Raw genomic sequence first — 70,786 nt, 5'->3', positions numbered from 1 at the left:
AAGTTGAATTATATGCATCTACTGACATCTCCAAACACTTGGAAGAATTTTTAGAGGAATATTTAAATAGGTTGTAGTGCAAAAATACCTACTAGACTAGATTTGAAAAGTTGATGTAGAGCTCACAATCTCCAATAACCAAAGGATACTTTTGCATAAATGTGATGTGGAAACATCACATGACATCCCCAAATTTTGGTGAAAATTTTAAATGCATTTATCAAATGGTTGCAGTGCAAAAGAGGCTCCAAATTTATGAAAAATCATTTTAAAAGAATAAAGCTCAGGAAAAACAATTCTGTAAATAAATCCACTGATAAAGGATTGTTTTATTAAGAGAGTATACAAGTCCAATAACATTTTTGGAAAGTTTCCACTTGAGGTAAAAACCCACAATATTAAAGAGGAGATGGGTCCTGAATCAAAGATAGATCCAGAAAATAAAAAATTTAATTTCCTGGCAAAATTTTTAATTAATAAAACAAGGTCAAAATTTTGGGGTGTTACATACACCCAAGGTGAATGGTTTATTGAATCTCGATTGTACTAAATACACATATTCATAATATTGAAGCCAAAAGATGCAGAGTTGATAGTGATAGTGCAACATACTTGTGGCACTGTCGTTTAGGTTATATTGGTGTAAAGCGCAAGAAGAAACTCCATGCTGATGGACTTTTGGAATCAGTTGATTATGAATCATTTGATGCTTGCGAACCATGCCTCATGGGCGAGATGACTAAAACTCCGTTCTCCGGAACAATGGAGCAAGCAAGTAACTTATTGGAAATAATACGTACTGATGTATGCGGACCAATGAGTGTTGATGCTCGCGGTAGATATCGTTATTTTCTCACCTTCACTAATGATTTGAGCAGATATGGGTATATTGTCGGGGGTTGGGTGCGACATATGCCAAAGGATGGCTTATCATGCATGGGGACAAGAGAACGTCGTCGGGCTCTAGAAGCGGGATAAGGCGGAACTTGGGACACCTACGGATCTTACCCAGGTTCGGGGCTCTCCGTAGAGATAACACCCCTAGTCCTGGTCTGCGGGGACTCTGTGTCATGACTATCGTCAATATGGTAGCTACAAGGTTGCTCCTTGAGTTGTGTCGTCTAGAGGAGGAAGAAGGGCAGGGCTAGCTCTCTCTTCACCTTCTAGGAATGTTGGTGGTAGCTAGGGTTTCTTCTATGTCTCTCTCTATCTCCCCCTGCATGGGGAAACCTGGGGGTTTATATAGGCCTACCCCCCAGGGCTACAATGGTAATCCGGCCGGGTGCGGGACCCGACCGTCAGCGTCTCTAGACGCCGGCTTCTCCGCCGGCTGCCGGGTCCCGCAGCTTGGTGGGTCCCGCCGGCTGCCGAAGACGTGTCCATCTGGTGGGCCCGCCGCATGCGGGCCAGGGTGACTGCATTCTACTATTGACATCCTTCTGCTGACGAAGGCATCGTTGAGGAGGGTGTGGCTACAGTACCGCCGCCTAGCGATTGTACACTGTTGCCACACCCCCTCTTGTCATCTTAATGGAGTCCAGACTTCAAGGGAACGGCAGGCCGCCTGCGAGAGCGCGGCCCGTCCCTTATGCCGCCTGCAAGAGGCCGGCCACCTTCTGGTGTGGCCCACTAACGGGTAGTGTTGGGGATATAAGTATTTGATATGACCCGCCCAGGAGGGGCCGCGTTACCCAATGGCAGTTCATGGGCCAAACCCAGAAGGATGTTAAAGATGACGGTTTAATTAAGGTAATTCATAAAGAGCCCAAGGCTCAGAACGGCTTAAGAGCATCTCCAGCCGCGCCCCCAACAGGCCCCCCCAGGCGAATTTTTCGGCGCTGGCGCCAAAAAAGGCCCAGTCGCGCCCCCAGGATGACGAAAAGCGCCGGTTCGGCCCTTTTTCCGCCCGGCGGCCACAGGCCGAACCCGGTGCGCTGGGGGGCGCTTGGGGGCTTCGGCGCAAGGGAAAAGCGCGGCTGGCCCACGCCGTCAGGTGAAAAGTCAAGATTTTCTTCCCCAACTCGCCTCCCACCCCCCGCGCTCTCGGCCGCCACTAGGTATATCCCGGCGCCGCCCCGCCGCCCTTCACCGGTAGATAGCCATTCCCCGCCGGAAAAATAGCAGAGGTTCGCCGTGGCAGCCCCTCCGACACCAGCTGGGCGTTTTCGGGCGCCGTTTTCGGCCGCGGAGGGGCAGTTTAGCAGCGGGTGCACGCCCACCGCGCGCAAGGTGTTCGGCGATTTTCCTGCCTCGGCGATGGACTCAGATGACGAGGAAGTGCTCACTGCGCTGCTTGAGGAGGAAGCCGAGGCCGACGTCTAGGAAGAAGAGCATCTCATGGTGCTCGCCGCCCTCGCTCAGCTGCTGGCGAGCAATGAAAAGCCGCGGCGAGGTGGCTCGGCGCCGGGGCGGGTGAAAGCAAAGAACCGGCATCGTCTTGAAGGCTACTGCATGCTCTACTCCGACTACTTCGCCGATGCTCCACTTCACGGCGACAGAACATTTCGGCGCCGTTATCGGATGAGCAGAAAGCTTTTCCTCAGGATTGTGAATTCCATCCGGGAGTTCGACAACTACTTCAAATGCAAGATGGATTGCACCGGCAAACTTGGATTCACCTCCATCCAGAAATGCACGACAGCGATGAGGATGCTTGCATACGGAGCTCCCGGTGACTCACAGGACGATTATGGGCGCATGGCCGAGTCCACCAGCATAGAGTGTTTCTACAAGTTCTGTCGGGCAGTGGTGGCAGTGTTTGGACCGCAATACTTGAGAACACCCAATGCGGAAGACACTGCTCGGATCCTAGCACAGAATGCAGCAAGAGGATTTCCTGGGATGCTTGGAAGCATCGACTCCATGCATTGGAAATGGAAGAATTGCCCATTTGCTTGGCAGGGGATGTACAAAGGCGCCAAAGGCGGTTGTAGTGTGGTACTTGAGGCGATGGCCACACAGGACCTCTGGATTTGGCACTCCTTCTTTGGTATGCCGGGAACTCACAATGACATCAACGTGCTGCAATGCTCTCCTGTCTTTGCCAAGCTTGTTGAAGGTCATTCTCCTCCGGTGAACTTCGAGATCAATGGGTGGCACTACAACAAGGGGTACTATCAAGCTGATGGCATCTATCCGAGATGGTCGACATTTGTGAAGACCATCAAAAACCATGTGCCTGGAGGCAAGAACGCCTGGTTTGTGGAGATTCAGGAGGCTTGCAGGAAGGATGTCGAGAGGGCATTTGGTGTGCTCCAATCTCGATTTGCTATTGTCCGGTACCCCACTCAGACCTGGTCGAAAGATCAAATGTGGGACATCATGACCTGTTGTGTCATCTTGCACAACATGATCATTGAGAGCGAGCAGGAAGAGCCAGTGTTTGACACTGAACCATACCACAGGCAGGATCCTCTTGCCCAAGTTGATCACCAACTACCGGCAACCTGGACTGCCTACCTCAGTATGCGTCAGGAGATCCGAGACCCACAGGTGCATCATCAACTGCAGCAAGATCTGATAGAGCAACTATGGAGGCTCAAGGGCGACACCGGGCGCGACGTGTGATGAAATATGACTTTTTATTTGTTGAACTATATAATTTGTATTGAACTATTTGTTGTTGAACTATTTTGTTGAAGTATTTGAATTTTCTGTGATGAAATATGTGATAAAAAAATATTTATGTTGACAATTGAACGCCGAGCCACGGCGAACCATGCCGAATATGGGCCTATTCTCGCCCATATGGGCCTTTTTCGCCGAAATGGGGCTTCAAAAGTGGGCCAAAATCAGCGACTGGGGGCGAGCTGGGGGCGACGACTGGGCGCAAAACCGCCCCCAGCGCCGAACGGATCACCGGCTCGCCCCCAGGGGGCGATTTTTATGCGTCCTGGGGGGGCCAACGGCTGGAGATGCTCTAAGGCCTGTAGATATAAACCGCCATGTATGTTAACTTGTGTTGTAAGGCATGTAACAAGGGTCACCGAGCCGGACACGATTGTATGAGCCGGCCGGGACTCCGTAGGCCGCAGGGCGTCACCCATGTATATAAGGGGACGACCCGGCAGCGGCTTAGGGCAAGAAAAACAACAACTCGAAAGCCAGGCTAGCGTATTCGCTCCCTAGCAATAGAGACCCCAGCAATTCCACCTCAAACTGGATTAGGTTTTACCCTCACCGCAAGGGGCCGAACCAGTATAAACTCCCTGTGTCCTTCATCCTGTTTTTAACCCCTTTAAGCTAACCACGTCGCTATGGCTTTGCAATCAAGTCCTTTCCTTAGGACATTTGTCGTGACAACTCCACGACAGTTGGCGCCCACCGTGGGGCCTGCGTCCGGTGGTTTCGAGTTCTTTAAGGGCAACTTCGAAGGGCTTAAGGGATATGCTGTGGGCCGGATGACCAAGAGTCGTCGCGGCAAGCTCTACATCGACGATGCAGGCTGGGGCCCCGAGGCCGGCTCAATTGAGTACGGGTACCGGGTCCCCTTCGGCGGAATCCACGTCTTCATCGGCAAGATCGGCGAATCAGGCCCTGAGCCGGACACCTGCACCGACATCATTGAGACAGCTCAGCGTGTGTGACCCGCCCAAGTTCAGCCTGCTGAGAAGCGCGCCTTTGTTGGGTACATCCAGGGCGCTAGAGGTTCTGGATCTCGTGGTGAGACAGTCGTTCTCTCCGACGGTGAGTCATCCACAGGTGAGACTAACTCAGTGTATCAGATGCAGAGCGAACGGCTCGGGGCCCGGTCCGACGATGGCAGTATTCCGGACCGCTGTGAGCCGCCGAGCAGGGTGCCGATCTTCATGACTAGCACCCAACCGACCCTCTGATCGGCGGTTGTCGGGGCCATAACACCCGGCGCGACGGCAACTGCGGCAGGCACAGGCGGATCAACGCGCCCGCCGACTCAAGTCTTAACCAATCTGTTGGAGGCTCTAGCGACTCTGATGGGGATAGAGGTAACCCCAGAGAATCAGGACCAGCACAAGGCAGATGTGGATAAGCTACGACAGGAGATAGCACAAGCAAAAGAAGACCTGGCGGCATGAGGACGCCTGGATGAACGCAGAACGGGCTGTTCTGGATGCCCGGGCTCAGCGGATCCAGGCAGATTCGTACCAGCTCTCGGTGGATCAGAATGCCGCTAATGAGGTCATGAGAAGGAAGCAACGGAGTCGTCTACCTTTCGTTTATGAGCCGAGGAATCTTTTTGACACAACTGACGAAGGGGGAAGTAGCCCGCCAAGGGCCAACCGAACAGCTGAAGTACAACACCGCCCAATGCCACATTACCCGGCGACGCCAGCGGGTCATTATTCCAACCCTTTGGTTAACATGATAGCAGCAGCGACGAGATTGGCGGCTTTGCCGGTTGAGGGTGAAACTCCGGTGGCAGTGGAGACCCGGAGGGCCCAGGAACTGCTTCAGACGGCACTGCATCAGCAACAGGCTTATTCTTATAATCGTGACCGGATTCACGCAACCCCCCGTCCAAGTGCCAGCTATAGCAGGCATATTGACTCGCCAGAGGTTTCAAGCATAGAGCGGCACCGTAACCCGCCTCGCGGGCATAACCCGGTGTGGCATGACGCCAATGCGCAGGACTTAGTGGGTCAGGGCAGGATGCGCCGAGAGGCCGAGCTGGCGGCTCAGGCAGCTGATCGTCAGCCGGCGCCATATTACCCGGCAACTTCTGTGGAGACAGGCAGAACTTCTAGAGGTTGGGGTGTGCCGTGCTTAACAGCAGCTATACGAAACGAGCGGTTGCCCAAGGATTTCAAGGGCCCTCGTAAGGTGCCTAACTACACAGTGGATCAGCCCCCTGAGGCTTGGATAGAGAGTTATGAGATGGCCATGGAGATGTTGGATGTTAGTGAAGCCGCGTGTGCTAAGTATTTCACCATGATGCTAGAAGGCACAGCTCATAATTGGTTGAAAGGATTGCCCGTCAATTCCATTGGGTCGTGGGCAGAGCTGAAGCCCAAGTTTATCAAGCATTTCAAGGATACATGCAAGCAGCCAATGTCGATTGTGGATCTAGATTCTTGCGTTCAGAACGAGGGCGAGTCGACGACCAGTTGGGTGCGCCGGATCTCAACCATTATGCATTCTTCAGATAAGAACAACGCCGAGTCCGCGATATTAACGTTGGAGAAAAATTGTCGTTTCCTTCCGCTCAAACTGAAGTTGGGGCGGCTTAAGCATCATTGTGATGATATGGGGGAGCTCATGGCGGCTCTCGTCAAATATGCCGACTCTGATAGTACCAAGGACCCCGAGTCTGAGGCTAAAAGACCGGGAAAGGGAAAGAAGAGTAATGACCCGGGAGGACAGCAGTATAACCCGGCCAATCAGAGCAGTGGCAACAAACGTAAGGCTGACACTTTTGTGGCTAATACAGGAACACGGAATTTCAACCAGCGTCGCAAGGGGAAGCCGCCTCAAAGATATAACATTGAATGAGATGATGAATCAGCCATGTCCAAAGCATAGGACGGACGAAAAACCGGCTACCCATATGTGGAAGGATTGCAGCATCATGAGGTATTACAGGGAGTCTATCCAGAACAACTATGGGCCAAACGGCGGTTCAGGTTCCAGTTTTCATGGTCCGGGTCATGGAGGTGGCGGCTCAAGTTCTAGGTTTCAGGGCCAAGGAAACCAAGGCGGCAACAACCAGCAGAACAGTCAAGGGAATCAGCAGCAGTCCGGTTATCAGAGTAACCCGAAGCAATTGAGTAGTGGGCAGTACCACGTCTTTACCACAAGTTTGTGCAAGCGGGGCCAGAAGCTCCATAAAAGGGCGGTAAATACTGTTGAGCCGGCAGTTCCCCGTTTCTTGCGATGGTCTTAGCAGCCCATTGTGTGGGGTCGTGAAGATCACCCGCCCCGAGTTGATAATCCGGGTCCGCTGGCATTGGTGGTGGCACCTCAGGTTGGAGGATATAAATTTACTAAGGTAATCATGGATGGAGGCAGCAGCATCAATATCCTTTACTATAATACCTTCCGTCATATGGGTTTAACAGACAAGAAGCTTAGACCGTCCAACACTGTTTTTCATGGAGTGCTGCCTGGTAAGTCGGCGTACCCGGATGACAAGATTGATTTGCAGGTTACCTTTGGGGATGAATATGATGCCAGGACAGAAACTTTAACGTTTGAGGTTGTTAGGATCCACAGCCCGTATCATGCTCTGTTTGGGAGGCCGGCTTATGCTAAGTTCATGGCTAGGGCGTGTTATGTTTATCTGCAGCTTAAGATGTCGGGTCACAAGGGGACTATAACAGTGCATGGGAGTCGCACGATAGCCTTGGAGTGTGAAGAAGGTGATGCAGCCTACGCAGAGTCAGTTTGTGCCACAGAGGAGCTGAAATTTTACAAGGATAATGTTGACCCGGCAGATATGACATCTTTGAAGAAGCCAACCACAGAGCATGACCCTTTGCTAAAGTTTTCGTCAGATGACACCAAGATGGTTAACTTTGTTCCTGGTGAATCATCTATACAGTTTAGCATCAGCGCCAACCTGGATCTGAAATAGGAAAGTGCGCTCATCGAGTTCATCCGTGAGAACCGGGACATCTTTGCATGGAAACCTTCAGACATGCCGGGTGTACCAAGAGAACTCGCTGAGCACACTCTCAATATTGATCTGAAGTATAAGCCGGTCAGACAGTTTCTTCGCCGTTTTAACAAGGAGAGACGGAAGGCCATTGGTGAAGAGGTGGCCCGGCTCTTAGCGGCCGTGTTCATTGTTGAAGTTTTTCATCCTGAGTGGTTGGCTAACCCGGTTTTGGTGCTTAAGAAGAACGGCACTTGGCGAATGTGTGTTTATTACACGGATCTAAACAAGGCTTGCCCAGCTGACCCATTCGCCCTCCCTCGTATTGATCAGATTATTGATGCTACGGCGGGTTGTGAGCGTTTGAGCTTTTTGGATGCATATTCTGGGTATCATCAGATCAAGATGGCAGTTAAGGACCAGGAGAAAACGGCTTTTATTACTCCATTTGGAGCCTTTTGCTACGTGTCTATGCCTTTCGGGCTCAAGAGTGCCCAGGCGACTTACCAGCGATGTGTACAGAATTGCCTTCACTGCCAGATCGGGCATAATGTTCATGCTTATGTGGATGATATTGTGGTCAAATCCAGAAAGAAGGAAACCCTGATCGACGATTTGAAGGAAGCGTTTGACAATCTCCGGGTGTACAAGATGATGCTTAACCCGGCCAAGTGTGTTTTTGGTGTTCCAGCAGGAAAGCTTTTGGGTTTCTTGGTCTCTAAGCGAGGCATCGAGGCTAACCTGGAGAAAATCAAGTCTATCACCTCCTTGGCAAGGCCAAAGTGTGTTAATGATGTCCAACGCCTGGCAGGGCAGATAGCAGCTTTGAGCCGGTTCATAAGCCGCCTAGGTGAAAAGGCCATCCCCCTGTATCAGATGATGAAAAAGACGGATGACTTTGTTTGGAGTGAAGCTGCTGATGAGGCATTCGAGGCACTCAAGAAGCAATTGGTGGAGCCGCCAGCTCTTGCGGCCCCCATTGACAAGGAGCGTTTGTTATTATATGTTGCTGCAAATAGCAGGGCTGTCAGTATGGCTATTGTTGTGGAAAGAAAAGAGGCTGGCAAGGAGCATCCGGTTCAAAGGCCGGTTTATTATATCAGTGAGGTTCTCATCGAATCCAAGCAGAGATACCCACATTGGCAGAAGCTAGTATATGGGGTCTTCATGGCAAGCCGGAAGCTCAAGCAATATTTTCTAGGTCATCCTATTACAGTGGTGAGTTCTGCTCCTTTAGGGGATATAATCCATAACAGAGAAGCCACATGCCGAGTGCCCAAGTGGGCCATTGAGCTTGGGCCTCATGGGCTAAAATACGTACCTCGAACGGCTATCAAATCACTAGTGCTCGTGGATTTTATCAATGATTGGGCAGAATTACAGACACCTCAGGAAAAGCCGGATAACACATATTGGACAATCCACTTTGATGGGTCCAGGCAATTGGAAGGCTCGGGGGCTGGAGTTGTCCTAACTTCCCCGCGAGGTGATAAGCTCTCTTATGTTCTCCGGTTAATGTTCCCTTGTACTAATAATGCAGCTGAGTATGAGGCCTTGCTCCATGGTCTTCGGATGGCTAAGGAGATGAACTTAAGCCGGGTGAGGTGCTTTGGTGATTCAGATCTGGTGGCTCAGCAGGTTTCTGGTACTTGGGACTCCAAGGATCCGCTCATGGCAGCTTATCGACGAGAGGTTGATGCTATTGCAGGTCACTTCAAGGGTTACCAGGTTGAGCACATTGATCGGAGGAAGAACGAGGCGGCTGATGCCTTAAGCAGGTTAGGATCTCAGCGTAAGCCGGTGCCGCCCAACACCTTTTTGGATGTTTTGCTTAACCCGTCTGTCAAGCTGCCCCACAGAGGAGGACCTTGCTATTCCGGACCCGGAGGCATAGTTGGTGGCGGCTCTTCATGTTACACCTGACTGGATGGTTCCGTATTAGGCTTATATGACCCGGGGTGAGTTACCTGAGGATGAAATTTTGGCCAGACAAATAACCCGGCGGTCTAAGTCAATGACGATTGTCAATGGAGAATTGCACCATCGCAGTGTTACAGGGGCGTTTCAACGTTGCATCTCCCCTGAAGAAGGCTGTGAGATCTTGCGCGAGATTCATGAAGGAGATTGTCGTCATCACACCGGCTCTAAATCCCTTGTGGCCAAAGCTTTTCGTCACGGGTTCTACTGGTTGACGGCTCATGCTGATGCTGAAGACTTGGTCAGCAGATGTGACGGTTGTCAGAAGTTTTCACGACGAGCTCATGTTCCGGCTCAAGAGTTGAGGATGATCCCAATAACCTGGCCGTTTGTGACTTGGGGGCTTGATATGCATGGTCGGGCCTTTCAAGAGGTCCAAGGATAAGAAAACCCACCTTTTGGTGGCAGTGGACAAGTTTACCAAATGGATTGAGGCAGAGCCAGTTAGCAAGTGTGATGCAGAAACAACGGTTCAGTTCATCAAGAAGGTGATTTTCCGTTTTGGTTTTCCCCACAGTATCGTAACAGATAATGGCACTAATCTGTCCAAGGGTGCCATGAGGGATTTCTGTCAACGTGAGCATATTCGACTTGATGTATCTTCTGTGGCTCACCCCCAGTTTAATGGTCAAGCGGAACGAGCTAATCAAGAGATTCTACGAGGGATCAAGCCCCGGCTTATGGTTCCTTTGAAGAGAACGCTGGGTTGTTGGGTGGAGGAGTTACCTTCTGTGTTATGGAGCATCAATAAAACACCCAACAGGTCTACAGGATACACACCCTTCTTCATGGTCTATGGAGCTGACGCGGTTCTCCCTAGTGATATTCGTCATGACTTGCCTCGAGTGGCGGCTTACATTGAAACGGATAATGAGAAGGCACGCCAGGATGCATTAGACTTGTTGGATGAAATGTGTGATATTGCGGCGGCTCGTTCCGCGATCTATCAACAGGATTTACGACGATATCACAGTCGGCGAGTCAAGACCAGAACCTTTCAAGAAGGTGACTTAGTGCTCCAGCTCATCCAAGATCAAACGGATATGCATAAGCTTTCACCACCTTGGGAGGGACCTTTTGTCGTCAGCAAGAATCTGCACGACGGGTCATACTATCTGATTGATGTTCGAGAACACAAGGATTCACGCACATCAGAGGAGGAGACCAATCGTCCGTGGAATATTGCTCATCTCCGGCCTTACTATACTTAAGCATCCTGCTCTCATGATGTAAATAGTTTGATGATGTAAATATTAGACCAATATAATAAAGCCGGCATCCCTGATAACTCGGGGCCTCTGTCGTTTTCTTCAAAGCTGAATCCTTGTCATCATTCCACATATTTACTCAAGAGGCTTGATTTCAGGGTCCAAAAAGAGTCGGATGCATAGCGCAGCTCAAGCATAGACCCTTGATCAGAATAATTTGTAAGTATGTCACTTGGGGGCTTCCTGTTCAAACATAGGCATATTTGACCAAAGAGAACACAGCGCTACTACCCATTTGACCGGGTTATGTTCAAACATAGGCGTATTCGACCGAAGAGGGCATAACATGTATGTCATCCTACCTGTACCCAGCTACTTCAACTCCATCAGGTCATCCTGATTGACCCGGCGAACTCTTGGCAATTAGTCTTATACGGCGTATTCGACCAAGACCTGAGCTTGCTAAGGTTCAAACGCCGGTTGTCATTGTGAGAGCACGGCCTACAGATAGTCAGGATAGATCCAGGCTCAAAATGCCGCCTTCCTTGAAACTTGGATAATTCAGCCTATGATGCGAGATGCAACTCTGACCCCGCGTACTCTAGACAAGTCTATCTTTAAATAACAAAGACCTGTACTTGTCTAGGTTCAAATGTCAATTGGGTACTGTGAGAGCCGGTTCATAGCACGCATGTACCTTCCACTGGCCAACAAGGCTAGTTTCATTGAAGAAGAACCTTTGGCTTGGCAGCCTGCAAAAGCCTCGGATGTTTTTTTATCTCTTTCTTCTGGTTTCTTTTGCTTCTTCTGAGTTTTTTTTCGTTTTTTGTAAGTTCGGCTAAGCTGCCTCAAATTATGGCTCATATTTGAAGCATCTCCGGGTCTCTACAACCCAACCCATTAAACGGTTCTAAACCGCCAGAAAATAACAATCTTATTTCTGGAGCAATACCTCTACACGGTTATAACTGCATGAAGACTGATAAAGCCGGCAGTCTAAATCATATCTTCCAGGGCATATTTGTTCTCTGTTTATATGCAGGATACAGGTTATATTGATCTACACAAGTCATTGTTATCACAAGCATAAAGTAATGTTTCGGTATTCGGCGGATCAATAATATCATCAAGAGAGCAGGAACTGTGCACGATGGCACGACAGGTTAAAGTTTCGCTATCCTATTACAAGACGATGTGAGCCAGACAAAATCAAAGTGTTTTTATAACAGGATCAAGTACATGAGCCGCCCGGCGGTTCATTCTCCCTGGCCTTGCCGTTTTCAAGTCTCCGAGTTATCCCTTTCCAGTTCTTCGGTCTCCTCCATCTGAAAGTTTTGTGACAGCCAAAGACTCAAATTCAGCCTCTTCATCGATAAGATCGGACGGATCAATTTCAGGGGCAAAATTATGCTTACTGATTGGAGGGATTAGCTCCATCACTTTGTAAGACAGAGCGGGCATCTTCTGATTTTCAATACTATAAGCCGCCTGATATCTTGATAGGTCTGTTTCATTAACAATAAGACTGGCCAAAGGGCGGATGTCTTTAACACAGGCCGCAAAATCCTTCTGGTCAAAGACTGTACCATCCTCTTTTAAACTTGGATAGCCCGTAGCTAAGTCGGCTGGATCTAACTCTGGTAGCCATGCCTTAGCCTGGCTCAATGCTGTTACTGCACCGGCTCCCGTAGATGACCGTTTCATCTCATCAAACCTGGCAGGCAACACAGACAGTCTCCTCAAGACATCTACAAACAGTTTTGGTGCCTGGTTGGATGGAGAGACAGTAGCTAATGCGCGCTGAGCTCCAGTGTATAATTGCTCCACAAGAGTATAAATGGCCTTAAGCTTCACAAGCAGCTCTCTGCCAAGATGACTGCTTCTGCTACCTACACGAATCATGAATTGGTCAGTGGCGGTTTATGTTAAGTAAAGAAATTTCAATTTGCAACATGGCGACTTACCGAAGATAGCTGAAGTCATTTCAGATACACAACGGTTTAACCCGGTGAGTTCAGTTGTCACCTTTTCAAGGGTTGTTTCGGCTTTTTCAGCTCTTGCAGTCAAAGTGGTTCTCTCTTCAGCCCAAGCAGACTTCGCCGTGTCAAATTCAGCCTTCAATTTATCCGTTTCAGTAAGACTAAATTGAAACTTCGATTCCGCCTTCTGGGCTTCAGACTATTGAAATTTAAGCCGGCTCTTTGTATCATCCAATTGAGTTTGCAAGTCAGCAGTGATCTCCTGTATAAATAAAGAGAGTATGAAGCAAGTTAGTTTCTGGATTACAAGTATTAAAGTCCCAAGCCTTTTTCAAGAAACAACACTTGGCACTTGGGGACTAATGGATGATGAAGTGCTTTTTATGTCCCGGTTCATATCAATAAAGTCCCAAGTACTTTGCAAGCAAGAGTACTTGGCACTTGGGGACTAATGGTTACCGAAGTGTTCTTTCAGTACCCGTTTATATCAATAAAGTCCCAAGCACTTTGCAAGCAAGAGTACTTGGCACTTGGGGGCTAATGCACGTCGTTTCTTTCTTAACATTCATTAATGTTAACCCGGTGGCAAATAATCGTTGACCACCGGCTTAAGAGGGGTATACTGGAAAGTTCTATACAAGGCAAAATAGGACCGACTCATTCATATTGATTAAGCCGGCTCTTGGGGACTACACATGCAACGTTTATCAAAAACAGACTTCCTATCAAGAGGTGTGCCGGTTCATAAAGGAGTTACTTACTATGCTAAGTCTACAGCATATTCACTTCTATCATATCCAATAGACTTGGGGTGGAAGGATATATATATATATATATAATTTGGTCAAAAGTCTTACCTCAAATTTCTTATACATTTGCTTCACCATGTCAATCTCAAGGTCATGACTGCTATGGACTTGGCTAAGATATCCAGAAAGCACTTCACTGCTGCTCAGTTGTGTATATTGAGCCATGTTGAACTTCACTTTCCGTTTCTCAATGAGTTCCTGCTTGGCGGTGTGTTTAGCCAGAACTGTTGGATTGCCCGGCTTTCTAAAAGCAGTACCAGTGATTGCAACATCTCCAGTTTCATTATCTACTGGCTTAGGCGGTGCCGGCGGTTCAGCAGTGGCAGAGTCGACATTGGAGGAGTCAGTATAGGCGTCAGGAATTTCAGGTGAGATATCGTGAGTAGCTTCCCATGTTGGCTTCTGAACACCTTTTGTTGAAACTCGCTGCTCCGGTTGAATGACTATTGGATCAGCCGCTGGTTTTCTTATCTTGGCTCTCTTAATGGGTTTCGCTTGGCCACTGCGTGGGTTAAAGTGAGTCAGTACAAAGTTATAAAGATTCAAGGAAAGATGAACAGGGAAGAAAACTGTTACCAAGGGGCAGTCTTGAAAGCCGGAAGTTGACTTTGAGATGAATCGCCAAAGGAAGAGCGAGAGGTTTCCTGATAGTTCGAATCGGAAGAGTTCAATGGTTGACGAATAAGACCCGCCAGTGGGTAAAGAGAGTTTGAGTATGGAAAGACCTCATTTCGACGTTTCCGACGAACCGGGGTATTCGGTAAGCGGGAGGACAGTTCGTCGTCTCCGGTGTTCCGAGTCTGATGCCGTTTTTCATGTTGTTGTTGCTTCAAAATAAAGTGAGGATCCAAATAAGCTAAAGGGTGTGAAAATCTTGATTTCCGGGTTACTCGTCGGACTTTCTGACTCGGCAAAGATTCTGAGCCGGAGGAAATAGTGATTACCTCTTCATCAGCAGCCTGGCTAGCCTCAGTGTCATCCTGGCAATAATCAGTGTCAATAAGATAACTGAAATAAGAGCTAAGAGAATCAAGAGTTACCTCCGACTCAGAACTATAATTCAGTCCAAACAGTTCGGAAGGATCGGTTTTCTTCTTAATCTTCTTTACAGCCTTTTTGGTGGCTTTCTTGACAGCCCTGGCTTTTTAGCAGCTTCATGGTCGTAAGATTTCTTCCAGAAAGCCGACTTAGCCTATGAGAGGCGGTAAGTTTGAGTTGACAGGAGAATCAAAATAATAAAAGGTAAAGACAGTCAAAATAATAACTCACCTCTGGTGCCGGGTTAAGTTTGCAGAAAGGGCTCAGTCCCACTTTGCTGCAGTCTACCAGGGTTTCGTTTAAAACGTTCTTGGTCATATCTGCGATTACATCATCTTCTAAGTCATTAGGGCTGTGACGTAATGGGTCTGTGGTCTCACCAGTATAGTCGCACATCAAGCCAGTCCAGTGGCTTAAAGGGATGATCCGCCAGGCGATCCAGCACCGGGCCAAGTCAATTCCTGTTAGCCCATTCCCAGTAGGGCTCTGACCTTTGAAAGAGTTGGAGCAAGTTTTTTGCGTTCCGCGGCAGTGAGTTTTTCGGCAAGGGGATGTTTCGTGTCTAAACGCTCCACATGGTAACCCGACATTGGGTTCTCATCAGCCGGAGAAGTATCTTTGCAGTAAAACCAGGTTTGATTCCAGTCTTTTGGGTGACTCGACAGACAGGCATAAGGGAAAATAGAATCTCTCCTTCTTTGAATTGAGACGGCCCCAAGTTCCAAACTGGGTCCATTGGTGAATTCATTCTGGCGGTTTAAGTAACAGAACTCTCTAAAGAGCTCAAGGTTGGGTTCTTCTTGAAGATACACCTCACAGAAGACCTGGAAGTTGCAGATATTTGACACGGAATTGGGTCTGATACCTTGTGGATGCAGTTGAAAGGAATGCAGAACGTCTCGGAAGAACTTAGAGCCGGGTGGTGAAAATCCCTGGTTCATATGATCAGTAAAGACAATAACTTCATTGTCTTTGGGGTTAGGTTTCTCTTCGCCCGGTTTAGGGGCGCGGTAGTGCATAACTGATTTCTTTGGCAGGTATCCAATCTTGACAAAATCAGCAAGTGTAGCCTCAATGACAACGGAAGGAACCCATTGCATGTAGTAATTGTCTTCGGCGGCATTGTGAACAAAGAGGCCTAAAGAAGGAAAATTTGCTGGTTCAAAATTGATTCATTAAACCAGAGAGCATGTTACATTATAAATTCAGCATGACGGCTTAAATGGGGCCTCATGGCATAAGAATAGTTATAAACCGGAAAGTTAAGCCGCCATGACAGGCGCGGATATTCAGGAAAGCAGATTTCACTTTGGGGACAAACAGTTTTCACAGATTGTAGTGGTAACTTTGGATCTACAGCAATTCAGAAAAGTAAGATTAAAATTATGAACAGGCAAACCTAAGATCAATATGATGCAGTTCTAGGAGATAAATCTATTTTTCGCAGAGATGAGATATTACAGTATTTGCTAAAGGGATACTATGAACATCAGCGCATGAAGGGACATCAAGTTCTAGGAGGAGAAGGACAAGAACACACCTGGGGGATTAAAACGGCGGCGGCGCGCGGAAGAGACCTGGTCGCGTTGGGTTGACGCGGCGGCTGCTGTTGAAGACGAAGCAGAGGGCGACGGCTCCGGCGGAGCTCGATTGCAGGAGCGTCGCGAGGAGGGAGATGAAGAGAAAGAAACGAAGGGAGAGAATGGAAAGGAACCTTCAGCCCTATTTATAAGCTGAGTGGATAAAGGTCATGCGCGAGAATCAAGGAGGCGGAAAAATAGGTAAGTAACAGTGCAGGCGCCTCGATTCTCGGAATCCCAATAAATGCGGATGATTTGTTAAGATCTGGATCGTTTGAAAGTAAGTGACAAGTGACGTCATGGCGGGTTACCACCATTGCAAGAGCTGATGTCATGGCGGGTTATAAGTTCTCAGGAGAAAATGAAGAAAGATTGACATGAACGAGTTCAAATCAACCTGGGGCCTTATGTTGGGGATATAAGTATTTGATATGACCCGCCCAGGAGGGGCTGGGTTACCCAATGGCGGTTCATGGGCCAAGCCCAGAAGCATGTTAAATATGGCAGTTTAATTAAGGTAATTCGTAAAGAGCCCAAGGCTCAGAACGGCTTAAGGCCTGTAGATATAAACCGCCATGTATGTTAACTTGTGTTGTAAGGCATGTAACAAGGGTCACCGGGCCGGACACGATTGTATGAGCCGGCCGGGACTCCGTAGGCCGCAGGGCGTCACCCATGTATATAAGGGGACGACCCGGCAGCGGCTTAGGGCAAGAAAAACAACAACTCGAAAGCCAGGCTAGTGTATTCGCTCCCTAGCAATCGAGACCCCAGCAATTCCACCTCAAACTGGATTAGGTTTTACCCTCACCACAAGGGGCCGAACCAGTATAAACTCCCTGTGTCCTTCGTCTTATTTTTAACCCCTTTAAACTAACCACGTCGCTATGGCTCCGCAATCAAGTCCTTTCCTTAGGACATCTGCCGTGACAACTCCACGACAGGTAGGGCATGCCGCCTGCAGGCCGCACAGCCTCCCGATCGTGGGATCGTGGCCTCTTCTGACCTGGGCGTGGTCATAGGCAACATGGCTATAGTGGCGCACCGGCCAAGGGGTGTCCGCACGGTACACCCACACTGTAGCCATGCTACCCTGGATTCTGGGGTGGCAGGCTCTACTGTAGCCATGCCCCAGTCTTGTCATGGATCCCCCGGCACGCACTCTGAGGGGGAGGCGCGGGGCCGTCTGCCGGATGCCGGCTCCTCCGAAGCCGCCTGTTGATAGTTCGCCGCCTGCCAGCAGCCGGTTCATGGGGCCTGGCGGCCCTACGAGGCGTCCTGATGCGCAGTCGGCCTTAATGTCTTGAAACGCCATGGGTGGTCGATGAAGACACCCATGGTCAATATCTCCGACAGTAGTCCCCAAAGCTGGTGGAGCCTTACGGCCGTGAGCGGGGTTGTGGGGCTTCAGCAGCTTCCCTCTCTGTATGATGAGCGATCTTTTTCCTTGTCCGTCTTCTGGAGGAGCCGGCTGTTGGCGGCCGGCTGTTAGATTTGAATCTTCGGGAGGAAGATTGCCGAACGGCAGGCTGGCCGCGGGCCGCGCGGCGTCAGCATGTCGAGCCGGCCTGCCATCCCACGCGCGCGACGGGACGTTCATAGTAGGCTTGGGCCCGCCTACAGGGCCTCGGCGCGCGTGCGGATCCGTTACGGCGGAGGTGGTCGGTTGCCCTCCCCATGCGCATTAAATGCGCGCGGTTATGGCGCAAAAAGCGCGGGTCGTACGAGGCGTGGCGCAGTTAATCCCATGCCCCGCCCCTTCGCCTTCGTCGCCCCGAGCCTATAAGTAGGCATGGGAGGGGGCTGGCGTAACGCACGCGCACCCCCATCTCTTTCTTCTTCCTTGCCTCTTCTTGCTTTCTCGCCACCGCCGCGCCCGCTGCTCCTGCCGGAGCTCGTGCTTGCTCGGCCTCCTAGCCCACTCGCCACTTTGCTCGAGCCTGTACCGATCCATGGCCGCCGAAGCGCCGGTCAACCGCTCCGGCCAGTGGGACGGCAGCGAGGTCCATGCGGACCACATCGACTTCCTCCGCCAGTCGTGGCGACTTCCCGCCGCCGCGAACGTGGTAGTGCGTCTCGCGCCAAAGAAGGAACTTAGGCCGGCGCCGCGGCACGGCGAGTGCGTCGTCTTCCGGTCGCACTTCCTCCACAGATTTGGCCTTCCGGCGAGCGGGTTCTTCTGCTCGTTCCTCGACTTTTACGGCGTGCAGCCCCACCACCTTACTCCGAACATGGTGGTGCTGCTTGCCGCCTTCGTCGCCCTGAGCGAGGGCTATTGCGGAGTGCTCCCCACACTCGAGTTGTGGGGAGAGCTCTTTTATATGAAGCTCGGCACCGCCCTCAGGGGCGAGGCGGCCCAGTGCGGTGCTTGCGTCGCAGTGCGGTGTACCGGAGCCGGGACCCACTTCCCGAAGATCGCCCTAATGCACTCGGAGAAGCTGTGGCAAAAGACGTACTTCTACGTCAGGAACGTCCACTCGGAGTGGAACTACGTCAACCTGCCGGACCATGCGGCTGGTCCGCCTGCCGAACCCCATGCCTCCTAGAGGTACCAGCCGAAAACCCTCTCGCGCGCCGCCTCCATCGCCCTAGTCCGCCTTCGAGAGCTGACGGACGCGGAGGGTCTTGTGGCCTCGGACCTGCTGGCCGCCTTCGTGGAGCGCCGGGTGCTGCCTCTGCAGTCCCGACCCCACCTGATTAGTGATATGAGCGAGCGCTGAGACCTGAGCCGGATGAGCACCAAGGAGATGCCGGTCGTGGAAATAGTCCGACTGGTGAACTACATCTCCAATTGCAAGCTGGGGGAGACGGGATGGGAATTCGGCAAGCCTTCATACAGCCGCAACAATCCGCCGCCTGTGGTGAGTTCCCTTCTTCTCTCTTCTTTTTCTGCCTTTCTTTGTTCTCGCCGCCTGACCACTGGGCCATGTTGCAGCGCTTCCCAGGCCAGCCGGAGCCGGGTTCGGGAGTTTCAGGCCACCCGATCATGGCGGGCCGATCTCAGAGCGACACGAGCGACCCCGCTCTAGGGGCGGCTGCTATGGAGGAGGATGAGGCCACAAGAGGCGGAGACGAGCGAGCAGGCGGCTTGTCCGGAGGCGGCCTCGGGGAGTGGTCAGATGACGATGAGGACGACGAGGCGCCGTGTCGTGCCCAAGATGCTGACCTGGCGGGAGGCAGTTCCTCGATGGCGCCGCCATCGACAGGCGGTGGGTCGAAGCGCCGGGCCGGCACCGGGCTGTATGGCAGCCGAACGAAGAAGCCCAAACCCTCGGCCGCCACAACCAAGCGCCAGGAGGCGGCCGCCAAGGCAGCCCTTTATCAGAGGGCCCCTAAGACAAGGTCGACTGTGTCCGCGTAAGCGCCCCCTTTCCTTTTCCTTTGTCTTTTCCTTCTCTCACGAGTAACTCATCAATATTTTTGCGTTCTTCTAAGCAGAGCTCCACTTTCCCTCTCGCGAGCTCCCGCCGGCTCTGTGGTCGGAGCGACGGAGATCTCTGCCGACCCTCGCCATGTGGACCCAGTCGCCGCCCTTCGTGAGGCGACGGAGAGGAATGCGCAGGAGGCGCGGGAGGACCGGGAAGCTGCGACTCGTAAGGAGGCGGAAGCATCCCAGGCGGCGTGGGCGGAGGTCGACGCTGCGGCCAAGGCCGAGGCTAAGGCGGAAGCCAAGGCTCAGGCGGACGCAGCCGCCAGCGTGCGGGAGTAGGAAACGTCCTGCCGGTTGTCGTTGGAACCTGCTGATCCCCAGCACGCGGCTCCACTGGAGCCGTCTGGCCAAGCGCTGGCTGGTGATGATCAGCCGGTCTTGGAAAGGGAAGGTGGAGGTGGCCCCCTTCGTGCCGCCTGCCGGCGCACGGGACAGCCGGCCCGAGGGGCCGATTGCGCCATCGTCTGAAGGCGAGCTGGTGGTGGGTCCGCTTCCCGCCACTCGGATTCCTGCGCGCCCGCGTCTGGGGAGGGCGACTTCAGCCTCGCGGCAGATGGAAACCGGCGCGGCCAGCTCGTCGTCACCGGATAATGAGGCCACTAGCGCCGCGCCGCCTGGTTGGTCGCCTGGCGGCGGCGCCGGCATTTTGAATGTTGCCTCCCGGGACGTTCTGGACCAGTTCAATGTCCAAGGCGCCACTCTGCAAAAATCTTTGAAGGACTTTTTGGCCACGCGGGCGACCGTCCGGGTATGCTGACTTATTCTTTTGATTTTTAATCCTTCAATTCTCTCGTGGGGGCGCGTCAGCGCACCCACTGGGTGTAGTCCCCGAGTTCTGGGCCGGCTGCTGAGCAGGCGGCTCGGAACTCCAAGGTAATTCCCGTGAGCTGACTTGTTTCTTGCCGTCCTTGTCGCATGACTACCACAACCTTCGAGTGGCCGCCTACAACTCCTAGCATAAGGAACTGACCAAACGGACAGCCGCCTTGGCTGAGAGTCGGAGTAAGTGTTTCCTCCTTCTCCTTGCGGGGGCGCGTGAGCGCACCCGCTGGGTGTAGTCCCCGAGTTCCGGGCCGGCTGCTGAGCAGGCGGCTCGGAACTCCAAGGTCCGCTATCTTTGGCTGGTGCTGACGCCTTCTTCTTCTTTTCTTGTCAGTTACCGCGGATAACCTTCGGACCCAGCTGGGCGAGGTCCGGGCCGAGCTCCTTACCAAGGAACAGGAGCGCAACCAGGCCGTCCAGGATGCGACCGCCTAGCCAAGGAATTGGCAAACCAGGCAGAGAAGCACAAGGCGGAGCTCAAGAAGCTGGTGGACGATGAAGGGCTCCTTTGGGCCGAGTTCGAGACTCAACGCTCGAACTGGGCCGAAACGGAGAAGGCCCTGCACGACGGCTATGAGGCGATCGAGGACATAGTTGACGATAAGTTGTTTATTCTCTTCTACAAAGTTGCCGACTGCCGAAGGAGTCGGCTCCTAACTTCTTATTCTTTGGTCCTTTTCCTGGTGTAGAGTTCTTTCCTGGTCACTCTGTTGCCGTCAGCCAGGCTATCGAAGCTCGGTGTGATGAAAGGTGTCGAGCAGGTGTGGAGATTGCGCTCAACGCACCCCGGACCCTCAACGAGCAACTTCTTGCCATGAGGGCGCGCTTGCAGGCGGCCCACCGATTGCTTCGCCGCCTGCAACGCGCCGGGTCCTAGGTGCTGGCTGCCCTTTGGCCGGATGCTCCAGCTCCGCGCACCCCCAGCCAGACTGTCGAGTGGCTGGAGGTGGCAGTTGGCCGCTTCGAGGCCTGGAAGGGCGCTGCCGCAAGGGCCGGCACGCGGGCGGCCTTGGAATTCGCCAAGGGCTGGTATCCCGACCTGGACCTTGCCGAGCTGGCAACCTTCCGCCTGGAGGCCAGGCCCGAGCTGGCGGCGGTGCGGAGAGACCTCATCAAGCGTGCTGCCGCGATCGCCGATTATGCTGACACCGCCGTCTTCATCCCAGAGTTGGATGAAAACGGCCGTGTGGTGCTGCCCGATCAGTTTGGGCTGGACCTGACGGCGTCGGAGGAGCTGGACGAGGAGATTGCCTCGAGCGACGAAGGCGAGGACGAGGAAGGTGAGGACGAGGAAGGCGCCTCTCTGGAAGGTGAGCCGCTTGTTCGTCCTCAGCCTGACCAGGCCTCGACCAGCGAGCCGCGACGAACCGCGCCGAGTGCTGCTGAAGGCGACCAGGTTGAGATCCGCCAAGTGGCCACCTCAGCACACGGCACTGTGGACTCCACGACGCTGCCAGATCCGCCTGTTGCTCCTCCGGCCTAGGCGGCCACGCTATCTTTTGTTTTTCTGTTGCTTTGTAATCAACAAAGTTAGTCTTGCACAATTCCACCCACTGGGTGTATCTTAAAACTGTGTTGAATGGCGGCCGTGGGCCTTTTGTTATGTAAATACTCTGTTAATCTCGCATATGCTTATGCTTCTTGCCGAGTTCTAGTCTTGGCGCTGCCTTTCGTTCCTTTGGGTGTTTTCGTTTGCCATCTCCCTTGACTGTCGTCCTGCCAGCCGGATAGCCACTCTGTGGTCTGTGGCTGGGTCAGGGACTTGGCCGTTTTTAGGATAGACAAGTATCCTACCGTCTGGAACGTGGCTTGGTCAAGCTAGAACCCGGCCGACCGGCTAGGCAGCAGCCGGACGGTTTGTCTCAAAGGCTGTCTTGACCTATGTTTGCTTTTTTCCTTAGTCATTTTCATATGGGCATCGCTTCCTGCCTTTGACTCCTGCCAGTCGGACAGCCGCATTCTGCGAGTCTGTGACTTTCAGGCAAGAGAGGGCTTGGATGCCGGCACAGTACTTGTCCGACCATTGGAGAATTCAAACATAGGGCAAGGCGGCAAGCCCCCGGGCCGACTAGTCGGTCCCGGTGCCGGGCAAAGGAATGAAGTAATACATTCACAGGCATAATCTTATCATATAGATAAAAGGGGGGCAGTCCCCGAGTGCTCCTCGGGGGACCCGTTGTCTCTCAAAATACAGTAGATAGTACGATACATACTGCCTTCAGCTGTAAAGTGACAAAGGAGATTCGCGTTCCACGGGCACTCTGACTCTTTGCCTGAGTCATCTCGCTTGCATGCCCTTGGCTTCTGTGCGTCAATGAGGTAGTAGGAGTTGTTGCCTAGAACCTTGCTGATGATCAAAGGCCCTTCCCAAGGGGCCGAGAGCTTGTGCTAGCCGGCTGTCCGCCGGATCAGTCGGAGCACCGGGTCCCCTTCGCGGAAAGATCGCAGCTTGACCCGCCGGCTGTGATACCGGTGCAAGCCCTGCTGGTAGATGGCGGATCGGCCGAGAGCTACCAGCCGGGCCTCTTCTAGCAGGTCAACACCGTCTTCACGTGCTTCCTTTGCTTCTGCTTCCGAGTACATGGTGACGTGAGGCGAGTCAAACTCAACGTCGGTTCGGATGATGGCCTCGGCCCCATAGACGAGGAAGAAGGGAGTGAAGCCAGTTGCTTTGTTTGGCGTCGTTCTGAGGCTCCAGAGGACAGACGGCAGCTCTTCGATCCAGCAGCCGGCCGAACGTTCCAAAGGTTCGACCAGCCGAGGCTTGATGCCGGACAAGATGAGGCCGTTCGCACGCTCAACTTGGTCGTTTGACTGCGGGTGAGCAACGGACGCCAAGTTCAGCCGGATGCCCTGTGTTGCGCAGAAACGGGCCAAAGCTCCTTTGGCGAAGTTTGTGTCGTTGTCAGTGATGATGCTGTGTGGTATGCCATACCGGACTGTGATGTCGGTGATGAAGGTCACGGCAGTCGGACCGTTGAGTTTCTTGATTGGTCTTGCTTCGATCCATTTGGTGAATTTGTCCACAGCGACAAGCAAGTGAGTCATGCCGCCGCGTGCTGTCTTGAAGGGACCCACCATGTCCAGCCTCCAAACTGCAAATGGCCACGTGATGGGGATGGTCTTGAGTGCAGAAGCCGGCAAGTGCTATTTTGAGCTGAAGCGTTGGCACCCATTGCATTTTTTTGACCAGATCCTTGGCGTCGTCCAAAGCAGTCGGCCAGAAGAATCCGTGGCGGAAAGCTTTGGCGACGAGGGACTTGGAGGCCGCGTGGTGGCCGCATTCGCCTTGATGAATATCTCTCAAAATGGCCAAGCCCTTTTCCGACTCTACACAACGCTGAAAAACGCCAGTCACACTGCGTCTGACGACCTCTCTATTCACTATTGTGTATGCTGACGCTCTGCGTTGCACTTGTCGGGCCAGGATCTCATCTGTCGGCAGCTCTCTTCTTAGCAAAAAGTTGAGGATGGGTTGCGCCCATGATGGTGCTGTGACTCCTGTCACCTCGGCAACTGACACCAGTGTGGTTGGGCCGAGAGGTGGAGGGCCGGGATTGGCCGCCGCTTGCTGCGTTCTTGAATTCCTCGGGCTGACTACAGCAGTCCCCGAGCCGGGTTCCGAAGTCCCCGGGCCGGGTGTCAGTGCTGAAGCCCCCAAGCCGCCTGCTGAGGTCTCTGGGCCGACTGTGGCAGTCCCCGGGCCGGGTTCTGAAGTCCCTGGGCCGGGTGTCGGCGCTGCAGTCCCCAGGCCGCCTGCTGAGGTCTCCGGGCCGACTGTGGCAGTCCCCGAGCCGGGTTTTGAAGTCCCTGGGTCGGGTGTCGGCGTTGCATTCTCCAAGCCGCCTGCTGAGGTCTCTTAACCGACTGTGGCAGTCCCCGAGCCGGATCCGGTTGTTCCGGGGTCGATCGACACGAAGATGGACTCTGATTTTGGCGACAGCTTGATAGACGGCTTGCGCAGGCATTGGAGGGATACGCCGGCTGGTATTGCTTGCCGAGTTAATCAAATTCGTGCTAAGGCATCGGCTTGCTCGTTGTCGGCTCGTGGCACATGGAGGAACTCGCAGCCGTCAAAGTGCCCGCTGATCTGCTGGACGAGGAAATGGTAACTTGCCATGTTTGCATCCTTGGCGTCCCAGTCGCGAGATGACTGCTGGACCACCAAGTCCGAGTCGCCATAGCACAGCACTCGGCGGATGCCAATCTCCTTGGCCAGTCGGAGCCCGTGGATGAGTGCTTCATACTCGGCCACGTTGTTGGAGGCGGCAAAGTGGATTTGCAAGGTGTATTTGAGCTTGTCGCCTTTGGGGGAGGTGAGGACGACGCCGGCTCCTAAGACGGTGCGCATCTTCGAGCCATCAAAGTGCATCCGCCAATGGGTCGAGTCTAGTGCAGGCGGCAGGTACTGGGTCTCGGCCCAGTCGACGAGGAAGTCGGCCAGTGCTTGTGACTTGATGGTGGTGCGGGGCTGGTAGAAAATGGTGAAGGGGGCCATCTCGATGGCCCACTTCGCCACTCGGCCCAACGCATCTCTGTTGCCCATGATCTTAGCAAGCAGGGCCGTGCAGACGACCGTAATGGGATTCTCTTGGAAGTACTGCTTGAGCTTCTTGGCGGCAAAGTACACGCCATAGCACATCTTCTGGTAGTGGGGATAATTCTGCTTGGAGGCTGACAACACCTCACTCAAGTAGTAGACGGGCCTTTGGACCGGCAGTGCTTTGCCGTCTTCTGGGCGCTTGACTACAATCACGGTGCTGACCACTCGGCTGGTGGCGGCTATGTAAAGGAACATGGGTTCCTTGTCTGTTGGCACCGCCAGGACTGGTGGTGTGGTCGACACTTTCTTGAGCTGGCGGAAAGCCTCGTCCGCTTTGTCATTCCACTCAAAGCAAGTGGTTTTCTTCATCAACTGGTACAGAGGGAGTGCCTTTTCACCCAGCCGACTGATGAATCGGCTGAGTGATGCCAAGCACCCGGTGAACTTCAGGACGTCTCGCAGGCGGGTTGGTCTCTCCATCCTCTCAATGGCCTTGATCTTTGCCGAGTTGCATTCGTTGTCGCGTTTAGATACCATGCAGCCAAGGAGCTGGCCTGCTGGCACCCCGAAGGCGCATTTCTCCGGGTTTAGTTTGATCTACAAACGGCACAAGTTATCAAAGGTCTCTTGGAGGTCTTCTAGAAGGGTACCGCGCTTCTCCGTCTTCACCATGATATCGTCCACGTAGACGTGGGTGTTCCTGTCAAGTTGCTTGAGGAGACACTTCTGCATGCAACGCTGAAACGTGGCGCCGACATTTCTCAAGCCGAACGTCATGGTCAGGTAACAGAAGGCTCCGAATGGCATGAGGAAGGCGGTCTTCAGTCGATCAGCCGGATCCAGCTTGATCTGGTGGTAACCGAAATAAGCATCATGGAAGGACAGCAGCTCTCATCCGGCTGTGGATTCAATCACTTGATCTATTTGCGGAAAGCGAATGGATCTTTGGGGTAGTCTTTGTTGAGGCTAGTGTAGTCAATGCACATGCGCCACTTGTTGTTCTTCTTCAGCACAAGGACAGGGTTGGAGAGCCACTCTGGATAGAACACCTCCATGATGAAGCCGGCTGCCAGCAGTCGGGCGACCTCTTCACCAACAACTCTTCTTTTTTCTTTGGACAGGTGGCGAAGCGGCTGCCTGACTGGCTTCGCGTCTGGTCTCACGTCTAGTTTGTGCTCGGAGAAATCCGTCGGAACACCCGGCATGTCCTTGGGGGACCATGCGAAAATGTCCCGATTCTCATGGAGGAAATCGACGAGCTCGCTTTCCTATTTGCTATCAAGGTTTGACCCTATGACAGCAAATCTCTCCGGGTGTGCCGGGTCCAAGGCAATCTTCTTGGTCTCTTTGGCCGGCTGGAAGGAGCCTTGAGGCTCCGCCTCCTTGGGATCAGATGGTATGGCCGGCTGCTCGCCGGCCATCGCCACCATCCGATCAAAGCGGCGCTTTTCTTCAGCTATGACGGGGGCCTCGGCTAGCCGACTGCTAGCGGCGGCACAAGCGACCGACTTCTCATAGTGCCCGCGATGGTGATTATGCCCTTGGGACCCGACATCTTCATCTTGAGATAGGCATAATGGGGCACGACCATGAATTTGGCGAGTACAGGCCGGCCCAATATTGCATGATAAGGACTTTCCAGATTCACCACCTCAAACCAGACCGGTTCGCGGCGGAAATGCTTCTTGTCGCCAAACAGGACATCTATCTTGACCTTGCCAATGGGTGAGCAGGAGAGGCCAGGGATGATGTCGTCGAACACGGTCCGGGTGGGCTGGAGCTGCTTCCCCTTGATGCTTAATTTTTTCATGGTGTCACGGTACAAGATATTGATACTGCTGCCACCGTCTATCAGAACTCGGGAAAAACGGTAGGCCCGCCTGTCGGTGGAGAAAGTTGCATCTAGAACCATGGCGTAAGCACCCGGCGACGGCATGAGAGCCGGGTGGTCAGTGCGGCTCCAGCTGATGGGCTTCTCGGACCAATGCATGAATTCTGGGACCTCCGAGGCGATGGCATTGACTTCTCGGTGCTGTAGACGTTGACTGTGCTTGTCATCGGCCAGGCTGGTGAAAGACGACGTAAGCCCCATTCTCCTTCGGGAACTCGTCTTGGACCGGGCCGTCTGGACGGGCCGCCGGCTGCTTTGGAGGCGGAGCCGCCCGCCCTGCAGGCGGAGGGAGCAGAGCCTCGCCCCTGGCAATCCGAGTGAGCCAGTGGCACTTTCATGTGACGTGGTTTGATGGTTATGCACCACTGTGAAACTTGCAAGGGGCGTCGAGGGCTTGCTCGAAGGAGAAGGCGGGCTGCCAAGAGGGCTTGCCGCCCTTCTGGCGCTTGGGTCGGGCTTGGCCTTCCGGCTGCTGGTCTTCGACTGCTGCTACCAGCCGGCTGTTGGAAGCCGACGGAGGGGCCTTGCGCTTGTTGTCTGCTTGCTGCTGGCGCCGACTGGACTCTCCGGCCAGCGTCCGAGGAGCCGGAGGAGCCATCTTTCCAGGGGCATCTATGTGCAGCTCCGACTTCATGGAGGAGTCGGTCGTGGCGTACTTGTCGGCTATGCTTAACAGTTCGTCTAGTGTGGAGGGCTCATCGCAGAGGAGCTTGTGCTTGAGCAGGGTGCCTTCTCTGCACCCGGCCGTGAAGTATTCTATGGCTTGCACCTCATGCACCCCCACGCAGGAGTTGCGCAGCTCGGCCCAATGCGTCAAGTAATCACGGGCGGACTCGGTTGGCCCTTGGACGCACAGGGAGAGCTGTCGTGGCTTGGGCGGCCGCTTGTAGGTGCTGGTGAAGTTGCGGGTGAAGACGTCGGTGAAGTCCAGCCAGCTATTGACCCTGTTGGGTTTGAGGATGTTCAACCACGTCCGGGCCGTGCCCTGGAGCATGAGCGGAACATACTTCACGGCAATGCGTTTGTTGCCGTTTGCTATGCTGACGGCAGTGGAGTAATCCACTAGCCAATCCTCCAGCTTCACGGAGCCAGTGTACTTGGGAGTATCTCTAGGGAGCAAGAAACCTTTGGGGAAAGGCTCCTCGCGGATGAGGGGGCCAAAACAAGGCGGGCCGATCGCGTCTTCTTATTCGACCGCCAGGGATCGAGCCAGCCGGTCGATCCGATGGCGCGCATCGTTCTCCCCAACTCCCTCGTGGTGGCCCAAGCGGCCTCCGAGAGTCGGATGCTCGACAGGCGGCGGGGACGCGCGCCTCTCCCTGCGAGGGGGAGGTGAGCACTCGCTCTGTTGTTCCACTGCCCATGGGCGGCCCTTCTGGTCACGCTCAATGGTGATATGAGTTTGCCGACTGCGGCTGGCAGCCGGCTCCGGGTCCTGCTGACTGCGGCTAGCAGCCGGCCCTGGGTTCTGCCGACTGCGGGTGCCGCCCGTTGGCGATCGGGATGAAGCCCCTTGCTCACGACGGGGAGGGCGGTTCTCAGCTCGTGCGCCAGCCTCCAACGCCTAGCGGCGAGCCTCCTACTGCTCGGTCGCTGCATCGAGGAGTTGATGGATGCGCATCGTCATGCATTGAAGCTCGTCTCCCTCCAGGTGGTCTAGCTCATCTGCGGCCGCCTAGGGGGCCCGCAAGTTCTCCAAGGGGGTGGCGTAAACCGGACGCGTAGCCCCCAGCATGCTAGCGAGGGTGCCGCCACGGTTCCAGACCGCGCCGGCTCGGCTGGGCTTGCCAGCAGCCGGCGTGCCGCCTACGGCGCGGTCGATCTCGCGATGGTAGGCTTCGGTAAGGCGCCGCATGGTGGCCAGCTTGTTGGCGTTGTCGAGGAGCGAAACGCGGAGCGTTTCCAGCATCGCACCATCTACTCCGCGGTGATGGGAGTGGAGAGGCTCCGCATTGCCGCCTGCAACGGGTCCTGACCAGACCCATTGGAGGGCTCATCGTGGCTGGTGGCCAGCACCTCCGTGACGGTGCTGACACTTGCGCCATAGGTCACAAGGGGGAGTGGATCGTCAACGACCACCACATGGTCGGGGAAGGTACCGGCGAATGTCGTGTCGGAGTCGATGAGCATCTCGACGGGTGGGTCGGTGGAGCCAACAGACTCCAGGTCGGAGGAGAGCTCGTCGACGATGTGGAGCTTGTCGAGGAGCTCGATGAGGCAGCTCTCTGAGCCAACCGCTTCTTCGGCCGGAACAGGCTCGTCATGGAGGTGGATCTCGCCAAGAAGATCGGCGAGCTTGCTTGCGGCGCAAGCGGCTTCTGCGCCGCGAAGTGCCCCGGCATCCACGCCGTCGGGCGTGCCGGGCTAGCTGCGCTCGCCAGGGAGGAACAAATTTCCCGTCCAGAACATGTTTCCGGACGACGGTGCACCAGGCCCCATGGTGGGCGCCAAATGTCGGGGGTTGGGTGCGACATATGCCAAAGGATGGCTTATCATGCATGGGGACAAGAGAACGTCACCAGGCTCTGGAAGCGGGATAAGGCGGAACTTGGGACGCCTACGGATCTTACCCAGGTTCGGGGCTCTCCGTGGAGATAACACCCCTAGTCTTGCTCTGCGGGGACTCCACGTCATGACTATTGTCAATATGGTAGCTACAAGGTTGCTCCTTGAGCTGTGTCGTCTAGAGGAGGAAGAAGGGCAGGGCTAGCTCTCTCTTCTCCTTCTAGGAATGTTGGTGGTGGCTAGGGTTTCTTCTATGTCTCTCTCTATCTCCTCCTGCATGGGGACACCTGGGGGGTTTATATAGGCCTACCCCCAGGCTACAATGGTAATCCGGCCGGGTGCGGGTCCCGGCCATCAGCGTCTCTGGACGCCGGCTTCTCCGCCGGCTGCCGGGTCCCGCCGCTTGGTGGGTCCTGCCGGCTGCCGGAGACGTGTCCGTCCGGTGGGCCCGCCGCATGTGGGCTAGGGTGACTGCATTCTACTGTTGACATCCTTCTGCTGATGAAGGCATCGTTTAGGAGGGCGTGGCTACAGTACCGCCGCCTAGCGGTCGTACACTGTTGCCACGCCCCATCTTGTCATCTTAATGGAGTCCAGACTTCAAGGGAATGGCAGGCCGCCTGCCAGAGGGTGGTCCGTCCCTTACGCCGCCTGCAAGAGGTCGGCCGCATTCTGGTGGCCCACTGACGTGTAGGGCCTGCCGCCTGCAGGCCGCACCACCTCCCGATCGTGGGATCGTGGCCTCTTCTGACCTGGGCGAGGTCATAGGCAACGTGGCTACAGTGGCGCGCCGGCCAAGGGGTGTCCGCACGGTACACCCACACTGTAGCCACGCTACCCTGGATTCCGAGGTGGCAGGCTCTACTGTAGCCATGCCCCAGGCTTGTCATGGATCCCCCGGCACGCACTTTGGGGGGGAGGCGCAGGGCCGTCTACCGGATGTCGGCCCCTCCGAAGCCACCTGTTGATAGTTGGCCGCCTGCCAGCAGCCGGTTCACAGGGCCTGGCGGCCCTAGGAGGCGGCCTGATGCGCAGTCGGCCGAAGGGGGGCAGTCGGCCTTAATGTCTTGAAACGCCATGCGTGGTCGATGAAGACACCCATGGTCAATATCTCCGACATATATCTACTTGATGAAGCACAAATCTGAAACATTTGAAAAGTTCAAAGAATTTCAGAGTGAAGTAGAGAATCGTCGTAACAAGAAAATAAAGTTTCTACGATCTGATCGCGGAGGCAAATATTTGAGTTATGAGTTTGGTCTTCATTTGAAACAATGTGGAATAGTTTCACAGCTCACGCCACCTGGAACACCATAGCGTAATGGTGTGTCTGAACGTCATAACCGTACTTTGTTAGATATGGTGCGATCTATGATATCTCTTACCGATTAACCACTATCGTTTTGGGGTTATGCATTAGAGACAACTGCATTCACGTTAAATAGGGCGTCATCTAAATCCGTTGAGACGACACCGTATGAACTGTGGTTTGGCAAGAAACCAAAGTTGTCATTTCTTAAAGTTTGGGGTTGTGATGCTTATGTGAAAAATCTTCAACCTGATAAGCTCGAACCCAAGTTGGAGAAATGTGTCTTCATAGGATACCCAAAAGAAACTGTTGGGTACACCTTCTATCACAGATCCGAAGGCAAGATATTCGTTGCTAAAGATGGATCCTTTCTAGAGAAGGAGTTTCTCTCGAAAGAAGTGAGTGGGAGGAAAGTAGAACTTGATGAGGTAATTGTACCTTCTCCCGAATTGGAAAGTAGTCCATCAAAGAAACTAGTTCCAGTGATTCCTACACCAATCAGTGAGGAAGCTAACGAAACTTCAGATCAAGTTACAACTGAACCTCGTAGGTCAACCAGAGTATGTTCTGCACCAGTGGTACGGTAACCCTGTTCTGGAAGTCATGTTACTAGACCATGATGAACCTACGAACTATGAGGAAGCTATGATGAGCCCAGATTCCGCAAAATGGCTTGAGGCCATGAAATCTGAGATGGGATCCATGTATGAGAACAAAGTGTGACTTTGGTTGACTTGCCCGATGATCGGCAAGCCATTGAAAATAAATGGATTTTTAAGAGGAAGACTGACGCCGATGGTAATGTTACCGTCTACAAAGCTCGACTTGTTGCGAAAAGTTTTCGACAAGTTCAAGGAGTTGACTACGATGAGACTTTATCACCCGTAGCGATGCTTAAGTCTGTCCGAATCATGTTAGCAATTGCTGCATTTTATGATTATGAAATCTGGCAAATGGATGTCAAAACTGCATTCCTTAATGGATATCTCAAAGAAGAGTTGTATATGATGCAACCAGAAGGTTTTGTTAATCCTAAAGGTGCTAACAAAGTCTGCAAGCTCCAGCGATCCATCTATGGACTGGTGCAAGCATCTCGGAGTTGGAATATACGCTTTGATGAGGTGATCAAAGCATATGGTTTTATACAGACTTTTGGAGAAGCCTCTATTTACAAGAAAGTGAGTGGGAGCTCTGTAGCATTTCTGATATTATATGTGGATGACATATTGTTGATTGGAAATGATATAGAATTTCTGGATGGCATAAAAGGATACTTGAATAAGAATTTTTCAATGAAGGACCTCGGTGAAGCTGCTTATATATTAGGCATCAAGATCTATAGAGATAGATCAAGACGCTTAATTGGACTTTCACAAAGCACATACCTTGATAAAGTTTTGAAGAAGTTCAAAAAGATCAGTCAAAGAAAGGGTTCTTGCCTGTGTTACAAGGTGTGAAGTTGAGTAAGACTTAATGCCCGACCACTGCAGAAAATAGAAAGAGAGTGAAAGTCATTCCCTATGCCTCAGCCATAGGTTCTATAAAGTATGTTATGCTATGTACCAAACCTATTATGTACCTTGCCATGAGTTTGGCAAGGGGGTACGACAGTGATCCAGGACTGGATCACTGGACAGCGGTCAAAATAATCCTTAGTTACCTAAGAGGACTAAGGAAATATTTCTCGGTTATGGAGGTAATAAAGAGTTCGTCGTAAAGAGTTATGTCAATGCAAGCTTTTACACCGATCCAGATGACTCTGAGTCTCAATCTGGATACATATTTAAAGTCGGAGCAATTAGCTAGAGTAGCTCCATGCGGAGCATTGTAGACATAGAAAATTTGCAAAATACATACGGCTCTGAATGTGACAGACCCGTTGACTAAACTTCTCTCACAAGCAAAACATGATCACACCTTATTACTCTTGGGTGTTAATCACATAGCGACGTGAACTAGATTATTGACTCTAGTAAACCCTTTGGGTGTTGGTCACATGGCGATGTGAACTATGGTGTTAATCACATAGCAATGTGATCAATCGGTATTAAATCACATGGCGATGTGAGCTAGATTATTGACTCTAGTACAAGTGGGATACTGAAGGAAATATGCCCTAGAGGCAATAATAAAGTTATTATTTATATTTCCTTATATCATGATAAATGTTTATTATTCATGCTAGAATTGTATTAACCGGAAACTTAGTACATGTGTGAATACATAGACAAAAACAAAGCATCTCTAGTATGCCTCTACTTGACTAGCTCATTGATCAAAGATGGTTATGTTTCCTAACCATAGACATGTGTTGTCATTTGATCAACGGGATCACATCATTAGGAGAATGATGTGATGGACAAGACCCATCCGTTAGCTTAGCACTGTGATCGTTTAGTTTTATTGCTATTGCTTTCTTCATAACTTATACATGTTCCTCTGACTATGAGATTATGTAACTCCCGAATACCGGAGGAACACCTTGTGTGCTATCAAACGTCACAACGTAACTGGGTGATTATAAAGATGCTCTACAAGTGTTTCCGAAAGTGTTTGTGGTGTTGGCATAGATCAAGATTAGGATTTGTCACTCCGAGTGTCGGAGAGGTATCTCTGGGCCCTCTCGGTAATACACATCATAATAAGCCTTGCAAGCAAATGACTAATGAGTTAGTCACAAGATGATGTATTACGGAACGAGTAAAGAGACTTGCCGGAAACAAGATTGAACTAGGTATGATGATACCGACGATCGAATCTCGGGCAAGCAACATACCGATGACAAAGGGAACAACGTATGTTTTATGCGATTTGACCGATAAAGATCTTCGTAGAATATGTAGGAACCAATATGAGCATCCAGGTTCCGCTATTGGTTATTGATCGGAGATGTGTCTCGGTCATGTCTACATAGTTCTCGAACCCGTAGGGTCCACACGCTTAATGTTCGATGACGATTGGTATTGTTAGTTTATGTGATTTGAAGTACCGAAGGTTGTTCGGAGTCCCGGATGAGATCACTGACATGACGAGGAGTCTCGAAATGATTGAGAGGTAAAGATCGATATATTGGAAGGCTATATTCGGACATCGGAAAGGTTCCGAGTGATTCGGGTATTTTTCGGAGTACCGGAGAGTTACGGGAATTCGCCGGGGGAAGTAGTGGGCCTTAATGGGCCATACGGGAAAGGAGAGAAGGGCCTCAAGGGGTGGCTGTGCGCCCCCCCCCCCCCCCCCATGGGCTGGTCCGAATTGGACTAGGAAGGGGCGGCGCCTGAGGGAGTCCTGTATTCAAGGGTCCTCACGCGTCCGGGTCGATGAAGCTAGGCCGTATTGATGGGCCGTGTATATAAGCCGGGGAGATTAGTCTGTATAGGGGATCATCATCACAATACCCACATAGGCTAGACTTTAGGGTTTAGCCAATACGATCTCGAGGTAGATCAACTCTTGTATTCATATTCATCCATATTAATATAGCAGGAAGTAGGGTATTACCTCGATCGAGAGGGCCTGAACCTGGGTAACATTGTGTCCCCAGCCTCATGTTACCATCGATCCTCTAAACGCATAGCTTGGGCCCCCCTACGCGAGATCTGCCGGTTTTGACACGGACAATGGTGCTTTCATTGAGAGCTCCGCTGTGCGCTTGCGATGAGCGATCGGTGGCTCGTCTCGTCAGCAGCGACGGGATCACCCTCAGAAACAACTTGGCCATTGGCCAGGTTCTCCAGCTCGGCGGGTTCGTTGTATGCGCCCGCATGGCCCCAGGGCCAGCCGCACTCCCTGCGGTCATCGAGCACCACCTTTATGTTGACTCCGGCCACTCCGATGATGCGACCTCGGCAGATCTCTCGCCTTTAAACGAGCTGCTGGATTGCATCGCCGCCCTGGGGCTTTCATCGCCAGGAGATCAAATCGGACCTAAATCCGGTCATGATGAGATCGATCCTTCCCGATCACTCATCTAGTGGCAGCAGTCCAGGACGGAGCCGAAGAGACTCCTCCTCTCGAGGCGGAGACCGTTACAGTTCGGATCTCCGAACCCATCAAGCCAAACACGCCCCTGTCGAGAGGCACGTTATGTTCTCTGAGCTCTGGGAATGACGCCAGGACCATGGAACGATTAGATCCTGACGAACCTAGATCGTCTACATCGGAGGTTGTCAAAGCCCCGAATACCACCTTGGGTTGGGACTCAAAATTACCAACACCCACCCACCCTGGAAAAAGCTCTCCAAGTAAATCCGGCCATCCGGACATAGATGATCTCGCGAACATACAGCAGCAGGCCGAGGAAACGGTCAACCACTTCTGGGCCAGATTCCTTCTTGTTAAAAGCAAGATCAGGGACTGTTGCGACGACGAGGCGGTCTCTCTATTCTACCGCAACTGCATGGACAAGGGAATCTTAAATGCCCTCAACCGATGCCGTGTTCCGAGTTTCACAGAACTGTCGCATTTAGTACGAAAGTACTGCGCAATGGAAAACACTTGGAAAGCCCAGAATACACCTCTTGAATAGTCCATATCCGGACAGTACAGTATTAGGGCTAAACGGACATACCCTAGCAGGTCATCCGATAATATGCCTATTGGCAAGAAGAATAAACCTTTTTCAAGGCACAGGCCCATTCCGGACGAACTGCTAGATACACCTCGCCAAATACACGCAGCCCCGGACAATACCCCAAACCATTGCCTTAGAGCGTGTTGGGTACTCCGGTAGGTAGAAAAGAGCGGTGCGGCAATCCTTGCCACCGCCATATCAAGGGAGAAAGACATCGGTGTCTTCACTGTCTTCGAGACATTCTCCTCAAATAACCGCCGCAAGAGAGCGAATCGCGAACTTGCCGAGGTCTGCCAAATTAGCTCTGCAAGCCTATGGAGCGTGTCACGCCCAAGATGCGATTCTATCCCGATCACGTTATAAACTCATGATTAGGGCACAGCTGCATTTCGGGCGCTTAGCAAGATGGATATCATTACATCGTACCATTACATAAATAGATGGGGATACATACAAGTCATACAATAGCCACATGGATACAACAACATCATACCCAAGACATCCGACTACGGACGAAAACATGAAAAAGCACAACGATATCCATGAAAACTTTGGCAGATGTCATCCGCATCATGATAAAAATAATTAAAATGGTTAAAATTATTGTTTGCTTAAAAATTACTAAATATGCACATGGGGATTTTCCGGAATTGTTGCTTGTTATTTCCTGCCTCATTTAAAATGCCTAGATAGTGCAGTTTGCTCATGCTTCACCTCTTGCCATGTTAAAGAACATTTTATATTGTTATCTACATGAACAAGAGCAAACTAAATAATAGAATGTGGTGTTTCGTCAATATGCAACCTGTTGCATATTGAGCTCCACTTAACTTGTAGTATTGTTTGTGCACTTTGCCATGCCTCATTAAACCGGACATGCATCATACTTGATTGTGCATCATGTCATGTTTATGTGATGATTGTTTACCATGTTGTTTGCTTCTTTCCGGTTGTGCTCCTTCTCAATAGTTCCCGTTTCATTGCGATCGTGAGGATTCGTTTGACTACGCTTGGTTCGTCTTCGTGGCTTCGTCTTCTTCATGGACTCGTTCTTCTTCCTAGCGGGATCTCAGGCAAGATGACCATCACCTTTGATCTCATTACTATCATTGCTATGCTAGTTTTCTCGATGCTATCGCTATATGTCGCGATGCCTATCAATTGTTGTTAGCCTCTCATTGTTGCCATGAAACCTCTAACCTTTGACACCATCCCAACAAACCGTTGTTTGGCTATGTCACTGCTCGCTCAGCCCCTCTTATAGCGTTGTTAGTTGCAGGTGAAGATGAAGATTGCTCCATGTCGGAACTTGGATATTTTGGGAATATCACAATATGTCTTATTTAAATTAATGCACCTATTTCTTGAAGCACCTACAAAAACACAACGAACCTCAAATCAGTTGTACCAACTGCTTTCAGTCTCGGGGGCTACTGGCATGGGAACATCAAAATATACACTTACCCGCATATCTTTTGAAAGCCGGTGAGTGGCTCCAGCGAGTCCGTCTTGAGCGGCTCGGATATAGGCATCTGCAGAGCTGAGGGCGTTAAACGCCTTCTCAGAAAAGGTTGGGTCACGCACGGCTGCTTTCCGCCGCCGGTGAACCATCGCAACCTCCACTTCGGAATTAGTAACTGACATTCCATCCGAATCCTCCTGGAGGGGACAATCCGGCACTAAATCCGCGTTAACCCTTGAAGGGCCGGAAGCCGGATTGGCTAGAGCTTGATCTGCATGACCTCCGGACATAGTCCGATGTGTATTCCTCCTAAAAGGAAAAATAAAGCGGAAGGTTGTAATATCAACTTCGCAACCCAATGTTTGTCAAAACAAGCATACCTCTTTGAAGGTTCGCTGGTGTTTGCGGTCCTCTTTCGCTTCAAGGCCTCGCCCGATGCAGGTGTCACCCTCTGGGATGACGGCTTTCGCACAGTTCGGCGTGAGGAACTCCGTCCCTTTTGAATATAACAAAAAACTATGGGTAAGGCATGCTGGGAATCTCCTCTTTAATGAGATATATCCTAGGTACTTACGTGGGAAGAAGGAATGAGGCCTGGGTAGTCGGCTACAATAGCCACCAGAGTGCCCTCACGGCAGGCTTGATAGAAGACTCCCTCTTCTAGCTATATGCCTATGTCCGGATCTTCATCATATCCGGGGCCCGTATTTTGGAATCGGTCCTCTGGTTGTGGGGCGGGACTATTAATCCCCTCGACCACCTTCTTCCACTCCTGTTGGGAGAAACCAGATTTAGTTTGGTCAATACATCATAACGAAGAAAAAATGGGTAAATATAGCGGTTAAGAGAGGGACTTACCCAGTCAGGAGGATTGTACATAGAAAAACCCTCCCGGCATATTAAACGGATGAAGTCTTGCTTCTCTCCCTTATAAAGACCTTCCAGGATGACGGCTAGAGCGGCAGGGTCATCCGGGCCCGGGCGTAAGCAGTGCGAGGCATCATCCAGGCCATTATAATGCCACATTGGAAACCCTCTTGCTTGGAGTAGCTGCACACATCGCTTTATTGAAATAGCCATCACTTTGACTATAGATAAACCCGAACTGGCGAGCAATTTGATCTTGCCGACCAGTCTGCTAACCTCCGCTCTCTCTTCTTCTGAAGGACTGCAGGGACACCAGTTGAAAAGCTCCTTTGGCGGAGCACTGGAATACTCGGGAATTCCTCGCCGAACTGGATCCGGCAGGGCAACATCTTCGATATAAAACCACTCCGAAGGCCACTCTTCGAATGTCTTCTTTGGAGTACCGGGCAGATAGCCTGTCACGGCTATGCGCCATACTTCGGCGCCCCCGACTTCAAATATAGATCCCTTCTCCGAGCAAGGGACAAGGCAGAAGAAATTTCGCCACAGCTCGAAATGAGGCTCGCAACCCAAGAATAGTTCGGATAAAGCGACAAAACCCGCGATATGCAGGATAGACCCCGGCGTAAGATCATGCAGTTGGAGACCATAGAACTCCAGGAGTCCCCTAAGGAAGGGGTGGACGGGGAACCCTACGCCTCTTAAAAGGAAGGGGATCAAACATACCCGCTCTCCATCGGAGGGGTTGGGACAGCTCTCTGCCAGGGCTTGGTTGTCAATAGAAGTTAATCCGGCCCGGACGGGGACTAGATCCTCTGGAGGGAGATATCCCTGCGCTTGAAGTGTCCTCAGACATGCATGGGATACAGAGCAGCTTTTCCAATCTCCTGCACGAGGGCCATGAGGGCGTGAGGAAGAGCTTGGGGCGCTAGCCATGTTTGAAGATTTTTTGCAGGCACTAGGGTTTCTTCCGCGTGGAATGGGACGGAGAGGCAACTGGGATCTATTCTCTTATATAGGCGCCCTCCCAACACAGTCAAGGGGGTATTTGTAAAACTGCCCAGACGATTCGCATTCGTTGGACATGTGGAAGCCAAGGCGACGGCGGCGAGGAATCGACAGGATACAATATTTAAAGAGGCCGAACTATCATCCAGGAGGACTCACCTTGCAAGACCGAAGACATAAAGCCGGACACTATCTCGTCCTTGAAGGCAAGTCCGGGGGCTACTGAGGGAGTCATGTATTCAGGGGTCCTCAGGCGTCCAGGTCGATTAAGCTGGGCCGTATTGATGGGACACGAAAAGAAGAAGCAGAAGACTCTCCCCCATATTCGGTCAGGACTCCTATGAGCGTAGAAAGGAAAGCGTAGAGTCCGGATGTATCAATTACTTCCTCCCCAAGTCACCTATGTAAACCCTAGGTTCTCTCTGGCATGTATATAAGCCGGGGAGATTAGTCTGTATAGGGGATCATCATCACAATACCCACATAGGCTAGACTTTAGGGTTTAGCCAATACGATCTCGAGGTAGATCAACTCTTGTATTCATATTCATCCATATTAATATAGCAAGAAGTAGGGTATTACCTCAATCGAGAGGGCCTGAACCTGGGTAACATTGTGTCCCCAGCCTCCTGTTACCATCGATCCTCTAAACGCATAGCTTGGGCCCCCCTACCCAAGATCTGCCGGTTTTGACACCGACAACGCCCCCCTCCTTCCTTCTCCCTCCTCCTCCTTCCCCCCTTCTCCTAGTTGGACTAGGAAAGGAGGAAACCTACTCCTACTAGGAGTAGTAATCCCCCCCTTGGCGCGCCCCTACTAGGACGGCCTCCTCCTCCCTCCCTCCTTTATATACATGGGGAGGGGGCACCCCATAGACACACAAGTTGATTTCTTAGCCGTGTGCGGTGCCCCCCTCCACAGTTACACACCTCGGTCATATCGTCGTACTGCTTAGGCGAAGCCCTGCGCCGGTAACTTCATCATCATCGTCACCATGTCGTCGTGCTGACGGAACTCTCCCTTGACTTCAACTGGATGAAGAGTTCGTGGGACGTCATCGAGCTGAACGTGTGCTGAACGCGGAGGTGCCGTACGTTCGGTGCTTGGATCGGTTGGATCATGAAGACGTTCGACTACATCAACCGCATTACTAAACGCTTCCGCTTTCGGTCTATGAGGGTACGTGGACACACTCTCCCCGCTCGTTGCTATGCTTCTCCTAGATAGATCTTGCGTGATCGTAGGAAATTTTTGAAATACTACGTTCCCCGACATGTCCGATCATCATGTGAGATGGAGTAGTTTTCAAAGGTGAACATCTTATGTTGATCATATCTACTATATGATTCATGCTCGACCTTTCGGTCTTCAGTGTTCCGAGGCCATGTCTGTACATGCTAGGCTCGTCAAGTTTAACCCGAGTATTCTGCATGTGCAAAACTGTCTTACACCCGTTGTATTTGAACGTAGAGCTTATCACACCCGATCATCACGTGGTGTCTCGGCACGATGAACTGACGCAACGATGCATACTCAGGGAGAACACTTGTACCTTGAAATTTTGTAAGGGATCATCTTATAATGCTACCGCCGTACTAAGCAAAATAAGAACCATAATAAGATACACATCACATGCAATCAAAATATGTGACATGATATGGCCATCATCATCTTGTGCTTTTGATCTCCCTCTCCAAAGCATTGTCATGATCTCCATCGTCACCGGCTTGACACCATGATCTTTCATCGTAGCATCATGGTCATCTCGCCAACTATTGCTACTACTACTATCGCTAACTCATAGTGATAAAGTAAAGCACTTACATGGCCTTCGCAATTTATACAATAAAGAGACAACCATAAGGCTCCTGCCGGTTGCCAATAATTTACAAAACATGATCATCTCATACAATAACGTATAACTCATCACGTCTTGACCATATCACATCACAACATGCCCTACAAAAACAAGTTAGATGTCCTCTAATTTGTTGTTGCAAGTTTTACGTGGCTGCTACGGGCTTAGCAAGAACCGTTCTTACCTACGCATACAAAACCACAACGATTTTTTGTCAAGTGTGTTGTTTTAACCTTCACAAGGACCGGGTGTAGCCACACTCGATTCAACTAAAGTGAGAGAGACAGACACCCGCCGGTCACCTTTAAGCAACGAGTGCTCGTAACGGTGAAACCAGTCTCGCGTAAGCGTACGCGTAATGTCAGTCCGGACCGCTTCATCTCACAATGCCGCCGAATCAAAGTATGACATGCTGGTAAGAAGTATGACTATTATCACCCACAACTCATTGTGTTCTACTCGTGCATATCATCTACGCATAGACCTGGCACATGATGCCACTGTTGGGGAACGTAGTATTTCAAAATTTTCCTACGAACACGCAAGATCTATCTAGGAGAAGCATAGCAACGAGCGGGGAGAGTGTGTCCACGTACCCTTGTAGACCAAAAGCGGAAGCGTCTAGTGACACGGTTGATGTAGTCGAACGTCTTCGCGATCCAATCGATCCAAGCACCAAACGTACGGCACCTCCGCGTTCAGCACACGTTCAGCTTGATGACGTCCCACGAACTCTTGATCCAGTTGTGTGTCGCGGGAGAGTTTCGTCAGCACGATGGCGTGGTGACGATGATGATGAAGTTACCGGCGCAGGGCTTCGCCTAAGCACTGCAATGATATGACCGAGGTGTGTAACTGTGGAGGGGTGCACCGCACACGGCTTGCAAATCAACTTATGTGTATATGGGGTGCCCCCTCCCCACGTATATAAAGGAGGGGGGGAGGAGGAGGCTAGCCAAGGGAGGAGGCGCTCCAAGAGGGGAGTCCTACTCCCACTAGGAGTAGGACTCCCCTTTTCCTAGTAGGAGTAGGAGAGGGGGAAGGGAAGGAGAGGAGGAGAAGGAAATGAGGGGGCGCAGCCCCTCCTACCTAGTCCAATTCGGACTAGGCTTGGGGGGCGCGGCCCAGCCCTAGCCAGCCCTCTCTCTCTCTCCCCTAAAGCCCATTAGGGCCCATATACTCCCCGGGGGGTTCCGGTAACCTCCCGGTACTCCTTTTTTTTATCCGGTGACCCCCGGAACCCTTCCGGTGTCCGAATATAACCTTCCAATATATCAATCTTTATGTCTCGACCGTTTTGAGACTCCTTGTCATGTCTGTGATCACATCTGGGACTCCGAACAACCTTCAGTACATCAAAACACATAAACTCATAATACCGATCATCATCGAACGTTAAGCGTGCGGACCCTACGGGTTCGAGAACTATGTAGACATGACCGAGACTCATCTCTAGTCAATAACCAATAGCGGAACCTGGATGCTCATATTGGTTCCTACATATTCTACGAAGATCTTTATCGGTCAAACCGCACAACAACATACGTTGTTCCCTTTGTCATCGGTATGTTACTTGCCCGAGATTCGATCGTCGGTATCATCATACCTAGTTCAATCTCGTCACCGGCAAGTCTCTTTACTCGTTCTGTAATACATCATCTCATGACTAACTCATTAGTCATTTGCTTGCAAGGCTTATTATGATGAGTATTACCGAGAGGGCCCAGAAATACCTCTCCGACATTCGGAGTGACAAATCCTATTCTTGATCTATGCCAACACCACAAACACTTTCGAAAACGCCTGTAGAGCATCTTTATAATCACCCAGTTATGTTGTGACGTTTGATAGCACACAAGGTGTTCCTCCGGTATTCGGGAGTTGCATAATCTCATAGTTAGAGGAACATGTATAAGTCATGAAGAAAGCAATAGCAGTAAAACTAAACGATCATAGTGCTAAGCTAACGGATGGGTCTTGTCCATCACATCATTCTCCTAATGATGTGATCCCGTTTGATCAAATGACAACACATGTCTATGGTTAGGGAACATAACCATCTTTGATTAACGAGCTAGTCTAGTAGAGGCATACTAGGGACGCTCTGTTTTGTCTATGTATTCACACATGTATCAAGTTTCCGGTTAATACAATTCTAGCATGAATAATAAACATTTATCATGATATAAGGAAATATAAATAACAACTTTATTATTGCCTCTAGGGCATATTTCCTTCACATACATGTCCCATGATGGATATGGATCTACATGAGCATGGGAAGGCATCCACGGCATTGGCATCGGCGACCCAAAATAAGGATATGAATATGTTGCATGAAGATTCTCACTCTGCCAATATCGGTCCTCATATTTGCGCCTTGTGGGCGATCTTGGTTTCTTTGCATGATTTGGCTGATAAGCCTTCTTCTCTTCACTCTTCTTTTGATATTTATTCAATAGTTCAGCGAAAGTTATTTTTGATTTCTTACACTTGCGCTTATTTCAGCCTCTATTTTCTTTTGCTTTGGTTTCCTCGATCATTTGATTTGCTTGCTGCCCCCCAGTCCTTGGCGTCTCCATTGTAGCTTCGATGGGATTCTCGCTCTCAATATTATGTTCATTATGCTCTTCAACAACTTCTTTACTTGAAAGCTTGATCCCATCACCTGCAGATTTTACCTTCTCTTTAAATGGATCGGCTTGAAGCAGCCGATGCAAAAACCTTTTGCCATCGGGACCAATTGGAATAGACTGTTCATCTCTTGTTGTTTCAACAAATTTCAATGGCCGATTTAACTATTTGACGAAACATGTTGCAATCCTCAAGATTATGCTTGAACGAATCATGCAACTTACAATACATTCGTCCTTGGATAGACGGCTTTACATGGTGATCAAGAATTCTAATATAATTATTGTTCAGCAACAAATCAAAAATTTGATCACACATGCTTGAATTGAAGGTAAAAATTTTATTCTCTAGGCGATCTTGCTGTGGGAACAGCTTTGGAGCTAAGCAAACGAATGGTTCAGATTTTGAATTACCCCATTCGGCTATGCATTGTGTTTTGCACTCTATCTCCGATGTCTTTGAAAATGAAATTATACTATCATCGGTTTTCTCAACAGAGTATAACCTTGGCTTTAAATTTCTGAAAACAAAGTAGTTCGAACATACATGTCTCAATTGAGACCATGCGTAAGCCAAGTATGAAGCAAGCAAAGCTACCCAATTAGATATGAACTTTAAATGAAGCAATGGGAAAATCTTTGGCTGCAATAATAATTCACTATCAGTCTGTTTGAATGGTATAATGTGTTGACCGGTATGCTCTACAACAATTTTATTGCTAACAAGTAAATTACCCTTCTTCATTGGTCTTTCAAAGTTATTTATGAGAATATTTCTTATAGATGCATTAATAATGAAGTTGTGACCAAATCTGAAAATAGGTAAATTACTCGCTATGCATACCTCTTCAAATATGTTGGGAGAGCATGATGGTGGTGTTACTTGAATAATGTCTTGCTCCATCTTTGGATGGCTCCCCAACACCTTGTCATCGTCTTTTTCTTGATTCCGTGCATCATTTCTTTGAAGATCATTGTCAGCCAAACTTTGTTCGGCTACTTGCTCTTGTCCTTGAGGCTTGTCAATTTCTACGGCACGGAACTCATAGGGCAGGAAGTAGGTTCCATTAACTTCAGAAAAAACAAGCATGGCTGTTTTCCTATGCTTGCCATGCCCTTTCTCAATGATGCTTGCTTCTTTGGATTTGATGGATTCGAAATATATACTACTTGATTCGACTTTTCCAACCGAAGCACTTTTAGTTTCCGAATCATCATTCTTTTCACCGATTATATCAATCGGCAAGGCTTCTTTTCTTTGAGCCAATTCCCTATCAATTCTCTCTTGGCGAAGTGCTTGCACCCTATCGCGCAAAGCTTTAACTCCCCTCTCAATTTCAGCCGGCTCTAGATCAGTTTGCCCCCCAATGCTTTTAGGATCTTTCGGCAATGAATTGTGAGTGTTGCCGAAATTTTGCAATTGTGTAGGTGGTGTATAATATGCTGCGGTACTAGGTGGAGGTGTATGCACTGGTGTATAACAATATGCTCTCTCGCCAATTCTATCAATTGATGAAGTTTCATCTTCTTGCAAAACTCTAGCCTTTATTGCAGCATAATCAGGAAATAACCCCTTTTCATATTGTTCAAGGCAAAGAGCACTAATCCTCTTGTTTTGTGTCAAGCTCTTTTTCAGCGCAGCCACAACCTCTTCTGGAAGGGATTGCTCCACAATACTTTTAGATTCTTTCGGCAATGAATCGTGAGTGTTGCCGAAATTCTCGAATTGCGTAGAGCATGCATTATATGCTACAATATTAGATGACGACACGTGTGTTCCTGTAAAAAATTCACTTCTTCGGCTATGACCATGAAGGCGCGGGGCCGAATTATGAACATCTACAGTTGCATATGGTGCTGAAAAATTATTAACATGAGGTGTAGCATATGATGGTTGAGAGTAACTAGCTAAATAGTTAGTAGTATCATGGCCAATTCTCCCATCCATCGGCAAGGTTGGATTCACACATTGCAAATTAGTTGCCGATGAATAAAAGGGTGAAACACTTTCTTGTATGCTATTGGAAATTTTAACATGAGGTGTTTGAAATTGATTACCTAAGTCCATCACGTTGTTCATCGGCATATGGATTTTATGGGGTTGCCGATGCATGAGAGTTTGGATACATATGTTGTACGTTACTAAAAGCATAAGAATTTGAAGCATGAAGATTGTTTTGCATCGGCTCTTACGCATAATTAGATGCATGATTGATAAAACTAGGGCTAGCCGATACATTATGCTCATTAGGTGATCTAGCAACAACATATGAATTATTTGCATCTACAAAGGAGAATTGGGTATTCATATTACATTTGTAGATTGCAGCAACTTAATGACGATCTCTTCGTAGCAAGAACGGGCTGGAGACCGTTCAAAGCTTTGTTCCCCAGCGGAGTCGCCAAAAAGTGTGTTCGCACACGAACACGTCACCGTGTACCTCCAACGCCGAGGGTGATGCACCGCAGCTCACGTCGAAGGAGACCCATCCGGAAGCGCGGTGCGCAAGCAATCCGGCGGGCACTTTTGTAAACCCGAAACCCCACGCGTCCGGGAGGGACCCCGTCTGGATGCACGGCGGCTATGGGCTGCCCTAGGTCGGCCTGACCGCCCCTAGGGCCTCGAGGTTCGCCGCCCTGCAAACGAAGAACGAGAAGAAGAAGAACTAGGGTTAAGGAGAAAAGATAAAAGATAAAAAGTGGTAGATGAATTGATCGATTGTGTGTTGTTCAATCGGCCATCACCTCTCATCTATTTATGAGGCGGCTGGACTTCCCGTACAAGAACAAGAAAAGGACTAAAACTTCTGTCCAAAACATCAAAAACCCTAACCTAACTCGGACAGGAATCTTTGGCAATTTTCCGGAACAACTCGGTCTCACTGATTCAGTTTTTTCGGTCCCACCGAGTGAACATTGCCAACTCTCTGTACCCTTCCCGGATCAACTCGGTCTCACCGAGTCAATCAACTCGGTCGGTCCGAAATGACTCTGCAGCTTCTGTTTCTGACCGTGTTTTGCCTCCACAGGTTGTATGCGACCTCGGATTAAGATGATTTGTATCTCAAAATCAACCGTTTCGATGAGATGCACAACTTTCATGTTGAAACATTTTCCATCAGAGGACATATTAATTGAGTTTCAAATCATTCTTTAATCTGGTGTCAATATGAGCATCTCTGAACTTGTCATAACTTTTGCGTCCGAGCTCCATTTTAGACCATCTTCATATTCATCTTGATCTTGTCGAAGAGAGCCATTCCATGATGACTTCCAATCATAAGTTTGAATTAGTCTTGATATAACCTAATCTAATTTTATGACCTTGCCACTTTTGAGCGTCAACGAACTGCTTTTAGAATTGATGAACTTTTTCAAATTCGTAAATTTCAGATTCAATCGTTTTTTTTTTCAGTTTTGTGAACGAAGGGACGAACACCAGAAAAAAAACGAACGAACGAAATGCGCACCTGCGAACGAAGGGAAAGGAGCGAGCCTGGTAGGTGGACCGGCCCACGCGAGGCTGCTGCGAGCGTCCGCTAACCGAACCGCTCCAGAACACGGTAGCGCCCTGCCCCTTTCTCAAGAATTCTGTAGCTTTCGAGAACGTTCCTGCGCTCGTTCGAGAAGGTTGTTTCCTCTAATATATAGTAGGGTCTCGTCTTATCTCCTCAACACAACAACAAACAGAATCAGGCAACAATCGACCTACCATCGATCTTTCCAAGCGATCGACGTCGACTTCACCATCTCATCATGGCACGCCGTGGCGGCTTCTTCGGGTATGACCCGTATGACTACTACTACCCGAGCTCCTACGGCTACGAGGCCTACCCGTACTACAGCCCCGCTGCCGCCGATCCCTTCTTCCTGGACGCCGAGCCTCTTGTCAGGGAGCGGCTGCGCCCCGCCCGCCGGAGGGCCGCGGCGCAGCATGACGGCGGCTTCTTCCCTGGCTTCGGCGCCGCCGAGCCGGCCGCGCGGACCACGGCGCATCCCAGGCCTAGCAGCGGGTCTCCGAAGAGCTGCCCGGACTGCTTTGAGGTCGAGGTCACGGGTCCCGACTCCGACTCGCCACCGGCGATTCCAAAGAAGACGGCGCCGTCCGCGGAGGAGGCCGCGGTGAGGGTGCAGGCGGCGGCGCGCGGGCTGCTCGCTCGTCGCATGGTGCGGGAGGTGCGCGCGGTGGAGCGGCAGGCGGAGGCCGTGGCCGCGCGGGTGGCGGCCGAGGCGGAGGTGCTCCGCGCGGACGCCCGTGCGCGGATCGGCCTCGGGGAGGAGCTCATGCGCCTGCTGCTGCGACTCGACGGCGTGCGCGGCGCCCGGGAGTACCGCAGGAGGGTCACCCGCCGCGTGCTCGCGCTACAGGACGCGGTCGACACGCTCGAGGCCGCGCCCGCGGTGGTGACCGCCGATGTGCCGGAAGTTCAGGATGCAGAGGAAGAAGCAGAGAGCGAGATGGAGCCGGAGCTGCCGGTTGAGGACAATACTGCGTCGGATTTTCTGGTTGCCGAGACAACTGACACGGCGGCGATGGAGGTTGACACGGCGAGTCCCATCGTCGTCGACGAAGCCGGGCAGAACGAGACGGGACTGGTGGCCGAAGGCGAGAAGGCCTCGGAGGCGGAGGGCGAGTGGGAGATGGTGGCAACAGGGGACGGCGACGTTTCCACCGGCGAGGAGGGCCCTGCACTACCAAAAGCACAGCAGCAGCAAGAACAGGCACAGGAGGAGAAGAAGAAGGAGACGGTGACCACCGACGGGCTGGATGCGAAGAAACTGATGGAGATGGTGGCAGCGCTGTGCGAGCGGAGCGCGCAGCAGTGCGCGCTCATCGGGGCTCTGGCTGAGCGGGTCGACACGCTGGAGCGCTCCGTCCGGCGGGTAGAGGAGGCCGACCGGCGCAGACGGAGGAACAAGAAGACCAACAAGAACGGCAAGAAGAACACAAGTAGCTTCTACAGCGACTAGATACGATAAATAGTTTCTACTAGCATGAGGCTTCGATTGGATTTTTTTCATTAGCTTTTAGTAATCTTGCATTTGTTTCAATTCCATTCATTGTGTAAACAAACTTAAATCATGTCAGCAAATTTTATTAGTTTCAATTGAGTTCTGTGATGTTTGAGCTTCCAAATTGGCTGTAACTAGATATCTGTATTCAATTTGATTTTTCATGAGTTTTTTTTGTTCAGTTTCGCAATTCAAATTTTAACTACAACAATCACGACACCAACCAAGATTACACTAATTTCATCCTAGAACAGACTAAAAAACAATATACATTACATCCGGTCATCCGTGAAATAATATACAGTACAAAAAAGTGTACATCTTTTACAACTTGGGGCTGACACTTGTATGCACACAGGCCTAAAAACTAGGTCTCTATCCTAATCTTATTACTATGTATCTAACAAGAGGGGGAAAAAAAAGAATCATCTCCATATGTAAACGAATGTCAAAATGAGTGAGGTTTAGCAATGTTTGGGTTCCGGGGTTCAGCCCATGTGGAAGCCGGCGGATTGATAGTTGTTCGACAGCTTGGGCAGCTTAATCACCGCGAGCACTCCGGCTGCCAGCGAGAAAACCGAGGCCAGGGCGAAGGCAGGGACGTTCCCACCCCCCAAGAGCTTATCCCATGGGCCGGCTCCGAGTGACACCACTATCTGCGAAGTAAATGCGGTCGACAGTTGTAAAGGTCAGGACATGTTTAGTGACGATGCATGACATAGGAGATCATTCTAGGTATAAGGGTCGACCTGAGGAGCGACAATGGCAAGATTCAGAACTCCAGTAGCCAAACCTGGACATGGGCAGACATTCTCAATCGAGAATAACAACTAAAACACACTGTAAAGAAGAAAACACCAGCGACACAAACCTTGTCCGCCTCCTGTTCCGGCAGTCAGCTCAGCAGTCACGGAAAACGGAACACTATAAGTGATCTGTGTATGCAAGAGCAGGGGGTATAAGACATCTTCCAGTTGCACTAAAGAAGGTGTTGAGTGTCTGGTACTAACCGAGAGTGGCAATCCAAGAAGAGAGAAAAGAATGAGCGCTGAAGTCTTGACTGTTTTATCTGCCCCGACAATATGTTGAAGCTTGCTCGAGTACAAGTCATAGGAGATCCAACTTAGTATTGTTGTAGCCAACATGCAGGCAAACACTATGAAGTTGCTAATTGCCCAAACCAATCTTGCACCAATCATCCGGCATAATGGATCGATAAGGAAAGAGCCAATCCCAAGGACGACCTACATGAACAAACCAAATATTACCACCACTGACTAAAAATACCTTGGCACTTACATCCAACTGCAATGCTTTTAAACCACCACAAACCATGTAACTAAGATTTCAAAGTATTTGCAGTATCTAGTACAACCTATGAAGCTGCAGTGTTTGTTCAAGTATGCATTACCAAGAACGGCAGGAACTACCCTAGAGGCCTAGATGTACCAAAATTATAGTAAACAAAATTGATCACAGGCTCTTACTGAATTCAATAGCAAACCAAATGCACCTTCTCGGACACCATCATCATAAGCTTTCCTTTCACTCGCGTTTCCTTTTGGGTCACCGTGATAAACTTCACGCCCCATCCAGTCGGTGTCAAAAAGGAAAAAGGGAAACCATGACAGCTGCAAAACAGATAAAATGTGATGAACACCATCAGTTTCCAGCAGAAGAGACCGACCATCAGCAAGCAGCTGATGAACATCTACATATGTAATCCATTTGTATGGCATACGACATACCCATGTTAGGGCCATAACCAGAAGCACGGAGTACATTCCAGGAGGCAGATGCCTCATGCTAGTCAAAATTTTAACCAAAACTGCTCCTGGCCCATCATTGAAAGCCTCAACATCGTCTTTGTTCGAGTTGCAGCCTGCATCTGTAGAATCCTCAGCACGGGAATTAGGTGAGACATGGTTTGTGTCAGCATGGCCATTAGAAAGTCCTCCATTAGTCTGTTCACTTGAAGCATCATGATCATCTCTAGAACCGTTCAGTAGAGGAGCCGAGTCAGATAACTGCTGTGCATCCTTTGGTTCCAGTGCAATCTCTTCAGCAAAGTAGAGGGTAACAGCCATACAAAACAGAAGGAATACCTGCATGATAGATAACTAGTCAGCTTACTCTTTTGCCAGCAGTGCACTTGTACAATTATATTGAGAACTTCGAACACCTAGGTCAATTGCAGAATCTCTGAGAACTTACAACTGCAATCAAGAAGGCTGCTTTCAAATTACCACAAGCTTCACAACAGGCCCTAGTCATTAGAAAAGGAAACCACCTGCATAATAAATAAAAAAGAGTGGGAAGGTCAGCTTTGTGCGGGGAAATCAACTGCAGTTGACAAGAGAACTCTCGGGATAGAACTAGAAATTAATAAAAGTTGGCCAGCTATCTTTGTCAGAAGTAGAAAGTTGGAAAAACAAGTTGTGGGATTACCAGTACCCTATGCTACTGCGAGACCATACCTCGAGAAAGCACATCATCAAGGCAGGGTGAGCAAGCATACTATTTACAGAGACAGCTTGACTAACATAAGCCAGTGGGATTTTTTCTAAATAGTAGCATGAGTATAAGTTTCAGATGTTACCAACTGTGCACCTAAAAATTTATGTCAACTAGCATAAGTTTGTTTTTTTCTGGATAGTGGCATGAATCTACTCTTGGACAACAAGGCTCAAGCTAATGTAAGCACAGAATAACACAAAACATGACATACTTGTGCCAGTTCCCACTCGCACCAGCTGAAAAACCAAGAACGTTTCCAACAGCCATCCATGAGCAGAATATTGCATTTGCCGAATTACATTGATCGGGGCCTGCATAGTAGAATGTATCATTCGGTAACTGATATTATAAGGGTGGATCTAGCATTAGTAGAAATTCTAAAGGAATGTATTAAGCACCTGAAAGATCAGCTAGGAGGGCACGAGCAGGTCCCTATCAAGAATGAACAAAATATTAGGAGGAGAGTAATTCAACTTTCCAGCAACATTTACAGAGACTGGGAGTCAATTCATAAGATCACATGTAAAGTTTCAAATAGGCTTACTTGAACTGTATTATTTGCAAGGTCCAGCATCCAGAATCCAAAAATGAAAATAAAAGCAGCTCGATATCTTAGACCTTTGTATGTACTGTATGAACAATTATTAGCATTTTAGTGATGGTGTAGAGCTGATGCTAAATTGTTATAATGGAATAACAAACTACGAGAACGAATGGATGATTACCTGCAGTGCTCAGTGGTGTCTCCTAACATGTAGCCAAGGTCTGCAGAAAACCCGACTAAAGTTACCTACGAGTATGAAGTCTGCCTATTAGAGAGCAGGGAAAGAATGGGGAATATACTGTAAACTATCAAGCATGATATATATACTCACAGCGGCACAAATTAGCACGCATCCAGCCAGAATGAACGGCCGCCTCCTCCCGTACTTGGAGCGGCACTTGTCACTCCAGACACCAACACAAGGTTGAACCTGGCGTCAGCGGGTAACCAACCAACCATTTAGAGAAGTGAGACCTTGCATTACTGACTCCGAACAAAAATCAGCAACTGTGTCGTTGTAAGAACTTACCACAAAACCAGTAATAGGCCCACAAAGCCAGATGAAGGACGCCATGGCATGGTCTATTCCTAGAGTCTGCATGTAAGATGAGGAACAAACAGCAGGTGAGCGAATTCGTAGGACAGGAAAGATTTCATGTAGAACACACTAAGAACGTAAACGGTCCAGAGTGCATGAAGTTCTTGCAGCAGATGTTAACTATTTATTATCAGCATTCGTATGCATATACAGAATGACCGAGTAAGAAGCACACCATACAGGCGATCTGGTGCTTCACACACTAGTAAAACACGGCAGATGTTTCCCAGGATATTCCAGGCAAATGAGCCGCAGACCAGAACCCCGCTCTAGCTTGTTTATTACTGCAGCAAACACGACGGTAACAAAACAGAGTGTCCTGTTCTTGCCTAATTTGCAGCAACCTCTGTCTCACTAAGGGGTGTCGCGCCCCGGCTATGTCTATGTGTAAATAAAAAATTCTGGCGCGGAAGTAAAGGGGATCAGCCTGTTTTTCTTGCCTAACTAATTGGCTGCAACCTCTGTGCCACTAAGGGTTCACAGTTGGCCCGACAACATCTGTGTGCAAATTGGAAATTCAAAGTCCGAATTCAGACAGACAGCTCGCTGACATGTAGTAATGATGTCTAGTTGTGAGTTGGTACTATGAAAGATGGAGCAGGCAGCAGGAACAGAAGCTAGTCCAGCTGCCTTATCGGGCAAAGAGTCAGAGCTAGAGCTACATCGTACTGGTACATGCAGTGGTAGTAGCAGCGGCATTTCCAGTTGCGGTGGCGTCACTCGGAACAGAAATGGGGAACGATACATTGGCATATATAGAATGACAGAGCAACAAGCACAGCATACGGGCCATCTGATACTTGACACAGTAGTAAAACGCAGCAGATGTTCCGCAGGACATTCCGGGCAAATGAGCGCAGACCAAAACCCCGCTTTAGCTTGTTTATTACTGCAGCAAAGTAGTGTGTCCTAATTCGCAGCAACCTCTGTGGATCAGGGTTCGCCTATGTCTGTATGTAAATCAACAGTTGTGGCGCGGGAGTAACCCTACTTGGCCTGACTACATCTGAATGCAAATCCGAAACGCTCGCGCGGAATTCAGATTAGTACTGACTGTCAGTCATGCGTTGGTATGATTAGGCAGCGTGATACTATGTAGCAGTGTCCGGTTGTGAGAGTTGATGTTATAATAAATCAGGCAGCAGGAACAGAAGCTGCCTTATCGGGTAAAGAGTTAGTGCTTGCTAGTGTCACACGCATCATACATGGATGGATGGATGGATGGATGTAGTTAGGAGCCCGCATTTGCAGTTGCGGTGGCGTGACTCGGAGCAGCAATGGGGAACGATACATGGCACGGCCGCTGGCTGCCTCCCTCCCTCCCTCCCGAAATGCGCAGGCATACTCAACAGAGTAGTCCCTGCCCCGAGCAGCAAGACGGGAGGGGTTCGGGCGAGATCCGGCGGGCGGGGCAGTAGTACCTGGATGTATGGGGTGAGGAGGGAGAGCTGCAGCGCCCAGCCGAACTGCACGCCGGCGGCGACCATGCAGGCCAGCACCACCCGCCACTTGGGCGCGCCCTTCCTGCCGCCCTCCCCCGCCTCCGCGCCGCTGCCCTGCTCCTCCTTGGGCCGCTCGGCGTCGCCGCCGGTGCTGTTGGTGCTGTTGAGTCTGACGAGCTCCATCTCGGCGTCGCGGATGTGGCGGTACGGCACGCGGATGGCCGTGGCCCCGCCGCCGGAGTCCATGGCCGGCAGGGCAGCGGCAGATCCGGCGCGCGGGGGAGGCGGACCGGGTGGGGGGTTAGGTCAGGGTTCGGCGTGGCGCGGGGGCCGACGCCGACGAAGGGGGCGGCGAGATCTGCTCGCAGGTGAGAGGCGGGCAGATGCGGGGCGGAAAGCGGAGGGAGGGAAGAGTAGAAAATTGGCGAGAGGAGGGAGGGAGCGCGTCGGTGAGGTAGGCGAGGGAGGGAGGGAGGGAGGAAGCGCTCACGCGCCGACGCCTGTCTTCTCCGTCAACGACTCACTCGTTTTGTTTGGTTTTCTCCCTCCCGGCTGGCTTCCATGTGAGCGCGCGATTGGCGCCCTTGATTCACATCACACAAGAGAAAGTTGAATTTTCTCTCCTCAGAGTAATCTTGTCATGGCCGAAACCGCTGTTTTTTTAATCCTTTTAGAAGGCTAACTTGTATAAGCACGATCCGATCAAAATCCCTGCCGCCGTGACTTTTTCATGGTTTGATCTCTTTCCTACCGTCATAGTCCCTGGCGCTACCGCCGAGGAGGATAACGGCAGACGCAAACGGCTCCGCTACCCTCTGCTGACGTGGATCAGTGGCTACCGTCGACGTCTTTGGCAGTAGGCAGTGATGCCCTACCGCGAACGAACCTGGCGGTATGGTGGTTAAGTGAGTGAGAGGGGCTCAGGTGGGCCCTCCACCACCCATTCATCCCGGTCCTCTTCTTCCCAAGCTCAGCTCCCACGACTGCGTTTCATTTTCTTTTAGCATCAGGTGAGCCTACACCGCACTAACACTCAACTTGAGTTCGGCTCCACCGTTGCCTCTGGTCCGACCCCGACCATCACTACCATCCACCTAACATTTAACACAAGGGGCCGGGCTGATTAAGCATGGATTCTACATGTGTTTTTCTATTCCCCTCGGTGCCACCGGAACGGAGGGATGATTGAAGATGCGGTGGTGGTTCACGCGGACGGACAGGAATGGGGATGGGGCACTCTGATGGCAGGCACGCGTGCGAGGTCTGCGTTCCGCAATGGCCAAGGCAGAGGCGCAAAGAGGATTGTTCAGATAGCGCGATGATAACTCAGTTTTGAATTGGGTTTGCTCACAGAGATCGTCTACAACGGATCCACAACGGAGGAGAAGCAGCGGATGCCTATGCAATGGAAAGAGCATCCGGATCAAGTGCTCAAGTGGGCTGTGCTAGAAGCAAGATCTCGGATAAGGTTACTCTTCCTTCTTGCTCGCCGTCGTCAACCTCCCAACTGTAACTGCTTTGAATCATGAGGCGGTTGCGGTCCTCTCGCAAGCCCCCTACCCAGCTGGAATAAGCTGGGTAGTTAAGACTTTTGCTGGCTTCTAGAATAAGCACGGATAGGAGTGCGTCGGTCGGTGCGTGTGAAGCCCTTGTCCCTCACACGCTGGTCGACGCCTGTCTACACCGGTTCCGCGATGGATGAGAAGCGGCGGATGCATGTGCAATGGAAGCAGCATCCGGATCAAGTGCTCAAGTGGGCTATGCTAGAAGCAAAATCTCGGATCACATAGCAGGGAAATGGCGGGAGCCTGTTCTGAGGAAGGTTACTCTTCCTCTTCATGCTAAGATTGCCTTCATCTGCCCCAGTTTTTCCTTGCTCCCATGCTTAGAATTTAGCAGGTCAGCAACAAGCTTCTCAACCTCCTTATCTTCAACAAGTTGGTCCCTGTCCACCTTGATCTCATACATGGCCTTGCTTGTGTTCTGAATGATATCTGCTTGAGTCTTGAGGATACACATTTGCTCCTTTGCAAGCCTAACCTTCTCCATCTCGAGCTTCATCTCTTACCTCTTCCTTCTTCTTGAGCTCCATCTGGTAGTCCAGCTTGTCGACACTATCATGTCAATCAAACATCTTGCTTACATCATCCACCATTTTTGGTACTCATTGCACATATGATCATACTGCTTCTTCATCTTGGCTAGGTTTTTTTTCATAGACCACTTTTTTTTTCTGTCACCTGCCACAGTTTTACTCATGAAACAGGCCCATAACTTGGTCAAGCAGTTCTATAGTATGACAGGCCAAGACCCATCAACCCGCTATACTACTCCACAGTTTACACCTCCCTGCCAAAGTAAACTAAATTTAAGATATTTAAAACTAAATTCTGCAATTTGTACTGCCTAACCATTTCACAGTACCTGAATATGCAATGTTTTTTATTACGCCTATCTAACTACAAATAAATTAGAATGTGAATTAGCAAGTTAATGATCGCTGACCAACTAAACACCAACATAACATAGACTCAATTGTGCAGTCAATCTACTTCACTATACTCCAAGATTTTAGATATATGAGCTAACTCAACTGCACATAGCTACTTAGTGTGCTCATTGACCAACTAAGCATCAAGATAACATAGTGTCAATTCTACTACTCTACTCTACTATCACATTTCAATTAAATGGGTTGCATAGGTGTAGTCAAACATTGCTACATGTATGCAATTAATTAGATAGTCTATTCATGTAGCAACACATTTCTCCGTTTTAAGCTTGTGCAGCATGCACTTGGGGAAATCATCCAATGCAGTACCGCAATATAAGGGCTCAGGAATGGTGTCCGGGGTCTCTTACATGCATAACCTCCAGATCAACAAAATATTCTTTGAATTAGTGTAGAAAAGCTAAAAAAATCCCCAAGTGCAGGAACCCTGACTAAACAGAGAAGAGGGGGAATCTTACAAAGTACTCCGTTTCCATCATGTCGTCACCATTGCTATCTTCCCAATCCCTCCACGAGAGCATGGTCACCAGCGGCGAGTGTGGTGGCGGCGTGGTCCAACAATAGAGGAGAGCATGCTCGGGTAGAAGAGAAGAGTGGAGAGAGCGTGACACACACACACACACACACACACACATAGATGGCCTGGGTCGTTTTGACCCAGTCGGAACGCTTGGCGCATGGGGCCATGGTGGAGCGTGGGTTGTTTTCCAGAAAATCGAGGGGGGAGAGGGGGGTTCCACAGAGCAGCGCTACACGGCGGCACCGGAGCGCTCGACCATCGAGGAGACCGTATATTGGACCATAGATGTTACGTGTTTTCATGTATAAGGACCGTATTGTAGTGTTTCTCGAGCTGAGGTACTAAACTGTTACGTGCCATAGAGTTCAAAGACGAAATGTGTAATTTTCTCTCTTTTCATGTTTTTTTTGTTAGTGTTTTCTCTCTCTTCTTCCATGTGAGCGCGCGATTGGCGCTGCCGTTGCCTGCCTTGGATTCACCGGTCCACAGGCCACCACGCCTAAGCGAAAGTTGAATTTTCTCTCTTCAGAGTGTCTAGTATCTTCTGGCCGATCCTTTTTTCCATTTTGATGAGACGGTCTTCTGGTCGATCTGGTGGAGATGAGAGCGATTGCGTTTCATTTCGGCGCCAGGTGGGCGAGCCTGCACCAACACCTAACTTCATTTTCTTTCTGAGCCTGCACTTTGTCGTACTGGCTGTTTGAGCCTTTTCTTTTTCGTTTTCGGTTTTTGGACTTGTTGGCTGCATGCATCTAGTTATGCAGAGGCCGGGCGTTCTACGATGTGATTATATCAACTCGATATTTCAATTCAATGAAAATCCCTTTATCGAAAAAAAAGATGAGCCTGCACTGCATTAACACTCAACTTCAGTTCGGTTCCACCGTCGCCTCCAGTCCATCACTATCATCCACCCAACACTAAACACAAGGCTTCCTCTTTAGAACAGGAGATCCTCAGGCCTGGAGTCCAGACATGTTCTCCTTGTTCCCTCCTGCATTTCGAGCCCGGTAGAGACCGCGAGCTTCGGCTACGAGATCTACCAAGGACGATGAGATCCGGAGCTATCACGGGTCGACGGGGCACCATCTCCAAGCAGAAAAGTTTCAAATTGCCACTACTTTGGTACAACTTCAAAAAAGCATGTCTGAAAGTTTGCTAGCAAGTACCCACGACAACTTCAAAAAAGCATGTCTGAAAGCTCGTCTCCCCCAACCAGAGCGCTTTCATCGCTGGTAGAAGCGCCCACGACAATTTCCTCCTCGTCCAGCAGACCGCGCGGCAGCTGCATCAGCTCAAGCACCCTCGTGTCCTCCTCAAGCTAGACATTGCACGCGCCTTTGATTCGGTCTCCTGGCCGTTCCTGCTCCAGGTGCTTCAGCATATGGGCTTCGGCCCGAGGTGGCGCGAGTGGATTTCCATTCTGATTTCGACAGCCTCGACACGCGTCTTGATCAACGGCACACCGGCCCCCATCCCGCACGGCCAAGGCCTCCGCCAAGGCGACCCGGTGTCCCCTATGTTGTTCGTGCTAGTCATTGACACGCTCAACACGCTGCTCCAGTTCGCCGTGCAGTCCGGGATTCTCAAGCGGCTCACGCGCAGGCATGCTCCGTCGAGCGTTTCTCTCTTCGCCGACGACGTGATTATCTTTTGTCACCCCGATAGGTCCGAGCTCTCCATGATCAATTCTCTGCTCGACCGTTTTGGCACTGCCTCGGGCTTGCGCACCAACTTTGCAAAGTGCCTTGCCGCTCCAATCCAGTGCTCCGCCGACGCTGCGAGCACAGTCGGCGCGGCCCTCGCCTGCCCGGTGGTGCCCTTCCCCATCCAATACCTGGGCCTCCCTCTCTCGCTCAGGAAAGTGCCCACCTCCCACCTGCTACCCCTGATTGAGAAGCTCGCCCGCAAGCTCGCTACCTGGAAAGCTGCCCTGCTCAACCGTGGCGAGCGGCTTAATCTCGTTCGGCAAGTCTTGAGCGCCATGCCTGTCCACATCCTCCTTGCCATGGCCCTCTCCCCCGCCATCCTCAAGCAGGCCAACCGTATTCTTCGCGACTTCCTCTGGCACGAAAGAATGGACGCGCGCGCTGGCTCCTGCTTAGTCAGCTGGGCACGGGTTTGCCGCCCGATCGAGCTGGGAGGTCTTGGCATCCGCGACCTCCACCGCACAGGCATCTCTCTTCGGATTCGATGGCTATGGCTTCAGGCCACTGATCCATCTCGGCCGTGGTCTCACCTCCAGCTCCCACGCGACCCTGAGGCGCTCCAATTCTTCCGGGCTTCCACGTCATGGATCATCGGGGATGGCAACACCTGCCGTTTCTGGGTTGATCCGTGGCTGGATGGGCATCCGCTCCTTGATAGCGCCCCTGCTCTGGTGACGTTGGTTCCCCGCCGCGTCCGGCGATCCCGCACGGTGGCCCAGGCGCTTTCCGACCGATGCTGGATATCCGACATCCAAGGCCCCCTTGGCCCTGCTGCTGCTGTTGAATATGTTGGGCTTTGGCGCCCCCTCCAGCTCGTCGAGCTCACCCCGCGCCCGGATCTGCTTTGTTGGCACTGGACTGATAACGGTGTCTACTCTGCCTCCTCCTGCTACAGCGCCGTATTCCACGGCTCCACGGCCCCTGAGTTTTGGCGCCTCACCTGGCACACTAGCGCTCCCACTTCGGTGCAATTTTTCATTTGGCTCGCCTCCCTCAACAGATGCTGGTCTGCTGACCGCCTGGCCCGGCGCGGCCTGCTGCACGAACCGGCGTGCGTCTTCTGTTGCCAGGAACCCGAAACGCTCCACCACATCCTGGTGGGATGTGTGTTCGCGCGCATCACTTGGCACGAAATCCTTTCGTGGTGCTCCCTGACAACCACTCCCCCGGACGGCAACACCGGCTACTTTGCTTGGCTCTCTGAAGCCACTCTCCTCCTCCCGGCTGTGCGGAGGCGAGGCCTCGCCACCATCGCCTCCCTCACTGCATGGTCCCTTTGGCGACACCGGAACGCGATCATCTTCAACAAGATTACCCCCTCCTCCTCCTCCCTGATCGCTGCGATCAAAGATGAAGCTCGCTCCTGGGCTACTGCGGGAGCTCGAGGACTCGCTACGAGTAATTTTGTAACCTGAATTTGTAATCTTTGGGGCTGAGCAACCCCCTGCCCTATGCTCTTCGTGGGATCATGGGCTCGCCATTCGTGCGCACGAGGCTATGATTCCCAATCTTGTACTTTGTTCTCTCCTTCTATCAATGCAATGATACGCTAGCTTAGCGTATTCGAGAAAGAAAAAGTTTGCTAGCAAGTACTAGGTTTTTCAAGGTTTAGGGTTCACAGCACGTGCCGGTTCAGCCACATAGCATGGTATAATAACTGTGTAAAATGCCGAGACAAGCAAAATCCTCAATAGTTATTGTTCAGTAACGACTCACCTCGAGGCTGCTACATCAGTACTGCATTATAGTACTAGTGCTACAAACAGGACAAGAACACGAACCGAAAATGGAACTCCGGATCCTACAGCCCCCGACGCTACATACATCACATCATATCATATTCATTCCTCTATAATAAGTTGCTGGGGGCACTGCGGCGAGGGAGAAGAAGAAGAAAAATGCCGAGTCAGTATTCCAGCATGAAGCCCTCCTTGTATATATATGTCCTCCACAAGCAATGAACACAATGGGGGTGGATCTGTAACTGTAAAGCCATCATGTAAAGAGCCCAGGTCACATGCTCAGATCGTGTCATCTGCAAGCACAAAGTGGTAGTCTGGCATCAGCTTAAAGAGTTTACTTTTGGGCAACAAACCTGAGATGCTCAAGCCTACCAGCAGCACAAACAAAGGTAACCATGTTTGGCCTCATCCCAACCATCATTTATATGCACACGTATCTCATCTCGGTACAAGAGTAACAGTCACACTTAGCAATCGTAAAATCAAAATGTATGGGAAGGGTAACTTCAATTTGCTGCGGAGTAGAGACATATATAACATGCCTATAAGGAGTAATTGCAGATGGAGGAATCTTGGTGCTGAGGATGGACTAACTGGGACGTCTTCCGAGAGGACCAAGATTTATTTATATTTGAAAATAAAGCAACAACAATACACCACTAGCTTTACATCTTTTGTTTTGAGGAAAATATCCGGCTTTACATCTTAACAAAATATAGATCCACTGGGGCTGGGGTAGCAGAAAATACCTTTGGAATGAGTTCACAAGGCCTATGCTTTGTACTCGTGAACATGCAGCCACTTGGTTGATGACCATTTGTTCCCTTTGATAACAGGACAGCCCCCTGCAAGAATAACAAGATGTAAAGAAATCTGTCAGCAGATTGCTCAAGAATATATGCATATAAGCACAACTTCAAGTTTAACAGCTGGTAGCTTCAGAAGGAGAATGGAACAAGAGTTTCAGAAGTGAAAGGTCCAATATAAATCAGGTCTCATAAATATTCTGCTTTCTGCAAAAAGTGTAACTAACAACGGCAGCGAGCAGGCCACTGAACTAACCGTGCAAACTTAGTGGATCTAGAGTGGCATCTGGTTTCATGCTCCAGAAAAGCAGCGCATCTCCCATCTTCGGTTTGACAGCAAGACCTTTTCTGGCACACTCTGAAAGTTCGTTGTACCACGGTAAGGAACTGCTGTTCACATTTGCATCGGGGAAAATAGTCTCACCCCCTTCTTCAACATCTGACCTGTTCCAATTGCGAATATGTTTTGGACAAGTTAACAACTCGGTTAACATCACACATAACATAATTGTTGGGACATAGGGTACTACTTTACTTACAGGTACATGAGAATAGTTGCCATCCTCTGGCCACCATTCTTGGTGTTGAACTCGTCAAGAAAATAATCAAAGTGGGGTTCGTACTTCTGCCCGACTTCATAGTGCAGTACTTGGAGTCCCTCTCCATGTTCTGTAAGCCAGCATGAATGAACATTGTTAAACAAACCTAATACAGTATATGCTCAAAGGATAAAAGAAACATATGCTAAGAGCTGCATTGTTGAAGTCGAGAAAATGTCACACCACTTGTATACTGAACAAAGCTAAATGCACCATAACTAAGAACGAGGGAGTTTGGGTGACACATATAACCATCAGATTTCCTATGCATTTTAGGGGTCACACTTGTCTGTATGCCTTAATTTTACTTCATCAACTGAGAAATCTCACCGAGAATTTGGCTTGACCATGAAACGAAATAAGGTCTTTACATAGGTACAAACCTGCAGGTATGAAGGTGTAATCTGCTATCCTCCTTTCAATGGCCCGGATAACCTTGTCCCGCCCTCTTTGAAGAAACATGCCTGAACTTGTACGAACCCTGCTGTCCTTGCTTTTACCAGTCTCACTGTCGACCACTGTTGATTTCACCATGCGAGGCTTCGCCAATCCAATTAAGTACTCACACTCTTCCTTAGACTGATGAAAAGAATAAACACAGCCATCAATCAAACATGGTAAAATCATCAGAAAATTACAAGCTGAACTAACAAGCAATGGAAATACCTTAAACCCATTACATTTGCAAAAAATAAAATAATGAAGATACTTTACAGAAAAAAAGGAGTACAAATATAAGGAAAGGCAAAAATGGTAAGTAAACACCCTAAAGTCAGAAGTCTGAACACATATGTATGCTCAACATATGAAGAATTGAAAACAGGAGAAACTTGAGGTAACAGAGCAAAGAAATGTGCCAACAGAATCTCACAATCAAGGAGGCTTACTTACAAGATACACAATTTTGAAGCGTTAAGTCATATTTGCATAAGGCATTTGCTTAGTTCATAGAAATACTGTGCAGTGAAGTGCGGTAATGTGTAGTACAAATTTTAAAACACATGATGCATGTGAGTCTTCTGTCCAGAAGGCAACTCGATGGAGTACCTAAGACAACCAGCTTCCCCCCTTCAATTTACCCTATTCGGTAATTCGACGAGTACTAGTTCGCACTATACATCCCACATCCCCATTTCTTCAGAGTAGATCAGGTAAGAATCCAGTGTAAACAGAGCACCACTGAAGGCAAACTAAAGCCAACAAAAGAGTCACCACAACCGTTTCATTCCAGGAGGCAATGTCATGCAGTACAGCCAAGATCCCAAGGAAGAAAAGGAAACAGAAACCCATACATCGTCGATGGACTACCTAACAAAACTGCAAACTCTCCCTCTTCATTTATCATGTTTGCAGATTCGACAAAATACATGTTCACACCGTCTACATTCCCATTCTTCCATAATAGATCAGGTAATAACCTATGTAATCGACCATACACGGAGCTCCACTGACAGCAGAACTAAAGCCAGTACACGAATCACACTACAACCGTTCCTGTCCCAGGAGGCAACGGCATGCAGTCCAGCCAAGATCCCAGAAAACAAAAACAGAAATGCAGCGCAAACGGCATGCTTCCTTCAGTCACTGTCAACCCCATTTGCACCAAGTGTGCGTTCAGCGCCGCATCATTTCCAGACGAAAGTGCAGCTCGGAAAGCCGGCAGGCATTGCACCGAAAAGCACAGACGTAATTCGCCCAAAAAGTTGAGGCGATACGGGATGGATGGATCCCACAAGAATCTAGTCTCTACATACACACGACATCGTGCATGCGGGAGCAGGTGCAGGAACGAATGAGCCATGGCGGCAGCAGTGATTGTGGATGCTGAAGGGGAGGCAGAGTGGGCAGGAGCAGTGGTGATTACCAGGAAGTTGTGGTAGACGAACGCCCTGGGCTCCCACGAGATGACCTCCGTCCACTGCGCGCCGCGCTCGCCCAGCCCCTCGCTGACGACAACAGAGACGACCGCCCGGATCAGATCAGATCAGCCAGCAGCAGGTGGAACCAAATCTGGAGAAAGACCAGTGCATCGGAACCACTCACTCACTCACCTGAGGTCGCGGCGGGCGCGGCTGCGCGCGGCGCGGGAGGAGCCGCCGGAGGCATCGGACTCCGCGGCCCCGCCGTCGCCGGACGACTCGGTCTCGGCGCCGGTGGTGGGGAGCGCGGGGGAGGAGACGGGGAGCGAGAAGACGCCGAAGGCGATGAGGGCGAGGAGGAAGGCGGAGGCGAGGAGCAGCGCGGCGAGCGCGAGCGCGTACGGCGATGCCCGGCCGGCGCGCCCGGAGCCGAAGACCCGCGGCGGGCCCGCCCCGCGCATCAGCGGCCGCGACGGCGCCATCGGGCCAGGGAGGCGGATCTCCCCCTGCCTGCGCGCGGGAGAGGAATGCGGCGCGGTGGAGGAGGAGGGGAGGCGGCGGGGCTGAGCTGAGCTGCGCGCGCGGCGGCTCTCGGTCGATCGGCTCCGGCGGGTGCTCGTGTGTGGTAGCGGGGAATGGAAGGGAAGACGGCGGGTGGTCGTGTCGTGGCCGTGCACGCTGCGACGTCGCCGCGGGTTCGCGCTCCCAAACCGTGTGCCGCGTCCGTTTGGCTCGTTGTTTCGCCGGTCGGCAGCGACGGCGTGGGGCCCACCCGTCAGCGAGCCACACCGGTGTGTACGGCACTCAATCGCTTCTTCATGAATGAAAAGAACTAATAAATGAAAACAAATGCTCTATATCCATATTTGATTTCCCAAATCAGATGGATGATTTTGTAAATCTCCGTGGGTCGGCTTGGTTCCGAGACCAAAATGCCTAATGATCTTTACGTACAGGAGCATGGAAAAAATATATTTGGGTTAGGCGGTTTAAAATAATTATGGTTTAGGCTTGAACAAATGCGGAAAACCTAGCGGTTAATTTGTCAAGCACAAAACCTACAACAACTAGGCTCACCTATGTGCACCAACAACTTATGCTAAGCAAGATAAACAACTAAGTGATACCAAGATATATGACAAGAAACAATATGGCTATCACAAAGTAAAGTGCATAAGTAAAGGGCTCGGGTAAGAGATAACCGAGGCACGTGGAGACGACGATGTATCCCGAAGTTCACACCCTTGCGGATGCTAATCTCCGTTTGCAGCGGTGTGGAGGCACAATGCTCCCCAAGAAGCCACTAGGGCCACCGTAATCTCCTCACGCCCTCGCACAATGCAAGATGCCGTGATTCCACTAAGGGGCCCTTGAGGGCGGTCACCGAACCCGTACAAATGGCAACCCTTGGGGGCGGTCACCGAACCCGTACACTTTGGCAACCCTTGGGGGCGGTCATCGAAACCCGTCAAATTGCTCGGGGCGATCTCCACAACCTAATTGGAGACCCCGAAGCTTGCCCGGAGCTTTACACCACAATGATTGAGCTCTGAACACCACCAACCGTCTAGGGCGCCCAAGCACCCAAGAGGAACAAGCTCAAGGGTACCAAGCACCCAAGAGTAATAAGCTTCTCAACTTGTAACTTCCATGTATCAAGGTGGAGAACTCAAACCTATGCACCAAATGCAATGGCAAGGGCACGCGGAGTGCCCAAGTCCTTCTCTCTCAAATCCCACCAAAGCAACTAATGCTAGGGAGGAAAATGAGAGGAAGAACAAGAAGGAGAACACCAAGAACTCCAAGATCTAGATCCAAGGGGTTCCCCTCACATAGAGGAGAAAGTGATTGGTAGAAATGTGGATCTAGATCTCCTCTCTCTTTTCCCCCCAAAACTAGCAAGAATCCATGGAGGGATTGAGAGATAGCAAGCTCAAGAAGGTCAACAATGGGGCAAGAACACGAGCTCAAAGGATAAGGTTCAATGGGGAAGAAGACCCCCTTTTATAGGTCCTCACGAATCCGCCCGTTATGTGCATAAAACTGTAAGACCGGTACAACCGGTGCACGAACCGGTCAAAGTAGAGGAAAAACCAACCTGTAGGAAAAAGGCCTAAGCGGTACAACAGCCCGGGGAACCAGTAGTACCGGTAACCGGTACAACCGTCAACAACCGCCCAAGAACCGCTCCAAAACAGAAACTAGTCCGGTGGTAGAGTGGTACATGGCCGGTACAACCTTCAGACCAATTCTGAAGCGGTACAACCGCTCCAAACACCGGTTGTACCTGTCAACCGGTACAACCGCTCTAAGGGGCGGTACAACCTCTCAATGTAAAACAGGTAAGATCAAAACAACCACAACTTTCGCATACGAGCTCCGAATTCGATGAAATCAAGTTTGTTGGAAAGCTAAAGACAAGAGCAAACACAATCTTGATATAAATATAAATAAATTGCAATTGAGAAAATACCCAAAATAAAATGGTGAGAACTCTTTCTCAATTAAGACCGGTAAAAACTCCAACACCGAAAACACAAAAGAAGATGCATAAGAAATCGGTTTTCGAAGAACTCGAGCTTGTCATCAAGATGACCATAAGCTCTAAGACTCACAAAGATAACCAACCAAGAACCAAGAAAGATGATGCAAGGATGCAATGGTTTGAGCTCTCTACGAATGATACGATCAAGCTACTCATCGAGAGCCCCCTTGATAGTACGGCAATCGATCCTATAACCCGGTCTCCCAACTACCACCATGAGACCGGTAAAATAGAAAACCTATCAAGGGCAAACATTTGCCTTGCACATGGTCCACTTGAGCTAGATGATGACGATCTTGACTCCCTCAAGTTGGACCACCTTTCTTGATTGCATTGGCTCGATGAAGACTAGATGATTGCTCCCCCATACTCCACTATGGGTGAGCCACTCTTCGGCACATCTTCACAAGTCCATTGACACCACAATGGATGGCAAGCTTCAAGCACTTGATCTCTTCGTGATGCTCCACTTGAACTTGCACACGACAATCTTGATGACGATCACCACTTGATGTCATCCTCTCCATGGGTTGAGTGATATCTTCCTCTTGACGCAAGCCCATGAACACGTACCTAACCCCACATAGAACTCTCACATAGACCATGGGTTAGTACACAAAGCGCAATGGACAATGCTTACCATACCATGGGATCACTTGATCCCTCTCGGTACATCTTCTACGCTTTGTGAGTTGATCAACTTGATTCACTCTTGACTTAGTCTTGATCAACCTTGAATCTTTCCAACTCTCTTCATTTGGATGATGTCTTGAAGGTAAACATGAATGATCACACAATCTTCTTCTTCAAGACATGCTTGCAATAAGCTCAACACTCACATGACCAATCTTAGAATAATTCCTTAATAGCACCTTGGTCAACTCATAAACCCCTTGAAACCAACACATGGACTTCAAGAAATGCTGATGGACAAATCCTTCAAATATAACTCAAGGCAACCATTAGTTCATAGAGATTGTCATTAATTACCAAAACCAAACATGGGGGCACCGCATGTTCTTTCAATCTCCCCCATTTTGGTAATTGATGACAATCACTTTCAAGAGAGTTTATATAAGGAATTATGCATCACCATGCAATGCAACAACCAATAATGCATGCGTAAGAGATGCAAACGCTTCGGAACACAACCAAAGCAAGAAAAGATGACTCTCTAAACTTCTCCACGAAACTCTCTGAAACTTCTCCCCCATTGGCATCGATTGCCAAAATGGGAGAAAAGCTTAGAAGGCCAATATAAATTGTGTTTCTCCATAAATTGTTAATTTCTCCACAAGAGAGTGGAATGCACATATCCAACGGTAAATACTTGGAGGAAGACAAACTATATTGAGGCTCAAAGATTGCAAAAGAAAGATATGCCACAAAGACATAACAAAGAGAGAAACAAGCAATCAAGCAATCAAAAGATACCAATTGAAGCAAGCTATCAAAAGATACCAATTAAACCAACTAGACCAAAGATCCTACGAGCCACATGAATAAAGGATATTATGATATGAGCAAAGGAGTGATCTAAAGAAACTAGAGAATCTCCCCATGATTTGTACACACATAAGAATTTTTGTATTAGGATACAAAGTGCACAAAATAGGATCATAGCTCCCCCAAAATCAATAGAAACCTACAACAAGTGTAAGCGAGCATATAGGAAACAAAGCCTAGCACTTGCAACAAACACATGGTTGAGCAACATGTAAAATAGGCAACTTAAGAATAGGCTCAACCAAAATGATGTGTGTGAGTCATGGCAAAGCACTTGAGAAGACTAAAATAAGGATGATCATTAAGCATCAACATAGTCTTGGATAAATGAGATACACGGTGCATGACATTCCTCCCCCCCCCCACACACACAACTAGCAAATGGGTTCACAAGCTCACTAAAAAGAAAACAACAAAGCTTGCGACAACCCATGGTGAAGATAGAAGAAGAAAGCCTCATCAAGACGAGGGATACCAATTAAGATGGCAAAAGCCTCATAAGGACAAGCATGAGGAAAATAATCTTCACCACACAAGAGTGCATCAAGATGCAACGAGATAAGACACGCACTCAAGGCAAAAGCTTTCACGGAGCCACCAAATAAATAGCATAAGAAAGACAAGGTGGACGTGAAAGAAAGGATATCATCTAGAGATGTAATTTCTCTCAAGTGTATAAGGTTCTAGGTAGACAAAATCATGATGATATATATCTAAAAAGAAGGATGTACACCCAAAATAGTTACAACACGAAGGAAGAAGATATCCAAAAGGAAGTCATACATATACCAATAAGATATTTGCTTGGAAGCATAGCACATGGCTAGATATGGTCTTATTGTATATAAATGAATTCCTACCACACAACCATTAAAGACATCACAACTAGCAACATGAGATCATCGTTGAGATGCTTTGAGAAAGGAAACAAGTATCACAAGATGGAATGAATATCATGCCAAGATGCAACCTAGACAAGGTTGAAGCAAGAAATGTGTGCATGAAGTATATGAAGATATTTGTTACCGAGTTAACATTGGAAGGATGTGGTAGAAACCAATTGAAGGTAGTAGATAGTAGTTCATTGAGCATCCTAGCTTGACTCCAATAAGCACATGGTGACACCACCTCCCTTGTGAGTGAGCTGAGCATCCAATGCATCTCCAATTGTTCCTATACCAATAACACAAACAAAATGGTACCCAAACTCATTGGGACCAAAGAGTTAGAAACACCAATACACATAGGACAAACTCCACATAAATATGTGCATATAGATATGGACATGAATTTCATGCACATCTCATCCAATTTGAGACTTGGTGGAGTTTCCCCTATATATAGGGTCAGAGAAAGAAAGCATGCCAAAGAAAATACATGAAGTAAATATGCATGCTAAAGACTTTCAAGAACCAACACCAAATGAAAAAGGAATACCAAGTGAAAAGGATACCAAAAGGAGAAACCATCACTTGGAAGATATCATTAACCGATACATCAAGGAATGAGATATCCATTGGCACACTCAAAAAGAATGATGTCAAACTCCCAAAAGAGAGAATGGTTCCAAACAAACCAAGTGCTCTACAAAGTTTCGTGATGGCACAAAGTACCAAAAAGAAACGGTTTGCATTCCACCAACACACACTTGATAAGGATCACAAGGTGAGTGTTCTAAGAAAAATAGGATAGCTCCCCCAAGCATTGTGCATTATAGAGAATTTGCATTTGAATACAAAAAGCACAAGATGGGATCACCACTTTCACTATATCTATACAAACACTAGACAATCTCAAGGAAATAACAAGATCCACAAGTGGTATGGAATACAATGGGAGTTGACACAATCCTAGGCAAGAGATAAGGCAAATAAAAGCAAAGGCCAATGTAAAGATGATCAATAATTTCTACCACACATAAGTGAGTACAAATTGTCAAAAGACAAAAAGTATTTGGAAATAATTCTGTTGGTAGATAGCAAGGATATCCAACATCATCTTCACACCAAACATAAGCAAATTGCAACTTGTAGAGCTAACATGCCACCTAGGAACAAGATAATTTACAATATCAATTCTAGGTGACAATATCTCAAATGTACACATTTTCCAGGCTTGTAATATGCACATAGCATATTACTCCCCCATAATGTGATACCAATAAAAACTTAACAAGAGGCAATAAGAGGATCCAACAAGAGATAATTAATGGACTATTTAGAATTTGAATTTCTCATGAGAAGACATACCACATAGTGACTAGATAAGCTTGCAATATCAATACTAGGTGGTATTCCTCATGTACACACATTTGTGGGACCGTGAGGTGCACAAAGCACATCACTCCCTCAAAATGGGATGTTCCATTAATCTCTCACATGAGCCAATTAAGATATAAACAAGATGCAAAAGGCTCAACGCATGACACACACGTACATGATGTGCAAACCAACACACACATACTTGATTGCTCAAGATAATCAAGTTGGAAGCACAACAATACAAACACATGCAAGGAACGAAACCAAACATGCAAAGGGGCAAGTAACTATCAATGTAAACACTTTAAGCACAAGTTACCGCAAGGAGGCACATTGGATATAAGATAGAAACTTGATAACCCAATTGACTTGGCTTGAGACAATATGAATGATGAAGATCCATTAATTCTTCATGATGTAGCCAAGTCTCCAATGCCCTCCTACAACACCTATTGATCAAGTTTGAGCTAGTTGGTCCTCAACCAAGTTGGGTCCTAAGAGGTTAGTCACAATAGGCTTGGCTACCCAAATGGTTCTTTGCTTGAAACCACTTTGAGTACCAAGAAACTTGGCAAACACATTGCCAACCTTATCCTTCCCAAGAGAATAGATATCATCAATAATAATTGGGTTGGATAAGTTACGACTAGTGCATGAATAAGCGAGGTGACCTTTCTCACGACATAGGTAGCAACATCTACTCTTCACTTTCTTCTCACTTGATTTCTCAACTTGAGAAGCATTAGCTTGAGTTTTGTTGGGAAGAGGTCTTTATTCAACTTGAGGTTGAGCATTAGAGTGAACTTGTGGCCGCTTCCCTTGTTGCTTGTCACTAATGGCCTTCTTCTTCAAAGGGCAAGATCTAACATGATGCCCTTCAATTTTGCACTTGAAGCAAATGATCATGGACGAATTCTTGACTTGTTTTGGCCCTTCTTCTTGTTGCTCTTGGACTTCTTCTTCTTATTGGAGTTGAATCCAAGTCCACCTTTGTCATTGGGGGATTTTTGCACACTCAAGATATTGTTGAGTGTGGATTTCCCTTCATGACACTTTTCCAAGTCTTTCTTCAAAGAAGTGACTTGGGCCTTGAGCTCTTTAATTTCCTCTACATGGTTAGTCTCAACACAAGCACTAGAGGAAGTATAAGCTTCATCGTTAGAGCAACAAGGCAAGGAAAGCAATTCATCACAAGATGTGCCAATGTTATGCATAGATGAATTACGAGGACTAGCACAAGGCAATGTAGCATTTTGACTAAAAGTAGTGCTAGTATCCACATGAGGCTCACTAGATGTTACCTTAGCAATCATGGCCTCATGAGCTATCTTTAGCACATTATGGGATACTAGAAGATCATCATGAGAGCTTGAGAGCTTTTCATGGCTTTCTTCCAATTTCCCATAATTGCTAGATAGCAACTCAAGTTGAGCCCGAAGCTCAACATTCTCCTTCAAAATGGATGCTTCACAAGTAATAGAGTTAGTAGCACAAGCATCATCAATAATAGCAAGAGGAGAAGGCAACTTGGCAAGCTCTTTTGAATATGAAGCT

At 49.8% G+C, this 70,786-nt stretch overlaps 3 protein-coding genes across 5 annotated transcripts; 1 reads left to right on the top strand and 2 right to left on the bottom strand.

Annotated features, from left to right (window-relative positions):
- Window positions 1–46,726: 46,726 nt before the first annotated feature.
- Window positions 46,727–48,185, top strand: LOC123146292 (cilia- and flagella-associated protein 91). The gene has a single exon (XM_044565920.1). It carries the CDS (start codon window positions 46,816–46,818, stop codon window positions 48,028–48,030), a length of 1,215 nt encoding a protein of 404 aa, XP_044421855.1. The 5' UTR covers window positions 46,727–46,815; the 3' UTR covers window positions 48,031–48,185.
- Window positions 48,186–48,301: 116 nt separating this feature from the next.
- LOC123146291 (sucrose transport protein SUT4) lies at window positions 48,302–53,653 on the bottom strand. Of its 3 annotated transcripts, none has more exons than XM_044565917.1 (14): window positions 53,153–53,648; window positions 51,663–51,728; window positions 51,465–51,563; window positions 51,315–51,379; window positions 51,134–51,218; window positions 50,988–51,021; window positions 50,801–50,900; window positions 50,287–50,362; window positions 49,821–50,177; window positions 49,560–49,703; window positions 49,083–49,316; window positions 48,944–49,007; window positions 48,822–48,865; window positions 48,302–48,728 (listed from the first exon to the last, which is right to left on the bottom strand). In XM_044565917.1, the coding sequence occupies exons 1-14, from the start codon at window positions 53,417–53,419 to the stop codon at window positions 48,561–48,563; spliced, it is 1,803 nt and encodes a 600-aa protein (XP_044421852.1). In that variant the 5' UTR covers window positions 53,420–53,648; the 3' UTR covers window positions 48,302–48,560. The 3 variants fall into 3 exon arrangements, 2 of the variants coding, with proteins under 2 accessions (XP_044421852.1, XP_044421853.1); XM_044565918.1 differs by having other exon boundaries at window positions 51,315–51,354; window positions 53,153–53,357; XR_006472684.1 differs by having other exon boundaries at window positions 48,561–48,728; window positions 49,586–49,703; window positions 53,153–53,653.
- A 5,892-nt stretch (window positions 53,654–59,545) lies between these two features.
- On the bottom strand, window positions 59,546–63,625 carry LOC123146290 (probable prolyl 4-hydroxylase 3). Its single transcript, XM_044565916.1, has 7 exons — window positions 63,113–63,625; window positions 62,926–63,007; window positions 61,445–61,640; window positions 61,002–61,131; window positions 60,719–60,906; window positions 60,406–60,501; window positions 59,546–59,949 (listed from the first exon to the last, which is right to left on the bottom strand). Exons 1-6 carry the CDS (start codon window positions 63,400–63,402, stop codon window positions 60,428–60,430), a joined length of 960 nt encoding a protein of 319 aa, XP_044421851.1. The 5' UTR covers window positions 63,403–63,625; the 3' UTR covers window positions 59,546–59,949; window positions 60,406–60,427.
- Window positions 63,626–70,786: the final 7,161 nt, after the last annotated feature.

This window comes from Triticum aestivum, chromosome 6D (assembly GCF_018294505.1).
Source record: "Triticum aestivum cultivar Chinese Spring chromosome 6D, IWGSC CS RefSeq v2.1, whole genome shotgun sequence".
In the NCBI taxonomy this organism is placed as follows: Eukaryota; Viridiplantae; Streptophyta; class Magnoliopsida; order Poales; family Poaceae; genus Triticum; species Triticum aestivum.
The sequence above is the reverse complement of the archived record's forward strand: the minus strand, read 5'-3'. Positions and strand labels throughout refer to the sequence as shown.

What these genes read in the sequence shown, in the direction of transcription:
- LOC123146290 (XM_044565916.1), bottom strand. Translation starts at nt 63,402, where the DNA reads ATGGCGCCGTCGCGGCCGCTGATGCGCGGGGCGGGCCCGCCGCGGGTC. An exon ending in TCGTCTACCACAACTTCCTG is followed by an intron (nt 61,641 to 62,925) that starts GTAATCACCACT and finishes TCTTTTCATCAG; the next exon opens with TCTAAGGAAGAGTGTGAGTA. An exon ending in AGATCCACTAAGTTTGCACG is followed by an intron (nt 60,502 to 60,718) that starts GTTAGTTCAGTG and finishes TTATTCTTGCAG; the next exon opens with GGGGCTGTCCTGTTATCAAA.
- LOC123146292 (XM_044565920.1), top strand. Translation starts at nt 46,816, where the DNA reads ATGGCACGCCGTGGCGGCTTCTTCGGGTATGACCCGTATGACTACTAC.
- LOC123146291 (XM_044565917.1), bottom strand. Translation starts at nt 53,419, where the DNA reads ATGGACTCCGGCGGCGGGGCCACGGCCATCCGCGTGCCGTACCGCCAC. An exon ending in CCTCCTAGCTGATCTTTCAG is followed by an intron (nt 50,901 to 50,987) that starts GTGCTTAATACA and finishes TCTACTATGCAG; the next exon opens with GCCCCGATCAATGTAATTCG. An exon ending in TTCTTGGATTGCCACTCTCG is followed by an intron (nt 49,008 to 49,082) that starts GTTAGTACCAGA and finishes TTGCATACACAG; the next exon opens with ATCACTTATAGTGTTCCGTT.